The 60,948-nt window shown below is 49.8% G+C and overlaps 1 protein-coding gene across 2 annotated transcripts; it reads left to right on the top strand.

Moving 5' to 3' along the window:
* The first annotated feature begins 16,487 nt into the window (after positions 1-16,487).
* LOC125629566 (L-amino-acid oxidase) lies at positions 16,488-33,300 on the top strand. 2 transcript variants are annotated; one of them, XM_075119568.1, is made up of 7 exons: positions 16,488-18,041; positions 22,708-22,931; positions 25,179-25,285; positions 25,912-26,113; positions 27,903-27,956; positions 31,541-31,671; positions 32,411-33,300. In XM_075119568.1, the coding sequence occupies exons 2-7, from the start codon at positions 22,791-22,793 to the stop codon at positions 33,222-33,224; spliced, it is 1,449 nt and encodes a 482-aa protein (XP_074975669.1). In that variant the 5' UTR covers positions 16,488-18,041; positions 22,708-22,790; the 3' UTR covers positions 33,225-33,300. The 2 variants fall into 2 exon arrangements, with proteins under 2 accessions (XP_074975669.1, XP_074975668.1); XM_075119567.1 differs by lacking the exon at positions 16,488-18,041 and adding an exon at positions 18,059-18,103.
* Positions 33,301-60,948: the final 27,648 nt, after the last annotated feature.

Genomic DNA, 60,948 nt, shown 5'->3' with positions numbered 1-60,948 from the left:
ACCCAGGTCTCAGGGTTATGTCTGACGGGAACCATTTTCAACAACAAACACAACAGAGACACGAATCTGGTGTGAAAAATACAGCACTTTGGTGCTGAAATGTGGTCACAAATGCAGACGAGACTTCTCACCTCACCACAACTTAATCTGCTGCTCTGAAATGCATAAACCGCCCCAAACCACAAACTCGCTCTGCAGCTGGGCCTCATGTTTGGAAACCGTATGCTCAGACGCCACTTCCTGCCCTGCAAGCGAGTTTGCTCCTCGTACAGCTCTGCCTAACGTCTCACTGCCCAGCCCTGCTTCTCCCGCATTGAGTCCAGGGTCTGCAACGCACCTCACCTCGTCTCCCCTTCAGACTCCCTCCTCCAGCCCTCGCCCCCTTCTCTGCCCAGGATCTAGCCAACTTCTCAGAACAGAAGATGGCAAAATCCCACAGTACTCTGCCCTCCCCACGATCGCCCCCCTTGAGATCGCCCTCTACTTATTATTACCAGTGTTCCAGGAGCACCCACCGGCCCCAGTGTGCTGGGAGCTGCACAGAAACAGCATGAGAGACAGGCCTGGCCTTGAAGAGCTGATAGTCTAGATAGAAAAAGGATGGGAGGGAAAACTGAGGCACAAAGAAGGGAAGTGAGGTGCCCAAGGTCACCCAGTAGGTCAGTGGCGGGAATAGAACCCAGGTCTCTCAAGCCCCAGAGCAGTGCAGTGCACTAGCCATTAGGTGGGGTTATCGTCCCTCCTTCATCCTAGACCTCAAGCTCCCCCATCCACCCTCCTCTTCTAGCTCCATCCACCCACCCCCTCATCCCTAACTCCTCTGGCCACTCCCCTCCTGCCCCTGAGCCCTCCCCGCTCCCCGCTGTGCTCAGACATGTCCTGGTCTGTCCCCTCCCTAAAGGAACCCCCCTTTGACCCTCTCTGTGTCTGCAGGTTCCTTCCCATCCCCCTGCTTCCCCTCCTCTCTGCACTCACTGAGCACCTTTCCTGCACCCGCCGCATCGACTCACCTGCCTCACACCCACCCTGGCCCCTGTCCCATGCAGCACCCACCCTCTGCACCCCACAAACCAGCCTCCCAGGGCCGGATTCACAGCTGGTCACGGCAGCGGGCGGGTGCTGTGCCGGGCCCCTGGCTCTTGGCCCCAGCTCTGGGGTAGCCTAGAGGAGCCGGGGAAGGGGCAGTTGCTCTAACCTGCCCCAGCTGGTGGCAGTCCCCCAGGGGGGCAGGCCTCTCCTCACACCATCCTCAGCCAGGGCTGTGGGGTTGGAGGCAAAGGACAGGCTCTGAACCGCAGGGGATGTCCCTGGGCTGTGGGGTGCGGGAGGGGGCTATGGGTCTGCGGCGAGGAGAGAGGACTCCCCCAGCTCTCTCTCCCCTCAGCAACACCTGGGCTGTGAAGGAGAGGCACCTCTCCCCGCCACGGCAGCTCCATGGCTGGGGCTGCAGGATAGGTGCCCCTTCCCTGGCCCCAGCAGGTCCAGGCCAGGGCTGGGTTTGGGCCAGGGGAGGGGTGCTCCAGCTGCATCTGGGTCTGGGCCGCTCCACCCGGGCTGGGACTGGGGCTAGGCTGCACCTCCCTGGCCACGTCTGGAGCCGGGCTGGGCTGCTCCAGCCGCACCTAGGTCTGGGCTGGACTGGGCCACTCCGGGGTCTGGGCCACTCCGGCCACGCCTGCCCGGCGCTAAATAGGCTGCTGCCTGGCTGTGCAGCTTACAGGGAACCTAAGTCCTGGGGCCGGTTTTGTTCAACATCTTCATTAAGGATCTGGAGGATGGTGTGGACTGCACCCTCAGCAAGTCTGCAGATGACACTAAGCCGGGGGGAGAGGTGGATACGCTGGAGGGTAGGGATAGGATACAGAGGGACCTAGGCAAATTGGAGGATTGGGCTAAAAGAAATCTGATGAGGTTCAACAAGGACAAGTGCGGAGTCCTGCACTTAGGATGGAAGAATTCCAGGCACCGCTACAGACTAGGGACCGAATGGCTCGGCAGCAGTTCAGCAGAAAAGGACCGAGGGGTTACAGTGAAAGAGAAGCTGGATATGAGTCAACAGTGTGTCCTTGTTGCCAAGAAGGCTAACGGCATATTGGGCTGTATTAGTAGGAGCATGGCCAGCAGATTGAGGGACGTGATCGTTCCCCTCTATTCGACAATGGTGAGGCCACACCTGGAGTATTGCGTCCAGTTTTGGTCCCCCCACTATGGAAGGGTTGTGTACAAATTGGAGAGAGCCCAGCGGAGGGCAACGAAAATGATCAGTGGGCTGGGGCACATGACTTACGAGGAGAGGCTGAGGGAACTGGGCTTTTTTAGTCTCCAGAAGAGAAGAATGAGGGGGGATTTGATAGCAGCCTTCAACTACCTGAAGGGGGGTTCCAAAGAGGATGGAGCTGGGCTGTTCTCCATGGTGGCAGGTGACAGAACGAGGAGTAATGGTCTCAAGTTGCAGTGGGGGAGGTTTAGGTTGGGTATTAGGAAACACTGTTTCACTAGGAGGGTGGTGAAACACTGGAATGCGTTACCTAGGGAGGTGGTAGAATCTCCTTCCTTTGAGGTTTTTAAGGTCAGGCTTGACAAAGCCCTGGCTGGGATGATTTAACTGGGAATTGGTCCTGCTTCGAGCAGGGGGTTGGACTAGATGACCTTCTGGGGTCCCTTCCTACCCTGATATTCTATGATTCTATGATTCTCTCTGCCCCCTGGCTGGACCCCAGTCCACCTCCGGCTCTGGGCAGTCTCTGCTTCCCACCACCTGTGCAGTCCCACCTGTCTCCCTGGAGCTGAGCCACCTGGGACTGGTGCAGAAGCCTGGCCAGTCTCAGCCAGTTGATGGGGGGACAATGTGTGTGTGTGTGGGGGGGGCTTGGCTGGGCCCCTCCAGGAAAGTGGGTCCTAAGGGAGGCTGGCTGGGGCAGGCCCTGGCCTGGCTGGTCGCGCCACTCCCGGCGGGCCAGCGTGATTCTCCGCCCCGGGACCAGCCCTGGCTGCATTGGCAGCTCAGCCCGGCAGACACAGTCGCCTCCCAGAGGGCCGGTGAGTGCGGCCAGGAGGTAGGGCTTGGGGGAGTGGGTCTGTGAGGGACCTGGGGCGGCGCTGGGCTGTGAGGGGGTGGGGAAGATCTGTGTGTTGGGGCACTAGAGTGTGGGGGGTGCCGGACAGTTGTGGTGGGGCTATGCACAGGGAGGCACCGGAGGGGGGTGGTGGTGTGCAGGGCGCTGTGCATTTGTGGCAGACTCTGGGGGGGGCGGTCTGGGCAAAGTGGGTCCGAGGGGGCTCTGGCCATAGGAAACTGATGGGGGAGGGGTTCCAGTGTTGGGCGGGGGGGCTGTGTGGTGCGGCATGGCTCACCCCGCGAGAGAAAGGGGTATGCTGGCAACACAGGGCCGGGCAGGACGCTGTGCGTCTGGCAGCTGCCGGTTTGTAAATAGTGCCCTCCCATTGGGCTGGGCAGAGCGGGGCCGCCCCTGCCATGCCATACCCCTGGCCGGCCCCTCGCTCCGGGGGCTGGCCCCCCTGCACCATGCTCCATTGCCCCCATGGGGGCCCACACGTATGTTTGGCACCAGGCCCACACAAGGTTAATCCGGCCCCACCCGCAGCTTGACCCCGGTGAGCTGCTGAGGGGTTTTTTTTTTGCTGTGTAGATGGCCTCATAGTGTCCCAAAAGCTTTTCCTGCTCTGGGAAATGTCAACTTTCTGGATAACGGGTGTGAGCCATGGACACAGGATCAGGTGCATCCATTGGCAGCTGCAGGTGCATTTCCCGGAACAAACAAGGTCTCTGTTGAGAGGCTTTTAATTGCACAGACAGGGAACAGCTGCAGTTGTTTTGCCGGGATAATGTGTAACCAAACCCCCAAACTAAACACCTCTTCCCTTCCCCCAGGAACACAAATAACTGCCAGATAGCTCCTGCCCTGCCTGTGATTGTACAAGAAACACCTGGGGCCTGGCTCTCACACACACACGCTCTGCTCTTGCAGCTGGAACGGATGGGCTTTGTGCACCCTGTCTATGCTTTGGTTGTGCCCCTAAACCCCCTACACTGGGTGCTGGGAGCAGGGCTGGTTCAGAACCAAGAGACTCCGGCGCTGCAGCCATGGGGCGAGCTAGGGCTAGCTGCAGGGGGGGCAGGAAGAGCTCCTGCTACGTTTTCACCGTGCCTCTACCACCAGCGGTGAAGCATGAGCCGGCCAGTGCTGCTCTCCCTCCAATGGGGGCCCAGTCACCTGAGACCAAGCTTGACCTTGCCAAAGGCCTCGTCCCTCCGCTGCTGTTTGTCTGTTTGCAGGAGCTGGGCAGGGACCGGAATTTCCCTTCGCAGGAAGCGTCAGGGTTTTGAAGTTGACGTTCCTTCCAGACGGGAACGAAACGGCCGAATTCGGACTCTACCGCCCAGAGTTTGGCTTTCAGTCGATGGTTTCGATTTCAACGTTTAAATTTTCTATTGCGATGCATCATGTAACGTAAACTAAAAATCAACATGGAGAGTTTCACCTTCCCAAAACCACTCGCTTTGATTTTTTCTAAACGAAATTGCATCGGAATTGGCGCGTTCCTGCAGAACATTTTGATTTTGTCCGACCAGCATTTTCCCATGAAAAACCCGCTCCATGGGGAAATTTTCCACCCGCTCTACTTAATAGGTCTTGTGCATGTGCAAAGTCCGTTGTGCTGCGAATGGGAACAGACTCCCATGGGCACAAAACAGCATCTCCTTTGTTGTGTTTTAGTTTTGCAGCTGTTCACTGTTTCAGTCCATTCATCAATATGTAGAAATATCTTCAGCCACCCCTACTTTGTGCAAGGCCATACCAGTTAGCAAACATCTGAAACCACCAGTTCTGCATCTAGGATGACCAGGGTTTTTTTTGGCGACACCTCCAGCTCAGTCTCCAGATAACAACCTACTTCTGCAAACTGCTTTCCATGACCACGCTAGGAGGTCACTTCATGGCTTTCAAGCGCCAGGCCAGTGTCTTAACTCCAAATCCCGCTCTCCTGAGTGCAGAGAAATGGGGGTATTTCAGCTCAGCACTCTAATGGGACTGTCTGGCCCTGGTTCTCTTCCATGCCATTGGCAGGGGCTGTCACTTCACGCACACTCAGAGCAGGGGGATGTCACTGCAGTGATGGCATCAGACTGTGACTGGGGTATGTAAGATCCAGCCTTGGCCACCGTTACTCTGCTACTGGCTGGGAGACAGAACCTGGCTCTTCCTCGGTGCTCCAGAGACAGCCCTGCCCGGGTGATGCTGGGGGATGTGATCAGCTCCTCCTCAAAGCTGGTTTTGTTGCTGTATTTGCATATGAACAGGACCAGGGATTTTGCACACAGGGGAGGTCTGGCGTCCGTAGGGCAGGGTAATGTTGCAATAACTGTCAGATGTTTCTCCGTTGTGAAGCTGGACTCTCCGGCCCAGCTGCAGGGTTCGTTCTTGGCCTCAAGTCATTTGACGGCCCATTGACAAACTAGCGAACTACGGGCCATGTCATCAGCAGGTGTAAATTGGACCTACTGCCTATGGCCGATTGACACAAAGTGGGGATCTGGCCTGGGGCTGGTTTGAGATCAGGACCAAGGGAGAGTAGAAAAGAACATTTGCTGTCCCTGCGGCTTTGCCCACAGTAGGAAATGTGCACAGGCCGGATAACGTGTCTGAGCAATGCAGGCAGTTGCATCTGTCACCATCAACGGGTGAATTTCCCAGAACAAGCAAAGAGTCTAATGAGAGGGTCTTATCTGAACAGACGGGAAACAAGAGCGTCTGGTTGCGGACATACAGTGTAGCCAACTCCCCATGATTAACACCTCTTGTCACAGTCTCCCCTCCCTCAGAAGAAGTACATGGGGCCTGGCTCTCAATCACATAGTCCCTGTGGTTGGGAATCAACACGGTGCAGTCAATCAATAAGGCAGGTTCAACAAATGAAGAGGCTGCCTTTGTGCTCCCCGTGTTCTGGGACTCTGCAGGGCCCTGTCCAGCCCTCAGCAGAATTTAGAGCCGCCTCAGGGCTGCTCTAATTTCATTCTGCTCCCCATGAGCCCTGGGCAGCATGGGCTAAAGCCATAGCGGAGTGTGCTCTGGCCACATCCCCAATCCACCCTGTATTGGGGGGCCTGGGGGCAGGCTGTTTGCAAGGTCTTTACAAAAGCTCCACACCAGCCACAGAGATCCCTTGCATAGGGAGTTTCCAGGGGGCTGTTTGCATCCATTTTAAGGTGCGTTTACACTTCCAGAGCAGCACAAAGCGACCTGAAGCAAATACTCACCAGCAACCACACACCACACAACAAAAACACTAACCCAGGAACCTGTCCTTGCAACAAAGCCCGTTGCCAACTGTGTCCACATATTTATTCAGGGGACACCATCATAGGGCCTAATCACATCAGCCACACTATCAGAGGCTCGTTCACCTGCACATCCACCAATGTGATATATGCCATCATGTGCCAGCAATGCCCCTTTGCCATGTACATTGGCCAAACCGGACAGTCTCTACTTAAAAGAATAAATGGACACAAATCAGAGGTCAAGAATTATAACATTCAAAAACCAGTTGGAGATGCTCAAATAAATTTGTTAGTCTCTAAGGTGCCACAAGTCCTCCTTTTCTTTTTGTGAATACAGACTAACACGGCTGCTACTCTGAAACTTCAGTCTCTCTGGTCACTCAATTACAGACCTAAAAATTGCAATTCTTCAACAAAAAAACTTCAAAAACAGACTCCAACGAGAGACTGCTGAATTGGAATTAATTTGCAAACTGGATACAATTAACTTAGGCTTGAATAAAGACTGGGAGTGGATGGGTCATTACACCAAGTAAAATTATTTCCCCTTCTTTATTCCGCCCCACCCCCCGCTGTTCCTCAGACGTTCTTGTCAAGTGCTGGAAATGGCCCACCTTGATTATCACGACAAAAGGTCCCGCCCCTTACCCCCCCAGCCCCCGGCTCTCCTGCTAGTAATAGCTCACCTTTCCTGATCCTCTCGTTACAGTGTGTATGGTAACACCCATTGTTTCATGTTCTCTGTGTATATAAATCCCCCCACTGTATTTTCCACGGTATGCATCCGATGAAGTGAGCTGTAGCTCACGAAAGCTTATGCTCAAATGAATTTGTTTGTCTCTAAGGTGCCACAAGTCCTCCTGTTCTTTTTGCAGATACAGACGAACACGGCTGCTACTCTGAAAACTGTCACAAAGCGACCTGATTGTGATGGAGAATCAGGCCTGAGTGACACCTGTGCACAGAGGGTGAGGGGAGATTCTGCTTTGGGAATGTTTCAGTCTCACTTTGCACAAGTATAAGTGACTTCAACAAGGAGGAGGGCAGGGCAGACAGAACCCATGTGTCAGCACGAACGATCCAGCTACTCTGGCAGGGGCTAGTGGGCTGAGAAAGGCTCTGCAGTAACCAAAGCCTCAGGTTTCCACAGGTTCTTAAAATGCGTTCAAACTCCCTGGGCTAGAGAAAATTCTCACTGCCCTAACATGGGGGGTGCAGTTCTACACAGGTCCAGGGTGAAGGTCACACGGGGAAAGGTTGGTCTTGTGATTGAGCCAATGGGCTGGGGATCAGGAGATCACATTTCAATTCACGGCTCTGCCACTGAGTCCTTGGGTGACCTGGGGCAAGACTCTGTGCCTCAGTTTCCCCAGCTGTAAAATGGGAACAAGGCTCCTTCCTTTGTCTGTCTTCTCTGCGTCAGCTAAGCTCTTCGGGGCAGTGTCTGTTTCTGTCTCCACATAACAATACTCTAGCTTATGCCAGGAGATCCAACGAATGGGGGGGATCAATGGAGTGGTGTTCCACACCCCTGCATCAGCGGTGGAAGGAGCAGGCTGTCAGCATAGTAACCCAGCACCTCCTGCTTTACATTCCAGAGCAATTCTCCGCAGGCCATTTCCGGCCAGAATCCAGATCCCTTGTGCAACCTGATTGGAGCGACAGGGATGGATAGGTCCTAACCAAGAATCCAGCACAATATCTCCACGCCCATGGACGTCCCACATGCTCTGAGAGAGCTCAGCTGGGGCGGAAACAGCCCTCAGGTTCCAGGTAGTGGTTTGCTGCCCACAGTGAGTGACCAAGGTTCAGGACATTGACACTGAGCGATTGTAAAACATTCCGGGGCTTTCACACCTTCCTTGCTCATAATGGACGTTGATCTAACTGAGAATGGAAAGCATCTGAAATCTTTGCTCCCAGTAGCCCTCTGAGATAAGACAGAAACCACAGCAGGTAACTGCACAGATATATTCAGTTTCACACTGTGAATTGTGGGCACGGTGACAAATTTGAAGCCACTCAAGAGGAATGGCCTTCGGTACCACAGGACATCCTCTGACTCAGAACTGTGTCTGGGATCATTTAGGAGTCTATTACAATTGTTGCTTCTTTGGCCTGAGCGGTTTGCCCGTATTCAGGGCCTTGCAGGGTTGTTTCCATTAGAATGAGAAATCGGTGACATGAGTCAGGTCTATTTTTGGTGTAATTTCTTGTATTTCAGAAGAACACAACAGAAACAAATAACCACAGGCCTTGTACTTGCTCAGAAATCCCTAAGTCTGCCCCTCCATTGAGCTCTGTGCCCAAAAAGCTCAGTCTCTTTGCTCCATCTCAGGGCCATGCTCACAATTGCTTCCCCTGGCTTCCTGCCTGTAATGCACACAGACTGCAAACCAGTCTCCTAGCCCCTGCATTTGCAGTCAGGGAAACCTCTCGGCCCACATGGCTTAGCTCTGCCCTGCCATGTGCCTTGGAGGATCCCTCCATTGTCTCCAGCTGCCTTTACTACAGAACAGGGGTTTAATTGCTCCTTCCATTGTGTCGGACAGCGGGTGCTTAGCCACCCATGGACTCTGACGAGGTCTGCGACTATCCTAGGAGCAAAGGACTCACTTGATGGCATCCATCAGCATCTCCCAGCGTAGCGGTATTTTTGTGCAGCATCTAGCACAGTGGGGCCCAACCTAGAGGCTTTTTGATGCTTTGTTTAGTAATAATAATGATTTCCCTGTGGAAGGCTTTAAAGAAGAGTTGGGAATGATTTAGGCAGCAGTATATCCAAACTGAAGAAGGGAAATGTCCCATCTGGCTGACCGACGGCCTTTTTATTCGTTGGGGTCATGGGATAGTCAAATGCAATTTTCTCTGTGTAAACTGAGGCAGGGCAGGGTTGAACTGAAGCCCCAGGGGTCTGGAGGCCTCAGCAGTTGCCACAGATAGGAATTACTTCATGGTTTCTTGCCAAATCACATTGGCAGGGGAAGCTCCTCAACTGAAGAGATGGTTGTGTTAGCTCTAAATCCAGACATTTCATAACTCAGGAGTCACTGCAGAGCAGAGCTGGTCAAAATTTTTCATTTCAAGACAGAAGTTTCTGTGAGAAAATTTCACCTTTGACAAGATTTTGGGGGAGTTTCATTAGAAACCAAAAATGTTTCCATTTTCAGCAGCCAAACTCCTTTTTTTTTTTTAAAGTTATAAAGCAACTGAAAAATTTCTACCGATCTGGTGAAAATTCTCAGGAACACCAAAAAATGTTGGCCAAAAATTTCATCTGGGTGTACCAGCCAGGGGTGTACCTCACAGGGGTGTTTATGAGTATAAATAAATTCATGATTGTGAGGTGCTCAGATACCATGGTGATGAGGCCATATAATGAGACTGGGGACATCTTTGTTAATTTGGATCAGGAGGGATTCATTTTTTAACAAGTGGCTCTGGGATCCGCATAAACAACAGAGGCTCCATTCCAGGAAATGAACTCACAGAGTTCTTAGTCCTTCCATTGCTAGAAATGACCAGAATGTGTTGTCACAGAAATGTGCCCTCTCCACCCAGTCAAAGGCTATCAGCCTGTTTCCCCAGGGTCCTGCCCCTCGTGCAGTCACTGACACTAGTGCAAGGTGAGTATCCAGCGTTGGGATTTGGAAGCATTTTGCACTGGTGTAAATGACCACACAGTGGTGTAAATCGGGCCCCGCACACTGATGCAGAGATACGACTGCAGCCCGGCTGGCTCTGGCTTTCTCACCACTGAATCGGGAACATTGTCAATCTCTGGCAACTCTTAATCAGTACCACCGGATCTGGTTCATTCCTGGGTAGGATGCTGAGGACAATCAGTGCATTAATGGGCAACTGTGACATTTATTTTCCATGCATCACTAGCGTGACAGCGTGACATTATTACCATGCCAATAACTAGCTATTATATAAAGGGGTGTAAACACAGATCACAATGAAATGCATTCATGGAGAAGAACAACAGACTAAAGAACAAAGCTGGGGGCAATTATCTGACTGTATTGTGTATTCCACGCAAAACACAGTTTTGGGTCACCCAGAACTCTTTGTGAATTCATCAAATCATTTAGGCCAAACAATAAAATTGGGGGCTAGATTCTCCACAGGACTTAGGTGTCAGTTACTAAGTCACTGCAGGAGGAGGGGATGCCAGGGCCCTCATTTATACCCAGTGGCTGGGGCACTAACCTGGCACATGGGAGGTGTTGGTCTATAAGTCTCTACACGAGGAGAAGGGTTCTGAGAGCAGACGACTCTTTACTCTTGCAGACAAAGGCTGAATGAGATTCAGGGCTGGACATTGCAGTGGGACAAATTCAAACAGGAAATAAGGCCCAGTGTTTTTGAGGGTGGGTGATTAACCACTGGAGCAGCTTCCCCCAGGACGAGGTTGATTTTCCCTCATGTGGAGTCTTTGCACCAAGGCTGGATTGGTCTTTCTGGAAAATACAGTCTGGTTCAAGCACACGTCAAGGGCCCGATGGCTGAATCTTTTGGTGAGTTTCTTTGGTCTGTGTGATGCAGGTCAGGCTAGATGAGCAATACTGGTCCCTTTGACCTTTAAAATCTACGAACCTATAAACTTATGAAAGTACAACCCTGTATAGTCAGTTAGTCTTCATCTTTCATGTGGCTTCTTTCATAGAGTTAGCTGGTTTCCCAGTTTTGTCCTTCACACAGTGGCAGGGGAGAATCCCATTGAAAAACATAGTGAACAGTTGTAAAATGACAGGAAATGAGATGTGTATTCAAAAGCAGGTGTAGGGACTGACATTGGTTCGATCTCATTTTCTCATACTGCGATAACCTACTTGTTGTGAGATGAAGCTCCTGGTGTCTGTATCCTCCTGCAAGGTGCGGGCCCTTCTCAGTGTGCTGGGCTGTGTGTCTGTCCCAGGCTATCAAGGGAACAGCTGGATTTGCATGTGGGTGGGACGGGCATGGGCTGCTCCCCCTCACCCATTTAGCTGTCTGTGAACACGGGACTGGGGTGACTCTCAGCACCCCCGTGCGTGAACAGCTGCCCAGCAGTGACGTACGAATGGTGCCAAGATAAACTCTCGGGGCTGGTTGCTCAGGCCACCAGCGTCTGCTCCGTGCAGCTGAGAAGGGAAAACGGGGCCACGGCAGCTTTGCTCTTGGGACCAGACCGGGGGCAGGGGGCTGTGTCGACCCCCAGCATAATTCCAGCAGCCTCAGGGCTATTGTGACTGCACCACTCTGCAAGGGACCCCCGAGGGGCTCACCCTGTGCCTGGGGATGGCTGGAGTCTCTGCTCCCTCCCAGCTCTCTGTGATACCCCCGAGTCTCAGCCTGCCCCAGCCTGGGTTACCTCTGAGTCCGAGCAGATGGAAGCAGGCTCAGGGGTATCTCACTCTTCCATGTCTCTGCCCGGCCACCTCTGCTGGGCATTACCCAGAGATCACATGGGCCTGGTGTTGCTGGTCCTGTGCCAACGGCTGACAGGGCAGAGGAGATGGACACTGTGTGTCAGCGTCTCAGAATTACTTGTGGCTCCGTCTATTTAAGTAAGACACTGTGAGGGTTTCTGAGAAGAGCGGAGATCGTTCTGTGCCGTGCGGGGCAGGGGAAGGTGGTACCAACGGACCCATTGCAATAGCCCGGGACCAGCTGTAGCATTTGTCCAGCTCTTCCTCTCTTTGGAGTCCCGGCTGGAGGGAGTTTCCGGCCAATAGGCTTTGAAATCGAGTAGGGCCATGAGATTTCAGGACGATGCGTCAGGGATGGCTCCTTCCTCCTGAGGGTCAGGGTGGGGTCTGATTTCTGCCAGAGATGAGCAATGCTCCGAACTGGAAAGGCAGGGCAATTCCTGTGGTGCTGGGCTGACAGATTCAAACCCGCCCATGGGATTTGGCCACCCAAATGTCAGTGAGAATTGGATTTGCAGATCCCTTAAGCAACTTGGGATAAATCGCATCTGTTCCGCTCCCACACCCCACCCGGAGATGCAGCCAGCTGTGTGGGTGTCTCCATCCGAAAGATATTCCAGCATTGCACCGTTCACACCAGGAGACCCTGAACAAACTTTCCCCCAGCAGCTCTGTCACACAGCCCCACAATCAACAGCTGTTCTGGTTGTGTGGCCCATCGGTCAGTGTCTTCTGTGTCCCTCGCTGTGCCCAATCCACAGAGACTATAAGCCATCATTGTCCCTGCTTCAAAAACCTGGCTCTCTAACTCAAGCTGTAACTGGTCATGCTGTCAGCTGTGAAAGTCCCTGGTTCATATCTGGGTATCCCTTAACACCCCTCTTGAGGCCTGTTTCACTGTGTGGGGAGGTCCCTCCCTCTGGAGTTATACTGGTGGGGGAGTGAGAGGAGAGGAGCCACACAGAAGACTTCCCCCAGGAGGATGGCTGAGTACAAGGGGGGGTGTCAGTGGAATAGCCAAATTACATGGAAAAGTGGCAGATTTAAACCCGGTAGAAGGCACTGCTTTAATCACACAATTAGCCAGTGGAACTCACTGCCACAAGAGACTATTGAGGGCAAGAGCTTAGCAGGATTCAAAACTGAAGGAGGCATTTCTATGGAAAATAGAACATCCAGAGGTGTAACAGTAAAGATTCTGAAAGACACCCAAGGGTTTTCGAAGAGCTATAAACCCTCCCTGATTTCAGGGCATATGAACATAATGGCCATACTGGCTCAAACCAAAGGTCCATCTACCCAGTATCCTGTCCTCCAACAGTGGCCAATGCCAGGTGCCCCAGAGGGAATGAACAGAACAGGGAATCATCAAGTGATCCATCAATCCATCCAGGGCAGAAGACAACCTCTAACTATTAGGGGTCAGGAGGGAACTTGCCCTTCAGTGCAGGGGATTAAGTGTTTTCTAGACCATCCCTGACAGGTGTGTGTCTAACCTGCTCTTAAAACCCACCAGTGATGGAGATTCCACAGCCTGCCTAGGTCATTTGTCCCGGTGCTTCATCACCTTGATAGTTAGGAAGGTTTTCCTAATGTCCAACCTAAACCTTTGCTGCAGTTGAAGCCCTTTGCTTCTTGTCCTGTCCTCAGTGGTTAAAGAGAACAATTCCTCCTCCTCCTCTTTATATCAACCTTTCAATGCTTGAGAAATGTCACCATGTCCCCCCTCAGTCTTCTCTTCCCCAGACTAAACAAACCTAGCTTTTTCAATCTTGTCTCATGTGGGGACATGTGAAAAGGCTGTTACAAGGAGGATGGAGAAAAATTGTTCTCCTTAACCTCTGATGATAGGACAAGAAGCAATGCACTTAAATTGCAGCAAGGGAGGTTTATGTTGGACGTTAGGAAAAACTTCCTGTCAGGGTGGTTAAGCACTGGAATAAATTGCTGAGGGAGGTTGTGGAATCTCCATCATTGGATATCTTTAAGGGCAGCTTAGACAAACGCCTGTCAGGGATAGTCTAGATGGTGCTTGGTCCTGCCATGAGTGCAGGGGACTGGACTTGATGGTGTCTCAAGGTCCTTTCTAGTTCTATGAGTCTATGATTCCATGTGTCATATTTTCTAGACCTTTCATCGTTTTTACGGTTCTCCTCTGGACTTTCTCCAATTTGTCCACATCTTTCCCGAAGTGTGTTGCTGAGAACTAAACACCGCACTCCAGCTGTGGCCTCATCGGGGCTGAGTAGTGTGGAAGAATTGTTTCCTGTTTCTTGACTATAATACACCTGCTACTAAATCGCAAAGATGTAGACGGACCCCAGATCTGATCCAGTCTGAGAACTGCTCGGATTCTTTAAGAATCAGGCTTGTACTGGACAGCTCGTTACTGTCTTAAATTAGAACAAACTCCCCATGTTTCCACCTTTTAGGTCGAATGACAGTTTCTTCTTCATTGCTTTCCTTGCTGCTTTTGGAGTTCTCTGAGTGTACAGCAATATAATACTATGTTTTATTTCAGACAGCCTCTTTTATATAAACCAGGCACCCTCTCATCAGGGGTTTGAAATGCCCTGTCTGCCGGAGGTACTCGTGTGGGTCTGCAGGGCATATTTACATTCTGCAGCATCTCATCTGTCGTTTAAAAATAAAAAGTAAGTGTCCAGCCATCACAGCTGCAAAGGAACCCTTCTAAATGTGACCCACGTGTAACCGATACAGTAACATATGCCTGAGTCTGCAGAGAGCCTGAGACAATCTCTCCAAGGAGGGGGGAACTTCCTTGCATGTCACTGAGGTGTACAGAGGATCCAGAACAACGAATCAGAGAGGTGTGAACTCTCCACTCCTGTTAATTTCAAGAAGAGTTAACTCTTAAGTGTAATTGTGGCACATGGAATGCCAGCATTAACCATTTCTTTGCTGGTCCTTTTAGCAGAGTGGAAAAGGATGAGAGAAAGGAAGAAGCAAGCGTGAGGAAACATGTTTTTGAAGAGATGAACACACAGGAGATGGAGCGATAACAACACATCTTAGAAAAATCTGCCATCTACTCATCTGTCTGAGCCTTGGTCTACACTGGGGAGGGGTGTGTCCACCTAAGATATGCAACTTGGCATATCTTAGGTTGACTACCTGGCCGTGAAGACGGCGGCAAGTCGACTGCTGCCGCTCCCCCGTCGACTCCGCTTCCGCCTCTCGCGAGCTGGAGTTCTGTAGTCGACAGGGAGCGTGTTCGGGGATTGATTTATTGCATCTAGACGAGACGCGATAAATCGATCCCTGATAGATCATTCACTACCCGCCGATCCGGCGGGTAGTGAAGACCTGCTCTTAGCGTTCACCATGGCAGCCATCACTATCTCGAATGAAGATGGTTGGGAAAATTTGCTCTCTTCCCCCGCGAAAATGTTGACATTTTATCAAAAGACTGAAAATCTTTCAGCATCTGTCGACAAAAACTCGACAGGCACTGGCCATGAAAAATTTCAGTTAATCAAATACTCAATTTTTCACCAATTAACAGTTAGGATGGGAAAATTTTGACTCATTCTAATCTTGATTTCGAGATCTTAGATACCGTATTATCGAATAAAGAACAGGAGGACTTGTGGCACCTTAGAGACTAACAAATATATTAGAGCATAAGCTTTCGTGGGCTACAGCCCACTTCATTGGATGCATAGAATGGAACATATAGTAAGAAGATATATATATATACACATACAGAGAAGGTGGAAGTTGCCATACAAACTGTAAGAGGCTAATTAATTAAGATGAGGTATTATCAGCAGGAGAAAAAAAACCTTTTGGAGTGATAATCAAGATGGCCCATTTAGACAGTTGACAAGAAGGTGTGAGGATACTTAACATGGGGAAATATATTCAATATGTGTAATGACCCAGCCACTCCCAGTCTCTATTCAAGCCCAAGTTAATGGTATCTAGTTTGCATATTAATTCAAGTTCAGCAGTTTCTCGTTGGAGTCTGTTTTTGAAGCTTTTCTGTTGCAAAATTGCCACCCTTAAATCTTTTACTGAGTGGCCAGGGAGGTTGAAGTGTTCTCCTACCGGTGTTTTTCTTCCAGCTCAACCATCAGTGTTCACGTCCTACCCAGGAAATCTCCTCTGTCTTCAGGCAGGAAAGGAAACATGATCACAATCACTGGGCCATTGCTTATGTAGAATTGTGCCAAGACATAAAGCACGGACTCTCTTCGCTCAGAAACAACCTTGTTCGCTGCTGAGGAGTTTGCTTTGCAGAGGTTTCTATGCCTAGTCTGGCTGGTCAGTAACACCCCTTGCTAACAGAGAGAGAGAGCAAAGCATCCCAGACATTCCAGCACTTTAAGATGCAGGGAAATCATACCGCCATTCAGTGAAGCAACACAGAATCCCCCCAGCTCGGGATCTGGCCCCATTGACTCCAACAGAGCTGGGCTTATCTGCCTCAGCTAGAGGACTGGCCCGGTGACTCCAGTGGGGCTAAAACGGATTCACACTAGCTGGGGAATCTGGTCCTGTAGCATGCAACCTTCAGTACATTGACCATGGGATAGGCTGTGTGCTCCAGCTGGGTCTCAAGGAAACCAGAGCCACAGTAATGGGGCTGCTCAGATCACATAAAAAGTAGGATTCTAGGTCACCACAGAACGGTATCATGTTACACGAACATGATACCGTTCTGTGGTGACCTAGAATCCTACTTTCGACGTCTCCGACTCAAGGAATATTTCCAACACACCTCTGAACAGCACACTAACCCAGAGAGACCTTCCTACCAAGACTACAAAAAGAAGGATTCTGGGTGGACTCCTCCTGAAGGCCGAAACAACAGACTGGACTTCTACATAGAGTGCTTCCGCCGACGTGCACGGGCTGAAATTGTGGAAAAGCAGCATCACTTGCCCCATAACCTCAGCCGGGCAGAACACAACGCCATCCACAGCCTCAGAAACAGCTCAGACATCGTAATCAAAAAGGCTGACAAAGGAGGTGCTGTCGTCATCATGAGTAGGCTGGAATATGAACAAGAGGCTGTTCGGCAGCTCTCCAACACCACTTTCTACAAGCCATTACCCTCTGATCCCACTGAGAATTACCAAAAGAAACTACACCATCTGCTCAAGAAACTCCCTGAAAAAGCACAAGAACAAATCTGCACAGACACCCCCCTAGAGCCCCGACCAGGGGTCTTCTATCTGCGACCCAAGATCCATAAACCTGGAAATCCTGGATGCCCCATCATCTCAGGTGTTGGCACCCTGACAGCAGAATTGTCTGGTTATGTAGACTCCCTCCTCAGGCCCTGTGCTACCAGCATGCCTAGCTAAAAGTCGCAATTATTCAACAAAAAAACTTCAAAAACAAACTCCAGCGAGAAACAGCCAAACTGGAATTAATCTGCAAACTGGACACTATTAAATTAGGCTTGAATAAAGACTGGGAGTGGATGAGTCATTACACTAACTAAAAGCTATTTCCCCATGCTAATTTTCCCCCTACTGTTACTCACACCTTCTTGTCAACTGTTTGAAATGGGCCATCCTGATTATCACTACAAAAGTTTTTTTTCTCCTGCTGATAATAGCCCACCTTAATCGATTGGTCTGGGAACCCCCGTTTTTTCATGTTCTCTGTATATATATATATCTTCCTACTGTATTTTCCACTACATGCATCTGATGAAGTGGGCTTTAGCCCACGAAAGCTTATGCTCAAATAAATTTGTTAGTCTCTAAGGTGCCACAAGTACTCCTCATTCTTTCTACAAATAAAATCAAATTTCAAATGTTTTGAAACCCAGGAAATACAGATTTCAACTTGTGCCTCCGAAACAAAGCACCCACTGTTGCTAACTATTGAAAGAACCATTGGGCCAGAGAAAGAAAACAAGCCTGAAAATGACTCCGTTGCCTAGTGGTTAAAGCGTTGACGTGGGAGACCCAGCATCTGGTCCCTCTGTGCCAATGACTTCTAAAATTATTTTTTTTCCACCGGGGAACAGCTTCAACAGGAGAGAAGATATGGGCTCATGAGGATACGGAGGGAAATTTGGGGTGGTTTCCAGGAAAGACTAGGAGGCTGCCAGATTCAGCAGGGTGTGGAGGAAGATAGATGGGACAGTCTACTACCACAATTCCTTTGCTCCCAAGTCCTATGTGCCTGGATGGAGGTGACGCAACTCAGAGTAACCCGCAGGCTATGAGCACATCACAGGAGGAGGTCCCATAAGACCATGTGACAGCCATCTCCCTGTTTCACTAGACACAGAGTCAGCAGTTCCTGCTAGGATATTTATCAGTCAGTCTATATAAAAGGTGGGTATAAAATAAGAGGTCAACTGCATGACTTCACCTACCATCTGAAATGGACAGGTTCTGTGAGTGAAACTTCTCTTTGAACTTTTTCAGAGCGATGGAATACATTGTTCCTTTGGGCACATCTTACTGGATCAATGGGCTTTCTTGTTTCACATCTTTCTCTCTCTCTTATCGTCTCTCTCTTTTTGTCTTTTTCTTCCTCACTTTCAGCTGAGCTTCTCCCGGAACCCTCTACGCCTCTTTCAGTGTGCATGTAGGAGGAAACGAACAGCTGTGTGGTATTTTCAGTTGCACTTGGCCTCAGTCACACAGTAAATCAATTTTACTGTGGGACACAGGTGTAGCAGCTCTGCACTTCCCTTGGCTGTGGCTTGGTGATTAGATTCAGTTAAAACGTTAAGAGAGCAAATGATATATTTGCCAAGTGAAGGGACAACAGTGTTGTAAGTCAGTGCTGAACATATTTATTTCAATACACCAGAAAAGCCTTGGAGATTTTAAATACATTGACTCAAAAGTCAAAATACGGATGCTGCTGAAATTCTTGCAGGGGTTCTTAGGAATTGTTCCCTTGAGTTACCAAGGCAAGGGCGCGCCCACCTGCAGGCTGTTTTTCGTCACAGTATATGTTGGATGCCCTGTTTATTTCTTGTCCCATATCCGTTTGGAAATGTGGATGGAAGAGAAATGAAGATTTTATTAATTATTATTATTATTATTATTATTCATTATACCTTGGCTGACTGTTTTCACCTGCACCTGTTACAGTTAAATTGTATAGTTCACAGTCCTGAATTATCCTGCATTTAAAGGTCTAGAAAACATGACCTATGAAGGAAGATTGAAAAAATGGGGTTTGTTTAGTCTGGAGAAGAGAAGACGGAGAGGGGACATGAGAAGTGTTTTCAAGTACATAAAAGGCTGTTACAAGGAGGAGGGAGAAAAATTGTTCTTCTTAACTAACAAGAAGCCATGGGCTTAAATTACAGCAAGGGAGGTTTAGGTTAGACAACTTCCTAACTGTCAGGGTGGTTAAGCACTGGAATAAATTGCCTAAGGAGGTTGTGGAATCTCCATCATTGCAGATTTTTAAGAGCAGGTTGGACAAACACCTGTCAGGGATGGTCTAGATAATACCTAGTCCTGCCTTGAGTGCAGGGGACTGGACTAGATGACCTCTCGAGGTCCCTTCCAGTCCTACAATTCTTTGATTCTATGACTGCTGTCACGTCCTTTTATTGTTGGAAGGGCTCCATGAATAGGACGTGGTCTGTCCTTTCTTTGAAGATAGCTGATTCAAAGCATGTTTCTGGAAAACGAAGTGAATTTTAACGCTGGTCAAAATGTGTCATTTGAAGAATATTTTTTTCCCCGAAAATTGACCTTAGTTCTAAACAAAAACGTTGATGGGAAATTTTGAATTTTCTTTTAAAAATACATTTTAAGTAAAAACGGAGGATTGGATACATTCTGGTTGTTAACAGCTAAAACAAGTCAAGAAAAATGAATGCCTAGTGACCATTTCCAGCTCACATGGGCGTCCTTACACCTCTCCCACCAGGAGATCCTTGCAGTTCCATGGCTGAGGTCAGCTGGGGAAGGAGACCTAGGAGTGAGGATGTAGTGAGTTCCCTCTCTCTGCATCTGATAGAAGGTTTAAGGGACTAAGAAGCAAACAGGATGCCCCTAAGGTGAGCCTGATGCCTGAGTGGCTCTCTGGAGCCATTGAGGGATGACAGCTTTCCTGCAAAACCCTGGGAAGGTGGGGAGAATTGAGCCAGGGCTAGACCGTGGGGTGGAGTGAAGCACCGGAGACTGAGGTCAGATGGGCATGGTAGCTGGGTCCTGCCTGCAAAGGAAAGGGGTGGCCAGCTGAGGCCGAAGATGTCGTTATTTTTATATTTCTGTTGGATTTGTTAAATCAGCAGTTCTCAGGTGGGGGGTCCGCAGCCCTGTTTGGGGCCACGAGCAGGTTTCAGGGGTCTGCCAAGCAGGACTGGTGTTAGATTCACTGGGGCCCAGGGCAGAAAGCTGAAGCCAAGTCCCGCCGCTCAGGCCCCAAACCCAAGCCCAGCTGCTCAGGGCTGGAGCCGAAGCCCAAGTAACTTCGCTATGCAGGGCACCTGTGGTGTGGGGCCCTGGACCCTCGCCCTGCTTGCTACCCCCTAACGCCGGCCCTGCCTTTTATAGGCAGGAAAACAGTTGTTTTGGCATAGGTGGGCCGTGGAGTTTTTATAGCCTGTCAGGGGGGCCTCAGAAGAAAGGTTGAGGAGCCACGTGCTAAAGGATGCTGTGGTCCTGGATGGGGTCAGGCATTTGAAGGCGTCATGGATGGAAGGTCAGGGCACTCCTACAGACAAAATAGGCCCATAAAAGACATGAGGAAAACTGAAGCACAATGTCACACACGGCCACAATTGGGTGTGGTGCACTGGTGCCAGAAACAGGAGGGCCAGGAGTCCATGCCCCCCTCCCTTTTAACAAAAGAAACATATATGCTGTGGGAATAACAAGATCATGCTGCTAAAGGTCAAGATGCTCTATCCCCTTCAGTGTCCCCGCAAATACACAGGTGTGGTGGCAATCCTCCAGCCCTTGCTTCCCGGTGGCAATATGAGCATAGCACCTCTGAAGATATGGATAATTGCAGAGTAAGGAGAACATAATAATTGTCAAGAGGATCGATGGCTTTAACCCAGTCCTTCCTGGTTTTGCTTTTTGCTAACCGTTCCAACACTGTCATTAAAAACACGTTATATGGGTGTTTATGGCTGTGGTGACCCTGTACCATTTTTGGTTTCATGGGATAGTTATTTAGAACATAAGGACGGCCACACTGGGTCAGAGCAATGTTCCATCTAGCCCAGTGTCTTGTCTTCTGAAAGTGGCTAATGCCAGGTGCCCCAGAGGGAGTGAACGTAACAGGTAATCATCAAGTGATCCATTCCCTGTCGCTCATTCCCAGCGTCTGGCAAACAGAGGCTAAGGACACCATTCCTGCCCAGCCTGGCTAATAGCCATTAATGGACCTATCCTCCATGAATTTATCTAGTTCTCTTTTGAACCCTGTTATAGTCTTGGCCTTCACAACATCCTCTGGCAAGGAGTTCCATAGGTTGACTATGCATTGTGTGAAGAAATACTTCCTTCTATTTGTTTTAAACCTGCTGCCTATTCATTTCATTTGGTGACCCCTAGTTCTTGTGTTATTAAAAAGAGTAACAGGATTTGTGACAGGATGTAGCCCTGTGTCCACACCCTCCACACTATGGTAATCATTTTTGTACCAAGTATGTTTTGTAAGGAATCAATTGAAAACTCATAATCTGATGATTAATATTGTCCTGATAACATATGTGTGGCAACATTGTCATGCAGTTATAAGAGTCCACTGTATGGTGTTATTAACTCATGTCCCAAACTGAGGTTGGCGAAGAGCTCTGTCTCAAACAGACGATTGTGTGCGCTGCTTAATTTGCATTGAAGCAGTCAACAGAGTCATCAAGCAGGAAAGGGAGATAAAGGAAGCTCAAAAGGGTGAGACAAAAGCAGCAGGGAACATCCTTCCATGTAGCCCTTTCGTCTCCTGGTGGGGCTGGACACCATTAGAAACTCAATATAGGGGTTTGGTTAGGTCCAAAAGTGCTGGTGGATGCTCAGGATGGAGTTATAGCCCAGATTAATATATTTTTTCATCTGCTTTTGCTGAGCAGAGTCACCATTGCTGTGAAATGTGGGACTTCCATGCCTTCGTCACCTTCAGTTTAGACCAGTCAGAAACTGATACTAGTGGAAAATGTGGGTTCTCACTTGGAAGGAGCTTTCCATTAAGAACACCATAATAATCTTGCTTTGAAAGCTGCACTGGCTGCCCGTGAACTTCCAGACAGAGTTTCGAGTGTTGATTTGCATTTTAAAGCTGTAAGGGGTTAGGGGACTGGTGACCTCACGCACCACGTATTTCTTTGTGTGATCCTTCCGTAACTACGCTCCACAGGACACAGAGCTGCTTCGTGGTTATCGAGAGGGGGAATCACAGCTTTCCATTTTGAAAAACAAAAACCTTATCTTGAATTGTGGAAAGCAAAAGCAGAACTGAGGTTTTTTTAATGGCATCAAGCAGAGACTCTGGTTAGGTTCCTCAATTCACCTCATGAAGTTAAATCTTGAAGACCTTGTTCAGTCACATTGTCCACAGTAGATGAATTTCTCCTGCACCATTCCCTCAGCTGATGGCTGGCCCCCAAAATCATCACATCCTTGTGGTATGCACAGATCTAAGTAAATCTGTGGGGCCCAGGACCCTCAATGGTAGACTGGGTGGTGGGCCACGTGTGGTACCAGCCACTGTCGGTAGACAGGACACTGGGCTAGAGGGACTATTGGTCTGACCCAGTACGGCCGTTCTTATATTTTACAGTTTATAAGAATGCATGAACTGTGAGAGGATCTGAGAACTGACTTCCCTTCTCTGGGTTTATATGCTGATTGTATTGGATTGTAATAACATTCCTGGTTTGTTAATATAACAGTGCTCTGCATCTGAGGTTGGTAGCCTCTTCCTAGAGATGAGGAGTAGCATGTCAATGATGTTACTGAGCTGCATGGTCTCAGAGAGTGAGTTTGCTTCAACATGGGTGTTTTCTTTGCATCTCTGTTCTAGTATTTCTTCAGCTCTTCCTCCTTGTAGCAGTCCTGAGCTCGGAGGGTCTCGCTCGCAAACTGAAGGAGTGGGAAAAATGCTTTATGGACTCTGACTACGAAGAACTGGTGGCTATTGCCAAAAATGGGTTGGAAAAAGCGTATTGTTCAAAGAAGGTGGTGATTGTCGGGGCAGGAATCAGCGGACTCACTGCTGCCCAACTGCTGAAGGATGCTGGTTGCGAGGTAATTATAATGACCAAGAGGAGCCAGAGACAGGCCAGGGAGGCAGTTTTCCCCTGAAATAGTCTTATCATTCCTTTCGGATAGGAACTTTTTGGGCCGAGGGCCACATCTGGGTGGGGAAATTGTATGCAGGGCTGGGGCAGGGGGTTGGGGTGCGGGAGGGAGTGCGGGGTGGGGGAGGGGGTGCGGTGTGCAGGAAGGGGCTCAGGGCAAGGGATTGGAGCAGAGGAGGGGTGCGGAGTGCAGGAGGGGGCTCAGGGCAGGTGTGGGGTGCAGGAGGGGTGCGGGGTGCAGCAGGGGGTTCAGGGTAGGGGGTCGGGGTGCAGGAGGGGTGCAGGGTGCAGGCAGGGGGCTTAGGGCAGGGAGTTGGGGGATGGGGGTGCAGGAGGGGTTCGGGCTCCGGCCCGGCGCCGCTTACCTAAAGCAGCTCCGGGGTGGCCAGGGCAGGCTGGCAGGAAGCCTGCCCTGGCCCCACACCGTGCCGCTCCGGGAAGCGCTGCGGCCCCTGGGGGAGAAGTGGGGGAGGGCTCTGCATACGCTGCCCTTGCCACGCCTCCAGGTGCCTCCCCCAAAGCTCCCATTGGCTGCTGTTCCCCATTCCCGGCCAATGGGAGCTGCGGGGGGGGGGCGGTGCCCGGAGGCGAGGGCAATGCACGGAGCCCTCTGCCCCCCGGCCCGGGGGCCGCAGGGACATGGTGCCGGCCGCTTCTGAGAGCAGCGTGGGGCCCGCGGCGCCACGGGGGGCAATCCCTCGGGCCGGATCCAAAGCCCCGAGGGGCCAGATCCGGCATGCGGGCCGTAGTTTGCTCAGCTCTGTGATAGAGTAAACAATGCTGAAGAACAAAACGATGTGAACTTAAGTAAACTGAGTGAATTGCAAAAGAAAGAAAGAAAGAAAGAAAGAAAGAAAGAAAGAAAGAAAGAAAGAAAGAAAGAAAAATCTATTATTTTGATTTCCAGACAACATGGTCATTGCCTTGAGGTTGAGGTTATTAGTGTGATAATAGCATAGCTGTATGAAACATAATGATGCAGCTGAAAAAATTCGAATCACTAGCTTTTATGGAAATGGTGAGTCGTCACGTAAATGTTCCAAGAACAGTTCCCATATTTCTGACAAAATTCTCTACCTGTGAAAACTGATATTAACTAACCCATAACACCTTTAACTTTCACTCTTACTCGTTTGCTTGTTTTTTCGCGTTTTGTTTTGTTTTTCCATAGAAAGAGCTACTGTCCTGGGCCATGGGAAAGACCAAAATCCATTATCCCTATAGGTTGCCTAAACATCCTCTACAGCCCCTTCTCAAAACCACCCAAGAACTACAGCCCCCGAGTCTGGAAGAGTCAACGGAGAGAGCTTGTGTATTTATATACACAGTTGGAGAGAGTCCAGCGGAGGGCAACAAAAATGATTAGGGGACTGGAACACATGACTTATGAGGAGAGGCTGAGGGAACTGGGATTGTTTAGTCTACAGAAGAGAAGAATGAGGGGGGATTTGATAGCTGCTTTCAACTACCTGAAAGGGGGTTCCAAAGAGGATGGAGCTGGGCTGTTCTCCATGGTGGCAGGTGACAGAACAAGGACTAATGGTCTCAAGTTGCAGTGGGGGAGTTTAGGTTGGATATTCGGAAAAACTTTTTCACTAGGAGGTCGGTGAAACACTGGAATGCGTTACCTAGGGAGGTGGTGGAATCTCCTTCCTTAGAGGTTTTTAAGGTCAGGCTTGACGAAGCCCTGGCTGGGATGATCTAATTGGGGATTGAGCAGGGGGTTGGACTAGATGACCTCCTGAGGTCCCTTCCAACCCTGATATTCTATGATTCTATATTTGAAGTGCTTAGTTGATGTTGTTGGTTTAAAACCTCCCTCCCTGAAAATCTGGCATTAATAATGAATGCAAAAATCGCTGTTGTTATGAAAACTTCCATACTGGAATGTGTTCCTCGAGTACCCAATGCAGGAATACAGCCCGATTCTGGAAGCATGCTTGAGAACATGCTTAACTTTAAGCCGATGCTTAAGTCTTACGAAGTTGAAATTCAAGTTGAGCATATGTGTACCTGCTTTCCTGAATCAAGGCCTGTATGCTTACATATCATCTGAAATTACTTCGATAAAACATTAATGTTCTTTCTTTGATGCCCATTTACAAAAGAAGGGATGTGGGATAAATCAAGCCCAACCTACAGCTACTAGGTACCAGCAAGGGATTGAAAATCATGACCTGCGATTTGCCCCTAGGTCCTGATTCTGGAAGCCAGCAACCGTGTGGGAGGACGTATCTTGACCTATCGAAGAAACGATTGGTATGCGGAGCTGGGAGCCATGCGTTTGCCAAGAGACCACCGGTAAGACACAGTTCGCCCTCCTCACCCGCCAACCTTGTTCAGAACAGTGAAAGCCCCGTTTTAAAGACTTTTATGATAATTCCAAGAAAAAAAAAATCTTTGAAGCCTTAAATTTGGGTAGGTTAAAATCTCCCCTTGCTTCCTTATGTGGACTAATTGCATTGCATGAAATAGTCAGTCTGTGTGCATGAACTGAAATCTCTGTGGAGCTGTAACTCTTCCTGCAAAGCTGGGATGGGACTGGGTGGGCAGAAGTGCAGGGTGGGTTGAGTTATGGCAAGCTACTCCGCCAGCCCAAATGCCCAATGTCATTTTTTCAAAAGTAAATTCTTTAGTGCATTTTGTTGTTTCAGTTTGGGCAAAATGTTCCGTGACACATTTAACTAAAAGTTTTATTCTGAACATATTTATAATCGTTATTGAAATAGTTATCCACATTTTTCATCTACTGCAAAACAGGGTTGAATGTGGATTTGGTAAAATATGGATTTGGAGTCATATGACACAAAAATAATGTAATTTACCTAGGTAGGATGGAACCATTCACGCTCGGGACTATATATGAGCATATAACATTCTCTCTCATTCTGGAATTTTTCTCTTTTTACTCCTTCTCTTTTCTTTAGGATTGTGCGTGAATATATTACCAAATTCAAACTTAAACTGAACCCATTCTATAACACTAACGACAATGCCTGGTATTTGGTGAACAACGTCAGGGCAAGATCTGAAGATGTTGACCAGAACCCTGATATCTTGCAATACCCTCTGCTTCCCACAGAGAAGGGGAAATCTGCCAGTGAACTTTATGACCAGACACTGGATACGGTATGTGTGTTGTGGAATGGACTCCTGTACTGTAGGTAGGTCTTCACTTCAAAGTTAGATTTTGGTCCTAAACCCTGTTTCATCCACACACAAAACCATCTCGCTCTGCTGAAGTGGTCCTTTCAACCCAGGCTAGCTGGCATGGCTTGAGGGCATGGGCGCCGGCTTCCTCCTTTCCCTGGGCGTGCTCAAACCTAGCTCAACCCCTTCCCCCAAGGTCCCACCCCTGCTCCACCACAGGCCCCGCCCCACCTCTTCTGCACCTCTTCCCACCCAGGTCTGGCCCCTCTCCCAAGCGCGCCCTGTCCCCACTCCTCCCCCTCTCCCGCAGCCCCTTCTGCATGCTATGGAACAGCTGACCACAGCAGGCCGGAGGCACTGGGAGGGAGGGGGAAGAGTTGATCAGCTGGACCTGCCAGCGGGCCGGAGGTGCTGGGCTGTAGGGGGTGGCAGCTGACTGCTGGTGGGTGCTAAGCACCCGCTAATTTTTTCCCGTGGGTGCTCCAGCTAAGGGTCTGTGTTCACTTGAGCTAGTAGGCAACTCAGCGTGTGCAGTGAAGGTGCAAGCTAAAACCCTGGAGTCCTGATAGTCCTCCAATGCCTTCCCACAATCCCCACCCCCGGGGGTCCGGAAATACAAACAAGTTCTGGGACAGAATCGTAGAGCGGCTCAGAGAACCATGGGAAACGTCCCCCGAAGTCCTAGCAATGTACACATGAGTGAATGTGTCACCAGAGAGGGCGCCCTGAGAGGAACAGACCCCTGTTCAAATCCCCACTGCTGATCAGATAGAGGGAAGACTTGCACCAGAGGTTTCCCAGAAGCTCGGTGAGTACCCAAACTCCTGGGAAACGCGACGAGGCTGGTGCTGTTGATTTCAAGACCCGCCTTAGGCTCCTGACTGCAGGAGAGGCTTCATAGCTGCGCTCCCCAAGCAGAGATCGGTGTCGAACGCCCTGGGAGGGGTAGGGATGAGGACACACCCCTCTCTTTGGCATCTCCTGTTGGCCAGTTTAGCTGTTGGCCAGCGCTGTTGTTGGTGAAACTTTTATCCATCAGGAGGGGTGTTTTTTCACACCACTGACGGACAAAAGTTTGGCCAACAAAAGTGCGACCGCAGATATTGCCTTAAACTATTTCTTTTATTGTTCAAAAAGTCTGAGCGAAAGCAGCTGAGTCAGCTGGAGAACTGCGGGAAGGGAAAACAAAAATGACCCCTCCTTGTCCCCATTCCTAGGCACCGACTCAGTGGGTGCTCCAGGGCTGGAGCACCCAAGTAGAAAAGTTCGCAGGTGCTTAGCACTGCACCAGCAGCCAGCTCCCCGCTCCCCTCCGTGCCTCCTGCCCACCGGCGGCCTCGCTGATCAACTCCTCCCCCTCCCTCCCAGTGCCTCCCACCTGCCTTGAACAGCTGTTCTGCGGCATGCAGGAGGCTCCTGGAGGGAGCGGGAGGAGTGGCGATGGGGCACACTCAGGGGAGGGGGCGGAAAGAGGTGGGAAGAGGCGGGGCAGCGGCAGGGGCTTGGTGGAAGGGGTGGAGCGGGGGTGAGGCCTGGGGGGGGGGCAAGCACGCCCCAGCTAGAGGAGAAGTCCATGCCTATGTCCCCATTAAAAAGATCTTGTTAACAGCTTTTTCACCTGAGCACGTCATTTCATGTCCTGCCTCTGTGGGCATAGGCACTAGGATACCACCTGTAAGTACATCAGGGCAAACAGGGAAAATAACCAATCTGCAAAGGTAGAGCTGTGACTGTGAAACTAGCCACTGTTTTCTTCGTTGCTCCCCAGGTGACAACAGACTGCAGAGTTTTGAGAGAGAAATATGACTCCTTTTCCGTCAAGGTAATTGAATATGGCATTCCAGTCTCTTGTGTCATGTTCACACAGTCCGTGGTCAGAGGTAGGATGTCTGAATCCTCCTACCCCTCCTGGCTATGTGGAGCAAACCCGCTTGCCTCATGGGGCCTTGCATACTTTCCCCTGTGGTCCTCCGGGCTCTGCTTTGTGGAAGGGGGAGGGCAGGGCCACGGATCCACATCTTCTTTGCCTCTCCCTACCCAAGACATCGGTCTGTAGAAAGCAAACGGTCTCTGTGCTCCCATCTGCCCTGTGTTTGTGCAGTGAAGACAGGACCCTCCTCCATTCCTACGTAACCGACGTGGCATCTCTCCTTCTCACCCTGGGTCTCTGAGCGGCATCCAGCTATGTGCCCTCATCCACGGTTATTTCAATGAGATACGCTTCCTCTGTGTACCTGCGTACCCCAAGTTTCACCTCACTTAAAAACCACTTGCTTAGAAAATCAGACCTAAAAATACAAGAGTGTCATAGCACATTATTACTGGAAAATTGCTGACTTTCTCATTTTTACCATATGATTATAAAACGAATCAGTTGGAATATAAATATTGTACGTACATGGCAGTGTGTAGTCTATAGAGCGGTATAAACAAGTCATGGTCTGTGTGAAATTTTAGTTTGCACTGACTTCCCTGGTGCTTTTTATGTAGCCTGTTGTAAAACTGGGCAAAGATCTACATGAGTGGATGTAGCCCCTTGGAGACCTCTGCGTTCCCCTAGGGATACGTGTACCCCTGGTTGAGAACCACTGCTGTAGGAGGTCTGACCTGGACCCTGGCTGTTTAATCAAAGGCAATAAAATCTTGCTATGGACACTCGGAATGAAATCCTGCCCGCACTGAAATCAATGACAAAGCTCCCGTTGATTTCACTGGGGTCAGGATTTCACCCGGTGAATCAAAAGGGATGAGGGATGGCGTCCTGAAGGGGATCATCCGCCCGACTCCAGTGATTGGTTATGAGGAAGCTGACAAATCACACAGGAGGGTAGTTGATGTTCCAGTCACCTGGGACAATAAGGCCTTGTCTACACTAACACTGGAAGTTGATCTAAGTTACGCTAGTCAAGTTCCGTAACTTAAGTCGACATAAATGACATTTTTCAGAGTAACAGCCGTGTTAGTCTGTATTCGCAAAAAGAAAAGGAGGACTTGTGGCACCTTAGAGACTAACCAATTTATTTGGGCATGAGCTTTCGGGAGCTACAGCTCACTTCATCGGATGCATACCGTGGAAACTGCAGTAGACATTATATACACACAGAGACCATGAAACAATACCTCCTCCCACCCCACTGTCCTGCTGGTAATAGCTTATCTAAAGTGATCATCAAGTTGGGCCATTTCCAGCACAAATCCAGGTTCTGTGTGTGTGGTTTTTGGAGGGGGGTGAGGGGGTGAGAGAACCTGGATTTGTGCTGGAAATGATCCACCTTGATTATCATACACATTGTGAAGAGAGTGGTCACTTTGGATGGGCTATTACCAGCAGGAGAGTGAGTTTGTGTGTGTGTGTGTGGGGGGGGGGGGGGGGCGGAGGGTGAGAAAACCTGGATTTGTGCTGGAAATGGCCCAACTTGATAATCACTTTAGATAAGCTATTACCAGCAGGACAGTGGGGTGGGAGGGGGTATTGTTTCATGGTCTCTGTGTGTATATAATGTCTACTGCAGTTTCCATGGTATGCATCCGATGAAGTGAGTTGTAGCTCACAAAAGCTGATGCCCAAATAAATTGGTTAGTCTCTAGGTGCCACAAGTCCTCCTTTTCTTTTTATAAATGACATTGATTTCTATCGGGTCTATGCCGCGCTAGGTTGACGGGAGACACTTTCCCATCCACGTAGCTTCCCCCTCTCATTGAGGTGGAGTACTGAAGTCGACAGGAGAGCGATCTCCCATTGACTTATTGCGTCTTCAACAGGCCCACTAAATCTTGCAGCACTGATGTAGCGTGGTAGTGAAGACAAGGCCTAAGTCGCTTTGTTTCTCCCTGCCTCCAGCTCGAGGAAGTCTTTGCTGGGGTAGCTGGATGGCAGCTCTCTGATGCCACCAGCCTTTCGGTCACTCAAGCTCTCTCCTCTGGGCCGTGCAGGTCGTAGCTTTGCCTTGCGGGTGGATAACAGTACGTGAACCCCAATCCCTGAGACTCATTCCCCTGTGATATCCAGTCCCTGCCGCGGGTTACTCAGAAATCCCAGCTCCTCCGCAGTGTACCTCAGTTTACCAGTTTTACTTTAAACCACCACTCCTGTAAACCACATAGCCCTGGTGAGCACTTATAACAGACCGAAAGAAGGTTTGTTTGAGAAAGAATAAGTATTTAACAAGAATTGAGGTGAAAGTGACAGAAGCAAATGGCTAGAACGTAAAAGCATAAACCACAAAGCTGGGCGTACCCTTCTCAATAGTCACCTTGCCAATAGACTAAAGTGGGCTTCCCTTGCAAAGCTCAGACTGTTGCAAAGTTGGCTGGGTTCACCAGAGCCAGCATCAAAATGTTCATGAAAGGCCCCTGCTCCTTAAGGCAGTGGTCCCCAAACTTTTTCTGTCATGCTCCCCCTTACCCATAATGTAATCTGTCTGCACCCCCCAACCCCACCCCCGGGAGCCAGGGCAGGGAGTGGGGCCGGGGCTGGGAGCCGGGGATCGGGGCCAGAGCTGTGACTGGGGCCAGGGCCAGGAGCAGAGCCACCGCCAGACCTGGGACCGTGGCTGGGAGATGATCTGCAGCCGGGAACCGGGCTGTGGTCAGTGGCTAAGGCCAGGGCCGGGCCATGGTTGGGGGCCGGAAGCCGAAGCCAGGGCCTCAGCTGGGGTTGGAGCAGAAATGGGGGCAGAGTGGGGCTGGGTGGTGCTCCTTTCCTGCCCCCAATGGGGGCTGGCCTGGGCCCCATCAAGCCCCCCAAATGTTCCTCCACAGTTTGGGGACCACTGCCTTAAGGGGTTTTCTCAGTGAATGAATCCAGAACGCCTTCCCTGACACTCTATTTATACAGAAACAGTCTTTTGCCTTGATTCATAGCCAGGGCGATCTCTTGCCTGTTATAATGGTCTTTTTTGATAATTTGTTCTGGGATGTGGCCAGGGTAGGAACAGAACCTTGCATTACCTCCTGGCTGACTGAGCGAGGGGAACAAGTCCCTCTGGTTTGAATGAGTTGTCACCTAGACACAGTAGCCCTGGTGACTAATTTTTACCCCAAGTCCATCAAGCATACTTTCAGTATAAATACTTTATTCCTTAAATACTACCCATACATACATCTCGCCATGGTTATGAATCTCGACAAGTTGGGAGCTTTCTGTAGATACCTTACATGTTACTCTTCATAGATAAATAGCTTGTAAGATGTGTTTGGTGTAGTCAGTTTGTCAGGGCTGAGCTGAGAGATGTTTGCAAAGAACAGGGGACTGTTTGCCAAGGGGTCTCTGTGTCTCTATGGGTGTGACCTTTGGCTAACCCTCATAGGTACTGAACAATTCTTATGTTCATCTCTTCAGCTGTCAAGTTTCAATGTGGATATGATATGCATGCACTTTCTGCCCTTCCTCTCTTCCCCAACCAGGAATATTTGATTAAAGAAGGAAAATTAAGTAGAGGAGCCATTGACATGATTGGTGACGTGCTGAATTTAGATGGTAGTTTCCACCTGTCTTTTCTGTACTCTGTCATGGACGATATTGCATTCAAAGACGGGTAAGAAGAAGAGTATCTTTAATGACTTGCTTTATATGGAGAAGAACATGTATCTATGATAGGATCTCTCTATCTATCCATCCATCTTCTGATACAATGAGGATGAGGATCAGATAGATGTATCTCATCCATCTATCAGTGCGGCCAGTTGCCTTCTTTCGAGAAGGCACCGATGGTCTGAACTGTCATAGAGGGCAGGTTTCGTTACTATATTTCTCTAGCCATACAAGGCAGGGGCCACTTTCACAAGGGAGGAGACGAACATTGCTGAAAGTGTCTATCTATGGCTTCTAATTCCCATGCAATTCAGCAATTAACTTCTGACGAGAGTATAGTGACCATCACTCTGTTGTACCAAGGGAACCCTTTGGCCAAATGACCCCAAATTGGGATTACTAACCCTACGCCATCCCCAGGAGGCACACCTAATTCTAAGGCAATCTTAGTAATCATGCAGAATTTAGATCATGTCGAAAAGTGAAGCTCTAAACGGAAAGCTGGTCTGAACCTTAACTACCGCAGACCTGGCACTTGCCTGTAATAAAAGAAGCCGGAACTGAAGTAGTCACTGGGGGAGGAGGGGATGGAAGGGGTAAATTATATCTTCAGCTAAGCAGCTCCTTACAGATCCGCTCATTATTTTTGTGATATTCACTCAGAGAACTATTGATGGAAGCTGTAATTCTTCTACCATCATCTCCCCCTCCATCCCCCCTGCCCCCCGCTGCCTTTCTTTCAGTTTTGATGAGATCACGGGGGGATTCGATCAGCTCCCAGAGGCTTTCTACAAGGCTATGCACGAGGATATTCTATTTCACTCCACAGCGGTGAAGATACTACAAGACAATGAAAAAGTGAGAGTGTTTTATCGCAGGCCAGACTCGTCGCTCTCCTTCTCAGTGACGGCCGACTATGTCCTTGTCACAACCACAGCAAAAGCCGCACGGCTCATTAAATTTTCTCCCCCTCTTTCCTCCAACAAGACCCATGCCCTGCGCTCCCTCCACTACTCAAAGGACGTGAAGATTTTTTTGGCCTGCAGGGAAAAGTTTTGGGAGAAGGATGGAATCTATAGAGGGAGGTCAATCACTGATCGCCCCTCCAGATTCATCTATTACCCCGGCCACAATTTCTCCAGTGGGGTGGGGGTGATCCTGGCTTCCTACACTTGGGACTATGAAGCTGAATTCTTCGTTCCCCTCAGTGATGAAAAGTGCGTTGATGTGGTATTGGACGACCTGGCAGAAGTCCACCAACTGCCCAAGACTTATATCCAGAACGTCTGTGATGAACATGTGGTCAAGAAATGGGGCCTGGACAAATTTGCAATGGGAGCATATGTTTCCTTAACCCCGTACCAGTTAGTCGACTACTCCAAAGCTTTGTTTCAGAATGAAGGGCGGGTCTATTTTGCAGGAGAGTACACCGCTCACCCTCACGCCTGGATCGAAACGGCTATGAAAGCTGCTGTGAGAGCAGCCACGCACATCCATGGCGCTATCCCTGCATCGCCTCGGCGGCAAGACAAAAAGCGGAAGGAAAATGAAGTGTAATGGACGGATGGGCGTGTGGTGAAGGTGCAAACCCACGGGGATTCTGATGGGGAATTAAAAATTGCCCGGCTAATCATCGAGCGTCCTTATGGTTGTGGTTGGGGTAGCGCCGAAGTGTCCCGCTGTGTGAGTCACTCCAAAAATGCGGAAGGAAAGCGAGAGAGGGCCTGCTCGTGGTGGGGCGTACAAACTCCACCCTGGGCAACAAGGAGCTAAGGGATTACTCTGGGCTCAGCCAGCCCGGCCCTGCCACGCCTGCAGCAAATGCTCCCTCTGCCGGAGGCATTAAAAGGCCGGGAATTAGCTGGTTTGGGGGGCAGAGCTGGAGGTGAGCGGACCCGCAGCCCACAGATCCAGCAGTGCAGAGCAGAGGGAAGCCTAAGGCTCTGACCCAGCGGCCCAAAGCACGCCCCCATCGCCTGCCCCCCCCAGGGTAGGGAGGACCCGCCCCAGAGACAACCAGAGAGGGAAGTATCCTGTGGACCTTGCACCTTGGTAACCCCCTTTACTTATTGTGGTTTGGGTTTCCCCACCCGGGGAAGCCGTTGAACTAAGCTGAACCCGGGGGAGGGGGAATGAGAGGAAGAGGACAGCCTTAAGCAGCCTGGCTACTGGTATCCTAAATGGCCCTAGGTCAGAGCTGACTGGCCCAGGCTCCCCTCCCAACAACCCCCTTGGCAGTCAGGGGTTGCAACTATGACCAGTAGGCCACGCTCCCCAACCAGACTCTAAGCAAGGACCATTCATTACACAACCCCCAGAGCTTACAATCTAATTATAAGACAAGCTTGATACAGACAGAAGGGGGCTGGGGGGGGGGGAGTACAATGAGAGAATGAAACAATCCGACTCTTTAGGTGAAGCCCAGATGGGGCGGTGCGGAAACTGCCTAAACCAGTAGCAGACTGCTATGGTCCGTCGCGCGGTGACCTTAGACTCTTCTGGCTGCTTCCCCAGTCTATTAGCATTATCTCCGGCCTATCCACACCAGGACACTCAGGGAAGTTAAAACCAAGTTACTGCAGGTATGATGTCAAAGCCCATTAATATGCATTAACCAGCTGTGTGGACACTCTCATTCAGAAGTAAAGTAGCCTTAATTCACTGTAGCTTAATCTGCTTTTGTTTTAACACATTCTGGAAGGCTACTAGGTATCACTGAGCAACCTTTACTTTGCATTAACAAAGTTTTAGGGCATTTAATATCAGTCCAGGTTCTCTCTATATATTGTAAGTATAGAGAAAAATCAAGAAAGTTCAATACAGATATGCTCAAAGAATGTGGGACAGCCACATTTTATAAATCTAATTACATTCATTAAGAAATATTCATACCTAGCTCTAATGAAGTGGTTTTCATACATATATCTCAAAGTCGGTAAGTATTATTAACCATACGTTACAGATGGGGACACTGAGTTACTGGGATTTGACGCCAGAGAGCCGGGAATAGAATCTACCTCTTATGAGTCCTGATGTCTGGCCACTCGGCTTTAGTGCAAATATTTACATGTTACTGAACTTTCTTCTTTCTCTCTCTACTTACCAAATAATTTCATTTAACCTTCTTTCAAAAGTCCTGCTCTCCATTCTCTGAGTCCTCTACTCCTTGCTTTCTATGCTCCTGTTTCTGACTCACCTCTGAAATAGGTAAAGCCTATTGTCCTTCTGAGGATGTTCTCCCCTTTTCCCCGCATACTGAGGTCTAACATTCAACTGACAGCTTGCATGACACTGATCGGACCCCATTCATGACATTAAAGAACTGGAGTACACGTGAACTAATTAAGCCAGCTGAAATGCATGACCAGCTATCTGGGTGCCCCCTTGACCTCTCCCTTGGGCTGAGTCTGAGGCCTGGTCTGCACTAGGAAATTGGGTCAGTGTAACTACTTCGCTCAAGGGTGTGAAAAATCCGCATCCCTGAATGATGCAGTTAAACCAACCTAACCCCTAGTGTAGACACCTCTAAGTCAGTGGAAGAATTCTCCCGTCGACCTGGAGGTGGATTACCTACTCCGATGGGAGAATCCCATTCAGTAGGGAGCATCTTCACTGACGCTCTGCAGCAAGGCAGCTGCAGCGGGGTAGACAAGCCCTGAGTTTATCTTGGAAGGGAGGTGGGACAAGTAGCTTTTTGTCTCCCTGATCTGGGGGACCTCTCTCTGCCAGGCCAGTTATGGAGTAAACTAGAGGAGGATCACAGCTGCTATGCCTTATCCCAGCTGGCAGTGACACAGAGGGGTATTCAAAGACCTCTGCGGAGTAGAGATCATCCCCTTTTTGCCCAGCCATGCTGCCCATGCCAGTGGAGGGGGGAAGGTGCTGAAGATTGTGCTAGAGGGTCTCAGAACTATGAGGGGGTTTCCTATGCAGGGGACAATCCTGTGGCCAGATCCACGGAGTTTGTAGCCATTTTGTATAGCCGGACTGCCGAAAAGAGGCGGCAGCATGGCCCGAAGTATTAACTTGGAACTCCAACGGAGCTTTTCCTTGACACCTTGCATCAAGCAAAGTCGGGGCATTGTATTATAACGAGAGTTTGTCAACCCACCTTTTTTTTCCATTGAAAAATGGGGGTTTGCTTGAGCCCGGCCACCGCTTCATCTTGGATGAGATGAGTGAGGGAAACACACAGCATCTGCTGGAGCCCCCATCATATCGCAACCCAAATACCAAAGAAGTATCAAGATAAAGTTATGGCCCCAATGAGCCGAACACTTCTGAGCTTGTGTATAAATTCAGCGGGACAAATTTATGTCTAAAGTTACTCACATAAGTAAGTGTTTGCCTAAAGTTGCCATCGTATATCCATTATTTCAAGACATTTTACCTTGCAGGGACGTTAAAATTAAAAGAAAGAAACACGTATTGGAAACCCAGTTACGGTGGCATCTTAATAATAAAGCACCCACTTAGATAAAACTACAGAAATATGCACATGGGTGAAATTCACCCCACGCAGTGGGACAGAACAAAGCCTTATGCCACATTTAAGTCATACTTAAGCCCTGTAAGAGTGGTTATTGAAAGGATCAGTTCTGTTGGTTTAGAACCTTATCCAATGGAGAGACTCATGGAGACTTTAGCGGGTGATGAATTAAGCCTATTATTGACTAAAAGAGGTAGCCATTTGTTTGACTACACTCATGGTTCTTTCCAGAGACCAAATAACTAAATTTAGCCATGGGCTGCGTAGACGTATCCTGAATGTGCTTTGTCTCGCACAAAAGGACCATGATTTTAGTTGGTTGTCTCGGTGTGACTATAAGTAAATAAATAAATAACTTGTAATTATTCTCACTCTTATATATTGTGTCTCACGTTGGGCTGCGGTCACTGGTCACTTTAGAAAATCCTTCCTTTGGGGCTGGTTCTCAGAGATTTTGAGCACCGGTATTTCCCAGTGACTTCAGCTGGATTTATGGATGCCTATAACATGGGAAATTCAGGCTCGAAAGTGCCTCTGGACCGCAGTGTGGACCGCAGCTGATCAGAAATGGTCTGTTGGAACTTTTTTTCCCCCCCAATGGAAGATGGCTTTTTGACTGAAGGAAAATTCCCATTTTCATCTAAAGCATGCTGTACCCAGAGAAATGTCAATGCAAATGTTCAAGAAAAGTGGGAAACCAATCTTGGTCGTCAGTTTTTTATAGCAGAAAAAAATATATTCCCAACAGCCTATGGTCTGAAGACTCTTCGTTCGATTTAAACCGAGCTTATATTGCTTTAGTTTAAGTTGATACCTTGCAGACGACAGTTAAATGGACATAAAATTGTTTTCAACCGGATGAAAATTGTCCACACTGTGATTGATTTACATCACTTTATCTAGATGATTGTAAAATCACACTTTGAGTTCAACCACGGCAGCTTTAAATACAGACAAGAACTGAAGCTAAATACCCTAATGCGGAGATTTCCAAAATGACATGTTATTTAAAAAACAAACAAACTTTAGCCTCAGGCCTGGTCTACACTTAAAAATTAGGTTGACATAGCTACGGAACTCAGGGCTGTGAAAAGTCCCCATCCCTGAGCGACATAACTATGCCAACCTCACCCATAGCACAGACACAGATAGCTTAATGGAAGAATACTTTGAATAGAATCATAGATTATCAGGGTTGGAAGGGACCTCAGGAGGTCATCTAGTCCAACCCCCTGTTCAAAGCAGGACTAATCCCCAGTTAAATCATCCCAGCCAGGGCTTTGTCAAGCCTGACCCTTGAAAACCTCAAAGGAAGGAGATTCCACCACCTCCCTAGATAACCCATTCCAGTGCTTCACCACCTTCCTAGTGAAATAGTGTTTCCTAATATCCAACCTAAACCTCCCTCACTGCAACTTGAGACCATTACTCCTCGTTCTGTCATCTGCTACCCCTGAGAACAGTCTAGAGCCATCCTCTTTGGAACCCCCTTTCAGGTAGTTGAAAGCAGCTATCAAATCCCCCCTCATTCTTCTCTTTGCAGACTAAATGATCCCAGTTCCCTCAGCCTCTCCTCGTTAGTCATGTGCTCCAGCCCCCTAATCATTTTCATTGCCCTCCGCTGGACTCCCTCCAATTTTTCCAAATTATTCTTGTAGTGTGGGGCCCAAAACTGGACACAGTACTCCAGATGAGGCCTCACCAATGTTGAATAGAGGGGAACGATCACGTCCCTCAATCTGCTGGCAATGCCCCTACTTATACAGCCCAAAATACCGTTAGCCTTCTTGGCGACAAGGGCACACTGTTGACTCATATCCAGCTTCTCGTCCACTATAACCCCTAGGTCCTTTTCTGCAGAACTGCTGCCGAGCCAGTCGGTCCCTAGTCTGTAGCGGTGCATGGGATTCTTCCGTCCTAAGTGCAGGACTCTGCACTTGTCCTTGTTGAACCTCATCAGATTTCTTTTGGCCCAATCCTCTAATTTGTCTAGGGCCCTCTGTATCCTATCCCTGCCCTCCAGCATATCTACCTCTCCTCCCAGTTTAGTGTCATCTGCAGACTTGCTGAGGGTGCAATCCACGCCATCCTCCAGAATATTAATGAAAATATTGAACAAAACCGGCCCCAGGACCGACCCTTGGGGCACTCTGCTTGATACCGGCTGCCAACTAGACATGGAGCCATTGATCACTACCCGTTGAGCCGGATGATCTAGCCAGCTTTATCCACCTTATAGTCCATTCATCCAGCCCATACTTCTTTAATTTGCTGGCAAGAATATGGTGGGAGACTGTATCAAAAGCTTTGCTAAAGTCAAGGAACAACACGTCCACTGCTTTCCCCTCGTCCACAGAGCCAGTTGTCTCGTCATAGAAGGCAATTAGATTAGTCAGGCAGGACTTGCCCTTGGTGAATCCATGCTGACTGTTCCTGATCACTCTCCTCTCCTCTAAGTGCTGTCGACTGACCTGTGCAACAAACCAGGAGTACAAATACAGAATACTCCAATGTACTGTCTGATTGGAATTTGCTTGTACAAATGTTGGAGATAGCTATTTATGCTGTAGAATTTTTAGCATTGCTGGAATATTAGTAGAGAGGTTTGAGTTTAAATCCACTTTCAAAACCAAGCAATGCCGTGGACGCACAGCATGGTCTGTTCTTTACACTTCCAAGTCCTTTCCCTGTACATTACTGAAGTATATTGAGCCTTGACGGCATTTGATTGTTATTTGTTTATAATTTTGAGGGATCATATGGCAATGATGATTTTTTTCTATTTTCATCCAATTACATTTTCATAGTTGCACAAAACGAGGGGTTTTAAACTTTAAAAAAAATGACTGATATCGATTTAAAATTTCACCGGTGTGGGAAATTATGGGGGGAGGGGTGGTCAAACAATGGGGTGGGGGGCCGGTCAGACAATAGCTATTTAATGACAGTAGATGCTGACATTGAAAAAAAGTTCATGGTTTATAACCGTTAAAACACAAACGGTCAACATCATAAGATAGGGTGACCCGACAGCAAGTGTGAAAAGGGGGGATGGGTTGTTGGGGGCTCGTGGCAATAGGCCCTTATATAAGACAAAGCCCCAAATATCGGGACTGTCCCCATAAAATCAGGACATCTGGTCACCCTATAATGTCAAAATTTTATCCTTAAAGCAAATTCTAATGCAGTTGGCAAGCACCATTTGTCTGACTTTGCCTAGCTATACATGTCTGTCATCAAGGAGGCAAATGGGGTTTCATCACTTTGTGTATTTATGGTGAAATCACCAGTTACCAATAGGTATCTCATCTCTCCAAATCTAAGTGTGTTTACCCGCTTGCACAAAGGTTTAAAGTGCTCACATCCTATCCCTGGATATGAACAGAGAGGGTTCCTCCTGATGGTGAATCTGTTCATTGCATGTATGTGACCAGATGCAAACTCCTACAGATTTCAGAGTAACGGCCGTGTTAGTCTGTATTCGCAAAAAGAAAAGGAGTACTTGTGGCACCTTAGAGACTTTAGTCTCTAAGGTGCCACAAGAACTCCTACAGAGAAATTACAGAAGAGGGAAAAAATCCTACACGTCCCTGATGCAGCCATTCCCCTGAGGGACCCGGGCAGGGTTCGCCCTCCTGGATCTCATTCTGAGTGGATCTAGCCATGAGCCAGCAAACACTTAAGCAGTGGCCTATGTGTGCACACGTGCAAGCAGACCCCGTGACTGCAATGAGATGAATCGTGTGCATACAGACACACACGGGCGGCTCTGCCCTGGTTTGGGGCCATGGTTTTCGACATCCCGGGTGCCGGGTCTCTCCAGCCTTGCCCTGGGCGCTCCTTGGCTGGCTCCATGTCATGGGCAGGAAGGTTTTTCCCCACTAATATTTACCGTAGTTCCTTCCCTGCCTCATTCCAGCCCAGCTCCTCCTGGCTGCCGCCGCACAATAATTACGGCCCAGGGTTTTTGGAGCTACTGGTGATTTTGGCCCCTATGTTTTTTGGGGCCCAGCTGAAGGAGCTTTGACAGGGCTGGTTTGCGTAGGGCGGGTGCTCGACGCTTTCTGACGATCTGGCCCCTTTAAGACAGCGCAACCTGGGCTCCCCAAATCCCCCATCACTCTGGAGATTCGCAGCCCCTGTTCCTGCCAGGACAGATTGCTACCGGCCCCCGTGGCTACGCTCCAGCGCGGGGACGTTACAGACAGCGAACAGCACCTTGATTCAGGCTTCTCAACACAGTGGGATGGAGCCATTCAGCATCGTAGGAACAGACAGCTCAGAAAGCAAAACCACACGTGTTCAAAGGCCTGGGGAAGCCACAAAGGGTGCGCAGAGTTCTCACAGTACACATCAAAACCCACCAGGAGTTAGGACGGGGGTTGGTCCCTCCTGCTTCGGGGCATGAGCCCCGACCTCTGATTCCTGGGGGGGCGGGGAGACTCGTCCCCAGGGAGCAGATTGTTCTCCAGTGGCCTCATGCAGTGTTAACGACGCCTTGCTTTGGAGGGGCTGGTGCCAGCCGTTGCTGGAGATGGGATATGGGGGTAGATGGGCCCCAGGGCTCAGCCACTCTGGCAGTTCCTGTGGTCTTATCTCTATTGGAGTCCCAGTCAGGATCTTGGCCCCATTGTGCTTGGAGCTGTACATACACATAGTTCACAGACAGTCCCTACCCCAAACAGCTGACAATTGAAATACCATGAGGGGGGTATTCCCTGGAGTTGATCAAAGTGTGTCAACTGAAAATTTTTCTTCACTCTCAAAAAATCGGGTTTCATCAAAATTGAGATTTTTCATGGTATAATGTTGATTTTTATTTTTTTATCAATTTTTCCATGGGAAAATTTAAAGTGAACGTTTCCATTTTGGTTGTCTTGTTATTTATTATTTCCAGGGTGCGTATTTTGGGGTCCCCTGCTTTTTTATGACAGAAAATGGAGAAAACTCGCTTTTCAGCGAGTTGAAATTTTTTGAACAGGGTAAAAAAGTGGAGACTTTCATTTTTATTTCAACTTCCAACTTCTTCTCTGTTAAGAGACTCAAATATATTTAAATACTGAACTCCCATTTGATTGCGAGATCCAAACAAGAGGTGAAACTTTTTTTCAGATGGAAAAGACCGAAGGGAGAGAAAGTGCTATTTTCTATCACATTTTAAACTTTTCATTGAAAAAAAAAAATCCCACACTCCTGGTCGGACTCTGAAACATTGGCACGAAACCAGACACTTCGCTCTCAGGGCAAACCTTTCCGAATGTAGCTCATGTGCACAACACACGTTCTCGGAAAGCTGCCAGGGAGAGGACTCAAACTCGCAGTGTATGGCTGCCACTTGTTAGACACGACATGTCAGCCACACACTTACTCTGATGGCAAGTGGCCTGCAAGCCCTATGATCAGGCCCCCATTGCGCTAGGTGCTGTACAAATTCAGAACAAAAAGACAGTTCCTGCCCCAAGGTGTTTACATTCTAAGTGGACAACAAGTGGTTACATCTGAGTCACCACTTTCAGCCCCTAGTGTCACTGTCCCTGCTGCTGTGTGCGAGGAAAGCAAATCTCTGTCAATAGGCAGTGGATGATGTGATGTTAGCCATTGTTATTTGTGGCTGCCAGCATGGAGGAGACCCTGAACTGGCTGGTGAACATGGTGCAGGAGATGCAACGGACCCAGCAGATGGAAAGGCAGGCCCTGATGACGTGGCGGGCGGACCAACAGCGGGCCCTCCAGGAGTTTATCCGGGAGCAGTCAGCGGCCCAACAACAGAACCACCAAAGGGTGGTGAGTCCGGCATCCAGGGATAGAACCAGGACACCAGGGTGGGGGCTCTGCCAGATAGGCCCCACAGATGACGCAGATGCATTTCTGGGGTCATTTGAGTGGGTGGCGACGATGGCAGGCTGGGAGCGTTCGACGTGGGCCCTGCGGCTAGCCCCGTACCTGGGAGGGGAAGCCCAAGCCGCGCTTATGGCTTGGGGCAAGACCCAGGCCAGGGACTACGAGGCGGTAAAGGGTAAAGGGTATGAGGCTACACTAGACCGAGTGGGACTCTCAACGGAGAGATACCGTCAGTGGTTCCGGGCGGCCCGCTGGACAGCAGGTCTGAGGCCCAGGGCATTCGCCCAGAGGCTGACCGCCTGGACCACCCGGTGGCTGAGGCCTCCAGCCCAGACCATGGAGGAGGTCATGGACCAGGTGCTAGCAGAACAATTCCTCCTGGGGCTCCCGGACCCGCTGCGTGTTTGGGTCCAAAGACACCAGCTGGCCCAAGGAGCGGAGACGGTCGGGCTAACAGAAGATGTCGAGGCAGAGGGGCCCAGGCAGGTAGCGAAGCCCGGTAAGAGAGCAGGACCGGGGAAAGGCCTGCCAGACGCTGCACCCAAGAGGGGGTCAGACCCGGGGCCTCTGGAGGTCCAGGGGCGCTGCCAGGGGCAGCGGGAAGGATCAGTAAAGGACTTGCCCTACCCGGTCCTACTGGGAGCTGACTGGGGACCCCCGGTGGGCAAAGCCCAGAGTCGGGACATGGAGCCTGAGGAAGGGGTCAGGGGGTACCCAATGGAGGGAGCAGAAGGGGGCGAGGAGAGGGTCAAACCCCCAAAAGCGCAAGAACCCCGCCCCCCAGGGTGCCAGCCTGGGAGGAGACAGATGGGCTACCTCTCTGTCTCCTCGCCAACAGGAGGGAGCCTCAAGGGCTAGGAGACCCTGGGGGGGGGGGGGGGGGGACTAGCGGTTGGGGGAAAGGGGAGCCGCACAAGCACTGTAAATAAAGACACTCGGGTGAAAGAGCAAAAGAAGGTGTTGGGCCTCTTTATTGCACCAGCCCAAACACAGGGCGCAGGGAGGAGAGGGAGAAAACCTGGGCAGACAAATAATAAACAGGAATAAAGTATTTGTACAGCCCCTAGCACAATGTACAGCCCCTAGTGCGAGCTGCGATTTGATCTCCCATGCACTACCACAATAGTAATAAATAATGCAACAGCTTCTGAACTCATTCCCTGCGGCCAAGCCCCAAACCCCGTGGGTACATCTATGCTGCATGGCTAACCCAGGCTCGGGCCCAGGGTTTAGCCCTAACCCCCTCCCTGTCCAGATGGAATTTCTGAGCCGGGTTTGGAGGTGCTGGAAGCCCCCCGGGGGAGCTTGGGTGCTGATAGACCTTCATCTGGCCCCCGGGCTAGGCTGATCACCCCGATTAACGGTGCAATGAGACAGGCCCAGGGGGTCACCTGCTTGCAGGTGGGTTTTACCTGGGACAGGCACCGGAGGGGTCGGCCGCCTTCCGGGCACGTTGGCAACACGTGTTTAGAGGGTGTCGTGCCCGAGCGCAATGAATTGCGAGTGCTGTAACCAGCCACTAGCTGGCCCTGCTAGTGGCAGAGGGGGAGGCCTAAGTTGGATGTTCGGAAAAACTTTTTCACTAGGAGGGTGGTGAAGCACTGGAATGGGTTACCTAGCTGGTGCAATCTCCATCCTTGAGGCCAGGCTTGACAGAGCCCTGGCTGGGATGATTTGGCTGGGGATTGGTCCTGCTTTGAGCTGGGGGTGGACTAGATACCTCCGGAGGTCCCTTCCTACTCTGATAGTCTGTGATTCTGTGAACCCCAGCCCCGCCTTCTGGGCTGTCCTGGGAGGAGCATTTTGGGAGGCTTTTTCCACTGCAACAAAAGCAGAGATCAGAAGGTGAGACTCTCCCCAGCAGGCCGTTACCCTGAGGAGTAGATTCACTCCCGCGTCTCCGGAGCACAGAGATGGGCAGGGGACGTTCTCCCACCGCTGGGTGGCTCTGTGGATTTTCTTGGCTCTGTGGATTTCGCTGGGTGGATTCGCACTGGATCTGAGCGCACCGGGAAATGATCCTGAAGAGGGGAAGGGAGCTGGGTCTTCAGCTGGAGCTCCTGCCCCTCACAGGGGACATGAGTAGGCTGGAGAGGAGGGAGCGCAGGTAAGGGGCAGGGCGGATTCATTGCGATAGATCTGGCCCGGCGTGAGAAACAGGGATGGGACAGTGCCGGGGCTCAGCCCCAGGGAGTCCCCGGAAAAGCCACATCACTGCTAGAGAGAGTTAAATATTTTGGTGTTTAGAGCAGAGAAGACTGGGAGCCAGGACTCCTGGGTTCCATCCCCAGCTCCGGGGGGAGTGGGGTCTAGTGGTTAGAGGAGATGGAGCTGGGAGCCAGGATTCCTGGGTTCCATCCCCAGCTGTGGGGGGTCTAGTGGTAGAGCAGGGGGGCCTGGGAGCTAGGACTCCTGGGTTCTCTCCCCGGCTCTGGGAGGGGAGTGGGGTTTAGTGGTTAGAGCTAGTGGTTAGAAGGGGGTGGGGCTGGGAGCCAGGACTCCTGGGTTCTATCCCAGCTCTGAGATGGGGGCAGGGTCTAGTGGCTAGGATAGGGTGACCAGATGTCCCGATTTTATAGGGACAGTCCCGATTTTGGGGTCCTTTTCTTATATAGTCTCCTATTACCCCCCACCCCGTCCCGATTTTTCACACGTGCTATCTGGTCACGCTAGGTTAAGATGAGGTAGGGATTGGCTGTCAGGGGGATTGAAGGATGAGAAAGAATCACACCTGACGTGGGGGGAGACAGCAGAGATCGTCCTGCTGCAGAGCCAGCTGCCATCGCAGCAGGAACAGACACTAATGATGGCCCAGACACAACACGTGAGCCCCACCCTGGCTGGCTGCTACCCCCGCGACAGAGCCCTTAGGGGTTTGGATTCCTTGGGCACCTGCCTCGCTCATCCTGCCAGCACGGCCTCTTTGCAGTGCAGTGGGGTCTGGCTGGACTCATTCATTCTCCCCTTGGAGAATTCCATTCTCCCGAATGGAAATTCGCTGCCAGGGCAAAGCGTAACACAGAGGGACTGTCGGTACTTTTTGGACTGCTCCGAAGAGACAGTCTGGATCGCGTCCCCTGGGGATCCCGCTGATCTGCAAGCGGAGGGTCACTCCAGCCTGGATTCTCCCGTCGTCCATGCAGAAGCCAGGTTGCACAGCAAGAGCGGGGTGAGACAGTGATTGTTCGGTTGACTGGCTGTTCCAAAGAAACGAGGGGGGGGGGAAATAGTTTGGGGTTGAAGGAAACGTTTCATTTCAGTTCTGGGCTTGGGGGGTTTTTTAAACTTTTTTTTTTAATGAAATAAAACAGAAGGAAATTTGTAAAGGAAAAGCTCTCGTGAGTGGAAAACGAAAGTGTTTCAGCTTGAATTTCCCCCCAAGAATTTTACTCCCCATTGACCGTTGACCGGAATCTGCAGTTTTTGGCTGGCGAAAAGTTTCATGTTGAAAATTTTTGCCCATCTCTTGCTCAGCCTCGTTCCCACTCCAGGCCATGTGGAACTGTCTCTGTGCAAGCCGGAGTCAGCAAGGATGGGGGGTTGGATGGACACACACAGACACACACAGACACACACCCCTTCCAGCCTCCTGGAACTTATATGCAGAATGTATCCTACCCCAGGCTGGCTTCTGGGTCCATAGTTTCCTGTCTCTGTGTTTATCCTTTGCCCAACCCCACGGCATCCCAATGCCCTGGTTATACACCAGCCTCCGGTAGGCTGTGTCTGAGTGCACAGCCCTGCAGGTTCCCCTGGCCTTCTGCTCTCACACTCCCCCACGCTGCCTGGGGGAGACCAGACAGGAAGCGACCGCCCCACAAGCCGGGCTGAAGCCTGTTTTACCCGCTAGAGGCTGCATCCCCCACTGGGTCACCCAGCAGTGGACTCATAGAATCAGAGAACTGGACGAGACCTCGAGAGGTCATCTCGGCCAGTCCCCTGCCCCCAGGGCAGGACTAAGTCTTATCGAGACCGTCCCTGACAGGTGTTTGTCCAACCTGCTCTTAAAAACGGCCAATCACCATAAATCTAGAGCAGGGAACCGGGACTCCAGGGAGGGACCTGATCACCCGAGGGGGGCAAGTGTCACAGGACTGCGTCTCCTGCTCGTTTTGCACACCTGCTGGAGGCTAAAATCGTTGCACATTGTTCCATGATGGGAGAGGAGGGGAAGCAGCTGGAAAGGCAACAAACCAAGTGGGCCTGTTAAAGTGTTAGGGGTGGATTCTGATCTCAGTCACGCTGGGATCCATCCAGACTGACCTCACTACAGTCAATGGAGTCACGGCTGGATTTGGCTCTCAGGACCCCAGGATAAATCCAGAGTGACTCCACCCATGTCAATGGAGACAGGGCTGGATTTGGCTCTCAGGACCCCAGGATAAATCCAGAGTGACTCCACCCATGTCAATGGAGACAGGGCTGGATTTGGCTCTCAGGACCCCGGGATAAATCCAGAGTGACTCCACCCATGTCAATGGAGACAGGGCTGGATTTGGATCTCAGGACCCCGGGATAAATCCAGAGTGACTCCACCCTTGTCACTGGATTTGGATCTGAGACCCCACTGTCAATCCAGAGTAGCTCTACTGGCTGCTGTGGGGCTGCATCAGTGTAAACCCAATGTGAAGTCAGAACCCTTCTCAAATACTTTAAGGTACACCCTCCACTTCGCTATGTTCTGCTACATCCCCCTCCAGCTGCTCTGTCAGTTACACTGCCTAGCAAACTCCTTGAAAGGGCTAGAATGTGCCAGCTACTGTTTAATGTAACAGCGTTCACTGCCTGTTTACTGGGACATGGCTGTCCTCACACACAGCAGCAGGGGCAGAGGTGCCAGGGGTAGAAAGTAGGGGCTGAAATGTAGCCCTTTGTCCTCCGCTTGGAGTGTAAACGGAGTTTGTACAGCACCTTGCACAATGGGGCCCTGGTCTGCACCTGGTGCTGCTGAATGTTACAACCATAGGAATAATACAGACTAGTAAGGTTTGATTCCAGTGGAGATAGGGTGGTATTAATACCACCCTACACGGCATTGGTCAGACCCCATCTGCCATCCTGTGAACAGTTCCAATCACTTATGTTCAAGAGAGATGAATTCCGATGAGCCCTGGAGCAGAGAAGGGCTGCTGGAGCGATCGCGTGATGGAGGGCTGATTGCCCAAGGGGAGACTCAAACTGCTTGGGGGTTTAGCCTAGCAACACAAGGCTGAGAGGGGACGTAATTGCTCTCCATAACTACACCAGGGAGGGAGAAGAGCTACTGATGCTAAAGGACAATGTTAGTTGGCACCAGAACAAATGAGGAGAAACTGGCCATAAACATATCTTGGCTGGCCGTTAGCGGAAGAGGGGTGAGACTCTGGCACAACCTCCTACTAGGTGCAGTGGGGCGAGGGGGCAAATGCTCTAACTAGTTGGAAGATGGAGCTTGGTCAGTGTAAGGATGGGATGATACAACGGGGTAGCCTGAGATAGCAGGGGGTGGTTCTGACTGATCCTGAGCTCCCCGCCAGTCCATGTCCTCCTCTTTGGTGTCACAAAAGGGTGGGTGTGGGGTGACTGCGAAGAGTGGAAGTGGGGCGTGCAAAGAGAGGACAGGACCAGCAATACCTGGCTATTAGGAATCACAGTGAAAGTTGTCTTAGAAATACATGAGTGAGAGAGAAAGTTGGAGTGATACACAGATGGATGGATGGATGGATGGATGGAGAGAAGGTTGGATGGATACACGGATGGATGGAGAGGGAGAAGTTTGGATGGATACATGGATGGATGGAGAGAGAGAAGGTTGGATGGATTCACGGATGGATGGATGGATGGAGAAAAGGTTGGATGGATACACGGATGGATGGATAGAGAGAAGGTTGGATGGATACATGGATGGATGGATGGAGAGAAGGTTGGATGGATACATGGATGGATGGAGAGGGAGAAGGTTGGATGGATACATGGATGGATGGAGAGAGAGAAGGTTGGATGGATACACTGATGGATGGATGGAGAGAAGGTTGGATGGATACACGGATGGATGGATGGAGAGAGAGAAGGTTGGATGGATACACGGATGGATGGAGAGCTAGACAGACTCTGTATATACAGATAGAGTTAGGGATGGAGCAGGACGTATATAAATCACCGTCCAGGAGTTGTGGAGGAGCTCCTCCTCTCCGTGCTGGGTGCTGTGCTTCTAGCTAGCGGTAGGCTGAGAATTTTACCTTTTCCTGGGGAAAAACCAGCAACTTTCAGTTTTAACCGCTCGGCTCAGTGGCTCACTACAGTTCTCAGTCCTGTCCCTTTACTTCAGGGGATCACCGCAGTCTGATTTAGTTACTCTCATCGTTGGCCAGCAGGGGAAAAGGGAACCCCATAGTCTCTGTTACCCCCCCGGGTGTGGTGGAAACAGATCAGACCCTTTCCCCAATTAGTCTTCCCCCCTCAGCGGGTTGTTCACTCTTCAGGTCACTCCGCCCCAGTGACTAATGGGGGGAAGGGAGAAGCCCAGGCCCACCCTCTACTCCAGGGACCCTATGGATAGCAGCTGTCGGTAATTGTCTCTTCAGATAGGCAGAGCTGCTAGGATTCCCTGGGCCACTTCCCCTCGGCCCCCGGCCCCCGCTTCACTCTAACTGCTGGGCTCTTCCCCCGATGCCTGACGGTGTTTGTCCCTCCCAGTCCTTTGGCTGCTGCACCCCTTCCTCGCACACCTCCTCCGGCAACACCCCCCCCCCCCCCACGCTCCTTGTGTGCTCCTGAACTGACTGGAGGGGAGGCTTTGAACCCCTTCCAGCCAGACCTTGCTTGGCTCCAGGTGTTCCAATCAATCCAGCTGCTTCTAGGACTGTCTAGGGGGTTCTTAATTGGCTCCAGGTGTTCTAACGAGCAACTGCCAGTTTGGTTTCCATGGCTTTGTTTCGCCTGGGGCTAATATACCTGTTCCTGACTACTTTCCTCCAGCTCTCTGGTCTTGCCCCATCACAGAAGGTAGGCACTGCCAGGCTGGATCAGATCCAGAGTCCATGTCGTCCAGTGTCCTGTCTCTGGCCCTGGCCAGGGCCAGCTGCATCAGAGAAATCCCCTGCAGTATCAGAAGTGGGTTAATCTCTCTGGGGCAGGGATTGGCTGTTTGCTCTATGTTCATACAGCTCCTAGCGCAGCGGGGTCCTGGTCCGTGACTGGGGCTCTCCCACCCTGCTGCCATGCAAACGATTCCCTATTATCATTGTTCTCTTAATCAGTATCTGTCCTCATTAGGTTTCGAACAGGAAGCTCCAGAACTCATTCCCCTCTGTGCTGCTAGGGAAGCTCACGCAGGGGCAGCTGGGGATGTAGGGGGCTGCCCCATTCCCCAGAGGAGGGAGGTGGCTGGGGAAGTGGCTGGAGGGTCTGCTCAGAGCCCAGGAAGGAGGGTTACACCGATCGCTGTGCACAGGGGTATGCTGTGCACCTAAGGGACAGACCACAGGCAACGGAGGCCAGGGCTGAGACACACAGAGTGCAGGGAGGGGGGGCCGTGTCCAGTGGGAGACTCAAATGGAAGAGACTCGACCTTGGGGTTATTTTTATATTTAACAAACCAGCCCCCAAGAAGAGGGGTTGTTATTGGGCACCAGCCTCCTTGGATGACTCCTGGGAACCTGGGATGGGGAAACTGAGGCAGGGAGTTGCAAGCTACCCCGGCCACAAGATGGCACTGCTTACAGGAGTTAAGGGGAAAACACCGTGATCCCATGGAAATTTCAAAATGAACATTTTTGTTTAATTTTCGACTGTAATTTCCACTTGTGGATTTTTGGTTCTTTCCCACCTTTTTCTTCCACTTTTATTATGTAAAAATATATATTAAAAGGTGGGGAACACCCCACCTTAGCTCGTGTTTCTACATTTCCTCCCACTGGAAACAGGTTTGGTATTTTTGTAAGAAATGCAGAGGCGTGTTTCCCCCCACACTTAAGGACAAAATCAATTGGCAAAATGTGAATTTTAAAAAAAGTTTACAAAGTGAGAGAAAGGAGCACTTTCTCGCTATTAACTTTATTCACCCTTTTCCATTTGAAAAAAGTTCCATCTTTTGTGGCAATCTCACAGTCGTGTGTAAATATATTTTATTATTTGAAGGGGAAAGAACTGGGAAGTTGAAATAAAAATCAAGCGTTCTGCTTTTGTAGCCAGTTCAAAGTTACACCTCACGGAGAAGTGAGTTTCGCTCCACTTTCTGGCTTAAAAAGCAGGGACCACCCAAAACACGTCATTTAAAGATGGAAATAATAAGAATACAATCAACGTGAAAATGGTCATTTCAATTTCTCCAATGGAAAAGCTGAAAAAACCATGAAAAATCCACATTTCATCATGAAAAATCTCAATTCTGATGAAACCCCACTTTCTAGGGATTGCGGGGGGAGAGAAAGAATTTTCAGTTGACACATTTTGATCATCTCCAGGTGATACCCTCTCGCGGTATTTAAATTGTAAACGGTTTGGGCTAAGGACTCTTAACTATGTGTATGTACAACTCCCGGCACAATGGGGCCAGGATCCTGACTGAGACTCCAGGACAGATAAGACCCCAGGAACTTCCAGACTGGATCAGACAAAGGGCTCATCTAACCCCGTATCCCATTTCCAGCAATGGCTAGCACCAGCCCCTCCAAATAAGGTGTCGTTAACACTGCATGAGGCAGCTGAGGAACAATCTGCCCCCTGGGAAGGACTCTCCCTGCCCCCCAGGAGTCAGAGGTTGGGGCTCATGCCGGAGCCGGAGAAGAGCTGGGGGCCAAGAGGGGCTGGGTGGTGCTTTCTCCTTGCCCTCAATGGGGGCTTGCCCAGGCCCTGCCATTACCCCCCCCCCCGAATGTTTCTACATGCACACTGAGGGGGATGCACCCCACCATTTGGGGACCGTCGCCTTAAAGGGGCTTGAATTGTCAGAAAGCGCCAAGCACCCACCCTCTGCAAACCAGCCCCTTTCAAAGCACCTTCAACTGGTATCACCTGTAGCTGCAAAAAACCCCTGGGCCGTAATCATTGTGTGGGGGCAGCCCGGAGAGGCTGAGCTGGAATAAGGCAGACGAGAAACTAAGCTAAATACTAGCGGGGGAAAACCTTCTGCCCATGAGCAGGGGGTTGGACTGGATGACCTCCTGAGGTCTCTTCCAACCCTAATCTTCTATGATTCTATTAAATAGATCCAGCCAGAGAGTGCCCAGGGCAAGGCTGGAGAGACCTGGCACTTGGGACAATGAAAACCATGGCCCCAAACCAGGGCAGAGCCGCCCGTGTGTGTCTGTATGCACACGATTCATCCCATTGCAGTCACGGGGTCTGCTTGCACGTGTGCACACATAGGCCACTGCTTAAGTGGTTGCTGGCTCATGGCTAGATCCACTCAGAATGAGATCCAGGAGGGCGAACCCTGCCCGGGTCCCTCAGGGGAACGGCTGCATCAGGGACGTGTAGGATTTTTTCCCTCTTCTGTAATTTCTCTGTAGGAGTTTGCATTTGGTCACATACATGCAACGAACATATTGACCATCAGGAGGAGCCCTCTCTGTTCATATTCAGGGATAGGGTGTGGGCACTTTAAACCTTTGTGCAAGTGGGTAAACACACTTAGAGTTGGAGAGATGAGATACCTATTGGTAACTGGTGATTTCTCCAGAAACACACAAAGTGATAAGAAAAGGAGGACTCGTGGCACCTTAGAGACTAACCAATTTATTTGAGCATAACCTTTCGTGAGCGACAGCTCACTTCATCGGATGCAAAAGTGATGAAACCCCATTTGCCTCCTTGATAACAGACATGTATAGCTAGGCAAAGTCAGACAAAAGGTGCTTGAGAACGGCATTAGAGTTTAATTAAGACCCAAGTTGCAACCTCGGGATGTTGACAGTTTGTGTTGTAACTTTTGCGATTTAGTGTTAACTTTCTGAATCTCAACATCTGGTGTCATTCAATAGTTATGGTCTGTCCCCTCCCCCGTTTGTGAATTTCCCACAACTGTGAACAGTTAAATCAATACAATTAACAAAAAAATGTTTAAACCCCCTCCTTTTGCACACCTGTGAAAATTTAAATTGATGAAAATAGTAAAAATTGCTTAAAATGAACATCGATACGATCCCCCAAAATTATAAAAAAAAATAAAAATCAGTTTCTGCCAAGCCTAAATATACTTCAGTAGTTCACAGGAAAAGGACATGTTGAGTTTCTACAGCATTTTCTTGTTTTGCAACTTGAACAATCTTTGTTAGCATTCCAGCAATATGAAACTCTGATAGTGTGAGTAACTGTCACAAACATTTCCACAAGCAAATGCCACGTTAGACAGGACACTGGAGAGCTCTACATTCGTGCTCTGTGGGTTTGTTACACAAGTCAGGAGACAGATCACACACGAGCTTTTATGTTTCTTCTGAAGTTCTCAGTCATGGTCACACCATATAATTGAGGCCAAGAGTTTAGCTGGATTGAGAAAAGGACTGGAAATGCACATGGGGAATGAGACTAGCCAGAGTTCGAGTATTAAATGCTGAAAAACCCCCCGAGTTTTAAAGAGATCTGAGCTCTCCTGATTCAGAGCGCACACCTCTTATATCTGCGCTGCAGCCGGGGGAGGGAGGGTGTCTGTCGTACATATCGACATGCTGCAGCTGGCTTTGATCCAGCTAGCTGGAAAAGATAATAGCAGTGAAGCCAGGGCACCAGGAGCTCGCCACTTGTGCACATACCCTGGGTCCTGGATGTGTTTGTGCAGCTGGTATGTTTTCCTGGGGACGGTTATCCCATAACTGGCTCCTGCAGGGTTCCTCGTCCCTTGCGCTGAAGCAGCTGTTGGTGGCCCCTGTCGGAGACGGGTCACTGGGATAGATGGGCATCAGGTCTGATCTACTCTGGCAATGCCTATTTCACTCCATTTTATTTTACTGATGGCTGGTTTTGCCCGCATAGCCTATGTCTGCGCTGCACAAAGAGGGTGGTTTACACTGAGGCCGATAAATGCAGCCAGCAATCTTGCTGCAAAACCTGAGCAGAGACGAGACTCAGCTGGTTTTTACCTTGGAGTAGCCAGTTGAGGTCAACCCTATCCCTTGACTAGCTGAAATGAGGTAAAAACTACAGCTGGGAGAACATGGGATTTTTTGGTAATATTTTTATGAGCAATATGCGTGCCTCAGTTTCCCCACCCCCTCTGTATTGCTTTCCACTGGGACGGGGAAAAGGGATGAGTGGATGTCAAATGTGCCGGTCCAGGCTGGACCCAAGTGCCCTATGAAGAATTGAGTGAAATCGACAGAGAGGAATGAATGCAAGACCCGCTGCGCCATTATCTCCTGCTGACGAGCAGCCGAGAGCAAGCGATTTCCTCCAGCTGGAATCCTGTGTCCAGTTCTGGTGCCCTCAATTCAAGAAGGATGTTGCTAAATTGGAAAGGGGTCAGAGAAGAGCCACGAGAATGATTAAAGGGTTCAAAAACCCGCCTTGTAGTGCTAGACTCAAGGAGCTCCATCTATTTAGTTTAATGAAGAGAAGGTTAAGGGGTGACTTGATTAGAGTCCATAAATATCTACATGGGGAACAAATATTTAACAACGGGCTCTTCAGTCTAGCAGAGGAAGATCTAATACAACCCAATAGCTGGAATGTAATGGTGGACAAATTCAGGCTGGAAATAAGGTGTACATTTTTAATGGTGAGGATAACTAACCGTTGGAATAATTTACCAAGGGTCATGGTGGATTCTCCATCACAGACAATTGTTAAATCAAGACTGGGTATTTTTCTAACAGATCTGCTCTAGGAATTATTCAGATTAGGTCTCTGGCCTGGGCTATCCAGGGGGTCAGACTAGATGATCACAATGGTTTTTTCTGGTCTTGCAATCTGAATCTCTGGGCTGGGGATTGTGTCCTGGCTCCATGAGTGGGAGGTACCGAGTTTCCGGCAGGAACGAATGACACCGGGGGTGACTAATACAAATCCCGAGGCAGGTGAACAAGGCTGGAGAAGTCTCACCCGCTGGGGGACTTGGCAGAGACTGGTTTGATCTGGTGACAGTGGCCTAGCCATCCAAGAGCTGAAAACTGTGTAAAGCGACCAGCTGTCCCCAGGGCAGGAGCTCGCTCCATCTCGCTCTGAGAACTGACATGAAATGGTGACCAGAGGGACAGGCCCTGTGAGAGGACTGGGGCTGTTCTGAGCCCTGCCAGGACAGCCCGGGGGGCGGCTGAGGCTGGGACAGGGGCAGGGCCAGGCTGGGACCGTCTGTCAGAACTGTAAAGCAGCAGCTGGAAATCTTCAGACAAGGTAGCAACACTGAACAGACTAGAGTCTGCTTCCACCAGGAGCCTATATACCTGCCGTGGGCATCACATGGTTAGGGCATCACTTGTGGATTGGCTGGGTCCTGGTTGATTAGCATGGGCCCGTCATAGGACTCAAAGTAATGACCTCTTTGGCTCCTCAGCTCAGGCATGGCTCATCACATGGGGTCTCCATGTGACAGGTGATCTAAGCCGGGCCTGACTATCAGCTATTTATTGTTTTCATAGAAAAAAACCAAACCCTCAAAACCAAAACAATGAAGAGTCAAAATGTTCTGTAGACGCTTTCTATGCAAGTATTTCCCCCCACAAAAAAACTCAATTTTCCATCAAAACAGCTTTGACAGACAATTTTCGACCAGCCCTCCCCTAAGCCCTGCCCAAACCCCTTACTAACATGCCCTGTCCCTCTGGTGTGGAGAGATTCCCATCCTAAATGCTTCTCACACCCTGTCACCCCCTTTTCTCTTTGGTTTGGACAGGTGGGCTCATGGAACCTGTGAGTTTAACTAAAAACCCAAGCGGAGTGAATAGCCAGTTCCTTGTTTGTTTTGGTGAATATGTTCTGCCGGGAAGTGCACTTAGCCCTGGACATTTTGTTAATTTCCCAGAAACCATCAGACTCCATTAGTGCCAATATTGACCTCAAATATTTGCCAAGGGGCCATTGTCAGAGGATACATTAGAAGCAGAACTTGCTGTTTACACTCTGTCTTTGTCAATTACATAAATAATACAATAAGGGAACAGAACATGAGTTTCCATTACTGCATGTCAGCTGCTGCTGTTTGTTTTCCACGTGGGTATGAGCTGCTTGCATTTCAGTGAGCCTCTAAAAAGGCCTTTATGACTAAAACTCCCGCTAGCGAAGAGCCCAAAGCTTGTTTCCATCAATAGATCAAAGCAAACGAGCAATTTCCAGCCCAGATCACATTGGAGTCACGCTGCTCCCCAGAACAATCTCTCATTTTTCTGGTTTCAGAGTAACAGCCGTGTTAGTCTGTATTCGCAAAAAGAAAAGGAGGACTTGTGGCACCTTAGAGACTAACCAATTTATTTGAGCATGAGCTTTCGTGAGCTACAGCTCACTTCATCGGATGCATACTGTGGAAACTGCAGCAGACTTTATATATACACAGAGAATATGAAACAATACCTCCTCCCACCCCACTGTCCTGCTGGTAATAGCTTATCTAAAGTGATCATCAGGTTGGGCCATTTCCAGCACAAATCCAGGTTTTCTCACCCTCCACCCCCCCACACAAATTCACTGTCCTGCTGGTGATAGCCCATCCAAAGTGTCAACTCTTTACACAATGTGCATGATAATCAAGTTGGGCCATTTCCTGCACAAATCCAGGTTCTCTCACCCCCTCACCCCCCTCCCAAAAACCACACACACAAACTCACTATCCTGCTGGTAATAGCTCATCCAAACTGACTACTCTCCAAGTTTAAATCCAAGTTAAACCAGAACATCTGGGGGGGGGAGGGGTAGGAAAAAACAAGAGGAAATAGGCTACCTTGCATAATGACTTAGCCACTCCCAGTCTCTATTTAAGCCTAAATTAATAGTATCCAATTTGCAAATGAATTCCAATTCAGCAGTTTCTCGCTGGAGTCTGGATTTGAAGTTTTTTTGTTTTAAGATAGCGACCTTCATGTCTGTGATTGCGTGACCAGAGAGATTGAAGTGTTCTCCGACTGGTTTATGAATGTTATAATTCTTGACATCTGATTTGTGTCCATTTATTCTTTTACGTAGAGACTGTCCAGTTTGACCAATGTACATGGCAGAGGGGCATTGCTGGCACATGATGGCATATATCACATTGGTGGATGTGCAGGTGAACGAGCCTCTGATAGTGTGGCTGATGTTATTAAGCCCTGTGATGGTGTCCCCTGAATAGATATGTGGGCACAATTGGCAACGGGCTTTGTTGCAAGGATAAGTTCCTGGGTTAGTGGTTCTGTTGTGTGGTATGTGGTTGTTGGTGAGTATTTGCTTCAGGTTGCGGGGCTGTCTGTAAGCAAGGACTGGCCTGTCTCCCAAGATTTGTGAGAGTGTTGGGTCATCCTTTAGGATAGGTTGTAGATCCTTAATAATGCGTTGGAGGGGTTTTAGTTGGGGGCTGAAGGTGACGGCTAGTGGCGTTCTGTTATTTTCTTTGTTAGGCCTGTCCTGTAGTAGGTAACTTCTGGGAACTCTTCTGGCTCTGTCAATCTGTTTCTTTACTTCTGCAGGTGGGTATTGTAGTTGTAAGAAAGCTTGACAGAGATCTTGTAGGTGTTTGTCTCTCCAACCCCTCAGACCACTAACCACTAACCCAGGAACTTATCCTTGCAACAAAGCCCGTTGCCAACTGTGCCCACATATCTATTCGGGGGACACCATCACAGGGCCTAATAACATCAGCCACACTATCAGAGGCTCGTTCATCTGCACATCCACCAATGTGATATATGCCATCATGTGCCAGCAATGCCCCTCTGCCATGTACATTGGTCAAACTGGACAGTCTCTACGTAAAAGAATAAATGGACACAAATCAGATGTCAAGAATTATAACATTCATAAACCAGTCGGAGAACACTTCAATCTCTCTGGTCACGCAATCACAGACATGAAGGTCGCTATCTTAAAACAAAAAAACTTCAAATCCAGACTCCAGCGAGAAACTGCTGAATTGGAATTCATTTGCAAATTGGATACTATTAATTTAGGCTTAAATAGAGACTGGGAGTGGCTAAGTCATTATGCAAGGTAGCCTATTTCCTCTTGTTTTTTCCTACCCCCCCTCCCCCCAGATGTTCTGGTTTAACTTGGATTTAAACTTGGAGAGTAGTCAGTTTGGATGAGCTATTACCAGCAGGAGAGTGAGTTTGTGTGTGTATGGGGGTGGGGGGGATGTGAGAAAACCTGGATTTGTGCTGGAAATGGCCCACCTTAATTATCATGCACATTGTAGGGAGAATGGTCACTTTGGATGAGCTATTACCAGCAGGATAGTGAGTTTGTGTGTGTGGTTTTTGGGAGGGGGGTGAGGGGGTGAGAGAACCTGGATTTGTGCTGGAAATGGCCCACCTTAATTATCATGCACATTGTAGGGAGAATGGTCACTTTGGATGAGCTATTACCAGCAGGATAGTGAGTTTGTGTGTGTGGTTTTTGGGAGCGGGGTGAGGGGGTGAGAGAACCTGGATTTGTGCAGGAAATGGCCCAACTTGATTATCATGCACATTGTGTAGAGAGTTGTCACTTTGGATGGGCTATCACCAGCAGGAGAGTGAATTTGTGTGGGGGGGTGGAGGGTGAGAAAACCTGGATTTGTGCTGGAAATGGCCCAACCTGATGATCACTTTAGATAAGCTATTACCAGCAGGACAGTGGGGTGGGAGGAGGTATTGTTTCATATTCTCTGTGTATATATAAAGTCTGCTGCAGTTTCCACAGTATGCATCCGATGAAGTGAGCTGTAGCTCACGAAAGCTCATGCTCAAATAAATTGGTTAGTCTCTAAGGTGCCACAAGTACTCCTTTTCTCATTTTTCTAACTCTCATATCCTGAAAACACCCAGTGTGATTTCCCTCGAATGGCGGCTGAAAGTTCCCCTCTGCCAGAGGAGACATAACCACTGGTCAGGGCGTCTCACAGCTCTCCCCCTGTGCCTGGTACAGAGCGGATGTTCATAGATTCTCAGAGTTTAAGACTAGAAGGAAACATAAGAACGGCCATACTGGGTCAGACCAAAGGTCCATCTAGCCCAGTATCCTGTCTCCAACAGTGGCCAATACCGGGTGCTTCAGAGGGAATGAATGGAACAGGTAATCATCAAGTGATCATCAAGTGGTCAAGGGACCATTAGATGATTTAGTCTGGCCTCCTGGGTATTAACCTTGTTGTCCCCTTCCAATGAACGTGAAAGTGCCCGGCACCCACTGGCTTTAACGAGGTCTGTGATTGTCTTTGGATCCAAGACCCCGCTTATGGCAGACTCTGGCACCTTTCAGTATACCGGTTGCATTGTGGGACTGCAGCTGGAGGACTTCTTCTCCCAATATGGAGACACGGACATCCACGCTCGCACTTGTAGGAGAGACAGAGCCCAAAGCACCGGGCCTGGTGTAAGAGCTGAGGCATGAACCAGAGGCTGTGACCCCATGTTAGGCCACGGATTAAAGCAGATGCTTAAAAGTTCATTGTATGATCTTGGCAAAAGCATTGTCTTTGTGGCTAAAATAGAGGCCCCCCTTCGGAAGGAACAAAGACGCGACAGATACTGGGTATGAGTGAAAACACACTCCACACGATTAGCCCAAGGACATGCCGAGCTAACCCCAGAGAGAAGGATGTTTTACCCCAGACACCTGGAGCATAATACAAAGGGAGCTCACAAGCATGAATCACAAAAGGGGGTACGAGAGTTGTTTGTATCAGTGTGTAAATATCACTTTAACCCTTTGTGCGGCCGAGGGGACGGCAGAAATTCCCGCGGCTGACCGAGACATTCCTTGCTGCTGGACACTCGTGTATTACCGTACTGGTAACCCGAGAGCTAGGGCGCTAGGACTGGGTCTTGTCTGGCCGAGCACCTTTGTCATTGAACCGTGCCAGTGGTCTTGTTCTTAATGAATCACATCGAGGTCTGCTGAAGTAGCAAGCTGCATTTTAGGCTTGTGTTGATCACCGGGGCTTTCTGAAGCCAGAGATACGGAGCTGCTGGAACCGGTCAGAGCAGCCCCAGGCCTGAGTTACCACAGCAACGTCCTTCCAGCCTTCTCTGCACTGAGCAACAGCACCGGGCCAACCGGCTCCCCTGGGAGGGAATTAAGATGCTCTGCAGGGTGGGGGGATAAATCTGCCGGAAATGCTGGAGGGCAGGAGACAAAATGAAGTGCGGATGCAGGACAGGCTGCGGGGAAAGAGGCAAGTTTTTCTGGTGCAGTAAATGGTGCCTATTCCAGCCCCAGCGATAGAGGCTGCTTTCTTAGCTAAATTTGTAGCCATTGATGCAGGTGGCTCTGGTTTTGTCCAGTTCACGCCCCGGTACCGGCCAAGACAGTCGCTGTCACGGGGAACCAGCGAGGGTGTGGTTAAGGGTGAGGTCAGGTCTGTTGGGGTTAGATGCGGGAAGCTTGTTTATCAGTTAGGGCATTTCCTCCTTTGTAGCCTGACTCTTCTGTGCCAGCCTGTGCCCCTCCCTTCGGCTCTGTAAATCTGGAGTAACCCAGCAATGTCAATGGTACCGCCAGGGCGAGGGTCTGATCTAGGTCACGAGGGATGTCAGTGGAGTCAGGCCAGATTCTGATCTCAGTCACACGGGTTTGCCTTCAGCAGCCGTGAGCCATGCGGCAGGCTTCCTCCTCCTTCCGGGCTGCACCTGAACAACCGTGCTCCTGCCCTGCCGAGCCCCAGACTCGCCCCTGGGTCCCGCTGGCACACACGGAAAGCCAGTTATGAGCCTGGGCCCCGATCCTACTGTCAGGGCCCTGTGTGGGCCCCAGTGCAGGATCGGGGCCGTAGCTCTCGCCAGGGTAGCGTATAACACAACCCATCCCACAAAGGGTCTGGTCTAACCCCCCTTGGCATGAATGGCAGGATTCCCAGTGACACCAAGTGGGCAGTGGGTCAGGCCCAAAGCTGCAGCAAGAGAAGACCGGGGCTGGGGAGTGATGCAAGGAAATGGCCATGGTGAGGCAGTAGATATGACCTTAACTGCCCCCTCCCTTTTGCATAGACAGTAGGGCACACCCTTAATGCCCTACTGTTACAGCCCTCAATACTATGCAGGTACCTCTGAAAAGTGAGTAGAGAAGTGTTACTGACCCTTTCCCACGGGACAAAAACACGGGGGCCAGCCGATGAAACTCATGGGCATCAGGTGTAATACAGCCAAGCGAAGTATTTTTTTCACACACCGCCCAACTAACTTGTGGAACTCATTGCCATGGGATGCTGCAAAAGTGAAAAGCATAACTGGGTTCAAAAAAGAACTAGATAAGTTCCTGGAGGATAGGTCCATCAATGAGCCAAGATAGTCAGGGATGTAACCCCTTGCTTGGGGTTTCCCTAAAGCTCTGACTGCCAGAAGCTGGAGGGGGAGACAGGGGTAGACCTCCCCAGAATTCTGTACCCTCCCCATGAAGCTCTGGTCAGAGACAGGAGACCGGGCTCGATGGACTGTTGATCTGACCCAGTATGGCCGTTCTTATGTTCTCTTCTGGGACCCTGCCCCATTGACAGGCTAGACTGTGCCTTTAGCAGGCAGCCCATAGTGAGAGGTGCTCTCTGCAGGAGCTCAAGGTGCTGACAGAGGAAGGAAGGCCAAGTGGTTAGGTCACTGGACTGGGACTCAGGAGATCTGGCTCCAATTCCAGGTTCTTTAGTCAGATACTGTCTTGCACAACCTGCTCATACACAAACTAGGGAAATGCAAGCGAGAAGGAGCTACTATAAGGTGGGTACAGAACTGGTTGAAAACCACTCCCAGAAAGTAATCAATGGTTGACAGTCATGCTGGAAGGTCATCACGAGTGGAGTTCCGCAGGGATCAGATCTGGGTCCAGTTCTGTTCAATGTCTTCATCAACGATTTAGATCACGGCATAGAGAGTACACTTACAA

Source organism: Caretta caretta, chromosome 14 (genome assembly GCF_965140235.1).
Source record: "Caretta caretta isolate rCarCar2 chromosome 14, rCarCar1.hap1, whole genome shotgun sequence".
NCBI classification, from domain to species: Eukaryota; Metazoa; Chordata; order Testudines; family Cheloniidae; genus Caretta; species Caretta caretta.
Note: the sequence above shows the minus strand (reverse complement) of the source record. Positions and strands in the feature narration are given on the sequence as shown.

Bases quoted from the DNA above. Each gene is read 5' to 3' on its own strand.
- LOC125629566 (XM_075119567.1), top strand. The intron at 26,114-27,902 runs GTATGTGTGTTG...GTTGCTCCCCAG, and splicing joins ATGACCAGACACTGGATACG to GTGACAACAGACTGCAGAGT. The intron at 27,957-31,540 runs GTAATTGAATAT...TTCCCCAACCAG, and splicing joins ATGACTCCTTTTCCGTCAAG to GAATATTTGATTAAAGAAGG.